Raw genomic sequence first — 72,089 nt, forward strand, 5'->3', positions numbered from 1 at the left:
TGTGGTAGGGCTGGTTTCTTCTTGAAGCTCTAGGGGAGAATTCATTTTCCATGACTTTTCAAGCCTCTGGAGACCACCTGTATTCCTTAGCTTGTGATTCCTCTCTCACATCTCTCCAACCTCTTGCTTCCATCCTCATGTCTCCTACTACCTCCGACTTTCTTGCTGTGCTCTTTAAGGACACTTGTGATTATATTTAAGGCCCACCTGGATAATCCAGGCTCATCTCCTAATCAGGAGATCTTTAATTTAATCACATCTGCCAAATCCCTTTTGTCATATGCCTGTTGTCAAGATTAGGACATGGGTATCTTTTCAGATCACTATTCAGTCTAGAGGAGGATGAAAAGCATATCAGTGATTATGAGGAATTGGGAGAGAAGGAAGGATTGAGCACAAGGGTGGTGATGGATACATGACAACACAATTGTCAAAACCTGTAGACTGGTACACCACCAAGAATGAACTCTACTGTACGTAAATTGTAAAAATTTACCTTGGCGCCTTGGTTGTCAGTGATCCCAGGATGGAAGGCAGAGTATGACAAAATAATTTAATTGTATTAAAAATAGATGACATAACTTCATGGAAAAGGATAGGGGAAAATGCTAAATAACTTCGAAAAACAGTGTCTTCAAGCTCATAGATACAGGGAACAGACTGATGGTTCCCACAGGTAAGGGGTGGGGAGTGGGCAAAATGGATGAAGGGTCAAAAGGCACAAACTTCCAGTTATAAATAAATAAGTCATGGGGGTGTAATGTACAGCATGGCAACTTTTTTTCATGTCAGATTCTACTAATGTGTTTTCATCTTTGATTTTTTTTTATTTGGGGGAGGAAGTTAGGTTTTTACTTGTTTTATTTAAATGGAAATACTGGGGATTGAACCCAGGACCTTGTGCATGCTAAGCACCCACTCTACCACTGAGCTATTCCCTCCCCCTCCTGTACCGTATAACTGAAAGTTGCTAAGAGGGTACGTCTTAAAAGTTCTCGTCACAAGAAGAAAAATTCTGTAGCTGTGTATGGTGGTGGATGTTAACTAGGCTTACTGTGAGCATCATCTTGCAATATATACAAGTATTGAATCATTATGTTGCATACCTGAAACTAGCATAATGTTGTATGTCAGTTATACCTCAATTAAAAAAAAAGAAAACCTGTATTTTGACTAGATAATGTAGGGCTACCAACAAAAATAACTTTACATAAATATTGAACTCTAGTTGGTAAACAGATACAGAAATATAGATGTCTGTATACATAGGGTAGTATACTTAGATATATTTCCTGGGTCTGACTGCTGAGATGGCCTAGAAGCAGTGACACCTGAGCAGCAGTGAGCACGCTTAGCATTCAGATCTTTTGTTTCTAAATACCATTCTCTAATAAGGGGATCAGGGCTTCTTGAAGAAATGGCTGATTCTAGGCCTGGGGCAGGGAAGATACAAGATGAGGGCAGAACATCTGGTAGGACCAGAGCGGGGAAAACAAAATAGGAGCCTGCACTTGGCCTTTCCAGACCCCGGCTGTGAGTCATATTCTGTGATGTATATTCTGACTTTCATACTCTATATGATAGTGTGTCCTTTCCCTGTAATAAACTATACATTTGTAAGTTTTGTCATTTTGGGTCTTGTGAGTCTTCTTTAGCAATTGAGCTCTGTTTAAGTGCCACTGTTAGTGCAGCTATATCTATCTATTCAATTTTTACAAATGTTCCATGGGTACTAAGAAAAAAAGGTGTATTGTCTATTATACATGTTTCTTTCCAGGGAGCTATTAAAAAGCAAGACTTATTAATCATATTCTTATTTTTATTGAAGTATAGGTGATTTACAATACTGTATTAATTTCAAGTGTACAGCAATGTGATTCAGTTTTTTTTTAGACTTTTTTTCCATTATAGGTTATTACAGGTACTGAATATAATTTCCTGTGCTGTACAGTAAATCCTCGTTGCTTACCTATTTTATGTGTATTAGTTTGTATCTCTTAATCACATACTCTTAATTTGTCCCTCCCACCCCCCTTTTGGTAACCGTAAGTTTGTTTTTTATGTCTGTGAGTTTGGTTTTGTTTTATATATAGATTCTTTTGTATTATTTTTAGATTCCACATATAAGTGGTATTTGTCTTTTTCTGTCTGACTGACTTCACTAAGTATAAAATTCTCTAGGTCCATGCCATGCAAATGGCAATATTTCACTCTTTTTTACTCCATTGTGTATCTATATACCAACTCTTCTTAAGCCAATCGTCTGTTGATGGGCACTTGGATGTTTCCATGTCTTGACGATTGTAAATAATGCTGCTATGAACATTGGGGTGCATGTATCTTTTCGAATTAGTTTTTGTTTTTTCCAGATACATACTCAGCAGTGGAATTGCTGAATCATATAGTACCTCCATTTTTAGTTTTTTAAGGAACCTCCATATTTTTTTCCATAATGGCTGTACCTATTTACATTCCCACCAATAGTGTACAAGGGTTCCCTTTTCTCCACACCCTCTCCAGATTTATTATGTGTAGACTTTTTGATGATAGCCATTCTGACCAGTGTGAGGTGGTACCTCATTGTGGTTGTGATTTGCATTTTTCTAATAATTTGCAATATTAAGTATCTTTTCATATGCCTGTTGGCCATCTGTATGTCTTCTTTGAAGAAATGTCTATTTAGGTGTTCTGCCCATGTTTTGATTGGGTTGCTTTTTTTTTTTATATTCAGCTCTATGAGCTGTTTGTATATTTTGGAAATTAGTCCCTTGTCAGTCGCATCATTTGCAAATATTTTCCCCCTTTCTATAGGTTGTCTTTTCGTTTTGTTTATGGTTTCCTTAGCTGTGCAAAAGCTTTTAAGTTTGATTAGGTCCCATTTGTTTATTTTTGCTTTTAATTTCTTTTGCCTTGGAAGACTGATGTAAAAAAATATTGCTAGGATTTATGTCAGAGAATATTTTTGCCTATGTTCTCATCTAGGAGTTTCATGAAGTAATGTCTTACATTTAGGTCTTTAAACCATTTTAAGTTTAATTTTGTATATGGTATGAGGGAGTGTTCTAATTTCATTATTTACCTGTAGCTGTTCAGTTTTCCCAACACGACTTGTTGAAGAGACTGTCTTTTCTCCATTATATATTCTTGCCTTCTTTGTCATAGATTAATCGACCATAGATGTGTGGGTTTATTTCTGGGCTCTCTGTTCCATGGATCTATATGACTGTTTTTGTGCCGATGCCATGTTTAATTACTGTAGCTTTGTGGTTTAGTCTGAAGTGTGGGAGGGTTATGCCTCCAGCTTTGTTCTTTTTCCTCAGGATTGCTTTGGTAGTTCTGAGCCTTTAGTGATTCCATATAAATTGTAGTATTATGTGTTATATAAAAAAATGTCATGGGTATTTTGATAGGGGTTGCATTAAATCTATAGATTGCTTAGGGTAGTATGGCCATTTTAACAATATTAATTCTTCCAATCCAAGAGCATGTGGTATCTTTCCATTTCTTTGAATCATCTTCAATTTCTTTTATCAGTGTTTTATAGTTTTCAGTGTTTAGTTCTTTCACCTCCTTGGTTAAGCTTATTCCTAGGTATTTTATTTTTTGATGCAATTTTAAACAAGTTTTTTTTTAACTTTCTCTTTCTGATATTTCATTATTAATACAAAGAAATGTAACAGATTTCTATATATTAATCTTATATCTTGCTACCTTGCTGAATTCATTTATTAGTTCTAATAGTTTCTGCATGGAAATTTAGGGGTTCTCTATATAGAGTATTACATCAACTGCAAATAGTGACAGTTTTACCTCTTCCCTTCCAATTTGTGTGACTTTAATTTTTTTCTGGTCTGACCGCTGTGGCTAGGCCTTCCTATACTATGTTGAATAGAAGTGGTGAGAGTGGGCAGCCTTGTCTTGTTCTTGAATTTAGCAGGAAGACTTTCAGCCTTTCGCTATTGAGTATTATGTTGTCTGTGGGTTTGCTGTAAATTGGTTTTATTATGTTGTGAGATATGTTCTCTCCATATGTATTTTGGTGAGAGTTTTTAATCATGAATGAATGTTGAATTTTGTCAAATGCTTTCTCTGCATCTATTGAGTTGATTCTGTGGGTTTTGTCTTTCCTTTTGTTAATGTGGTGTATCACATTGATTGATTTGTTTATATTGAACCATCCTTGTGACCTTGGAATGAATCTAACTTGATCATGGTGTATGATCCTTTTTATGCATTGTTGGATTCATTTTGCTGATATTTTGTTGAGGATTTTTACGTCTATATTCATCAAAGATGTTGGCCTGTAATTTTCTTTTTTTTAAAGTGGCTCTGTCCGGTTTTGGTATCAGAGTAATGGCGGTTTCATAGAATGAATTTGGGAATATTCTCTCCTCTTCAATTTTTTGGAATAGTTTGAGAAGGATAAGTATAAGTCCTTCTTTGTATGTTTTGTAGAATACTCCAGTGAAGCTATCTGGTCCTGGACTTTTGTTTGCAGGATATCAATCATATTATTGATTATCCTTCTACATATAAATTTCTTTATAAATTTTAATGTCATTTAAAAATGTCAAATTCTACTAATGTAAGTATTTTCATCTTTGATTTCTCTTAATTGCATTTGTTTTATTTGTTTCCCCTTCCTTTACATTAATCTTTTTGTTTCATTTTGTGCTTCATTTAAATAATATAAAATTGAATTTTAATCCAATTTTAATCCAATTAATTCTGGTGGGAATCTAAATTTTTGATAGGGGAGTAGATTCCATTCATATTTATATTTATCGTGATCAATAATACATTTGTTTTATTATTCATGTCATATTTTTCTATACCATTTTAATGTTTCCTTATTTTTTATTTACTTTATGATTAAAATTTTTTTTTTTCTCTTTTGAGTGTTTGCTTTTATCTGCTTTATTTCTTTGAAAGGCCTATTTACTCCTTTTGATATTGGTAACTGTGACTTTTAAGTTTTCAAAAACATTCTATGTGACTGGGGAAGGCTATGTACACAGTATTTTAGTAGCAAGAAAGTTGTCTGACTGTTTGGGTCATGTCAAAAGGACTCCAGAACCAACTTAAAGAAGTTCCCAGTAGCCACAGTTAGATTATTTGAGCATCACTAAAACTAGTTGCAGTGGATTGAAACACATTGAATATGTTTGAATCATGAGTTTATAATATCACCAAACAAACTTATTTTTCTCCTTAAAAAAAAAAAAAATCTGATTGAGGTAGCAGACTTTCAAAATGGTGGGGTGAGGAGTTTGGGAGATATGCTCCCCAGTGAAATAACCATTTAACGATGAAAATTATTTAAAAAACCCAATCATTTAAAGTCTCTGGAATTTGTTCTAAGGATGCACAGTGACTAGAGAAACATTCATTCAAGAAAAATCTACTACTAAACCTTAGTAAGAGCAATGGGGGTCTGTGGCATTTGAGCCAAGAACTACTTCCTATCCTCCCAGCTCAGTGTGATGGAAGCTCTACTCTTGGAAGATACAGCTAAGAAGACAGGGCTCCCTTTCCTCACAGCTTCTGGTGTAGAGCTGTGGTTTCACTCCAGGAAGGGCAGGCTATTAGCATCTCTCCTCACGGCTAGCTCTGTGTTGCAGAAGATGTATCCAGGTAGGTGCAGGGCGAGGACTGGAGGCCTCTTCCCCTGCCCAGCCTTCACTGTAGGACAGAGGTTCTACTGCGTGTGAGGTAGGCTGTAGTACTGGGCCCTGATCACTCCTGCCCCAGCTTGCTCACATGGCAAAGGTTCCATATCAGGAGAAGCAAGATGGGAAGACTAGGGGCTACTATCCCTGGCCAGATACCCTCTTGTAGAGCAGAAGTATCACTCTGGGAGAAAAGGGCCACCATCTCCCGTTCCCCTAGCTCAGGTACAGTAGTGCAGAGGTCCTCTTAGAACTTAGAACATTGCCTGTCACACAGTGTATGGTTAATATTTGTTAGCTATTATTGTGAAAGATAATTTGAGCACAGAAATCTTTGGTTAGTCTTTTTCTCCAGAAAGTCTAACTGTTGCTCCATTTTCTTCTGAGAGCTGATGTTGCAGAGAAGTCTGAAACCAAACTCACTTTGTTGCCTACAGCACAGTGGTTAAGAGCTCTGCTCAGACTGCCTTGGTTTATATCCTGGCTCTTCGGTTACACTGGATGTGTGACCTTGGGCAAGTCACTTGACCTCTAATCCTTACTGTTGTCATCTGTAAAGTGGGGCAACTCATAGACCCCCCTGTCGTGGACATTTTGCTTTTGTTGGCCAAACCATCCTTCCTCTCTTTTGTCTATTTTTCTTACTCCAACCTTTTAATTCTGGTGGGACTTCTAAACATAGACCCTCAGCCCCTGGCCAAATAATCTCACTCCATCCTCTTGGTCACCGTGATGGATCCAAGGGCAAGCGCAGAACAAGATAATGGGTGTCCTTCTATGGTGAAACCAGAAGAGGGACTCTCTTCCTCCTGGGGTAGCTGAGCTGGGACAACGTGGGCCTGGAGCTGCCTGTGCCGCGTCTGGGGCAGCCTGCCTGCTCCCACGTGGAATGAGAGAGCTGAGGCAGCTGGAGAGCAGAGGGATCCTGACACGATCGTCCGAGTTTCTGGATCCAGTCCACTTAAAGGCCAACACCAGCACTCTGTTAGAATGCTATGAGGTTTCAATGAGCAAACTCAGGGAAAGCACCAAGTAGCGTGCAGAACTCAAGGTAAGCCCTCAATTAATGATGATTTGTTTTCTCCTGTCATTAGATTGTAGGTTTTTCCCCCTTGTAGTTAAAACTTGTTGCCAAATGTGTCTGTGTGTAGGTAGTTCGTTTTCCCTGAACTGTAGTAAGTTCTTTCAGCCTGCAGATACAAATCTTCTTTAAGTTTAGGAAAACCTTTTTCTAAGAAGATCTTTCATTGCATCTCTTGGCTAGGAACAGCGAGTCCCTGTGTGCCAGTGCTCACTCTCCGTTCTCCGTATCTGTCATCTCTCCCATCATTTTCTCTCTCCTCTACCTCTGCATGCTGAGTTCCTGGGGGCGTGGACGTGGGTGACAGTGTTGATCCCAATAGCGGTTGACTCCTTCGTTGTTCTACTCCCAGCCCTGGGCCACAGAAGGCCCAGGGGGATGGACAAAGCCCCTGGCCACCACAAGCCAGCGCCTTTATCCGGGAGGGTTCCCGAAGGAATGGGTTCTGCCATTTTCCCAGGGCTACTGTCTTTCTAGCAGCAGTGCTGGCAGGTACCTGCCACACATACTCCTCAGTGACAGACTTAGGCAGTCAGGGGAGGATCCCAGAGACCCCTGGGAGCTTGTTGGAAATGCAGAATCTCAGGCCCCATCCTGGACCCACTGCCGCAGAGGGAGCTTTTTTTTTTCACAACACCCCTGGGCGATTAGTGTGCCCATTAACATTTGAGAAGCTCTCTGCTCCAGAGCACAAGCACAGTTTAACCCTTTTATTCATAATCCTTTTTTATTTTTGGTCTACTCAAGAAGTCATTCTTTACAGCAGAAAACTTCCCAAACCCCACACCAGACCAGATCCTGTCATGTTCTGACCTTTCACTATGTACTTCATTGTCATGTGAATTTTCCCTTAATGTAATGTTTTTCCATAAAGTTGGGGCTCCACGCCAGAGACTAGTGGTCTTATATGCACAATTCACACTTCATTGAAACTTGAATTTTACTAGGTCAGATTCCTGCTGTGTCCTTGGCTTGCCTCACCTTTTGGAGAATTACGAAACTTTCCACATTTCTGCCAGATGCTTCTTCCTGTTTTGTTCTCAATTTGGGCTGTTTGTTTCTATTTGCTTGATGTCTGTATGCAAAAACAATCAAAAAACACTTGTGGTTCATGTAAACACAGAGCACAATTCAAATTTTTTCCATATGGGATTCTCTAACGAAGAATTTTTATGTCCTGTAATTACTTTAAATTGTAATGTTGAATTATCCTTCTTTTAGCATATTTATTTAATGTATTTTGGGGTGAAGAGTTATTATATCATTAAAAGAGTCTTTGTTCAAAATGTCGAAGATTTTTCAAGAGCTGCTTTAACAAATGTTGCTAGCTGAAAGGTCATTCTGCAAGATAGTGATGTTCTTGGCAGAAATCTAAAGCATGAGCACATCAAGAATTGGCCAAGGACCGGGAAACTGGGAATTGTCTTCTGCTGGAGGGAATGTATACTAGTACAGTCATTTTGGACAGTAATATTGAAAATATGCCACATCCAGCAATTTTACTTCTTTATACTCCAAGAGAAAGTCTGATAAATGTGAGCAAAGAGGCATTTACTAGGATATACTTGTTTTCTTAAAGTATCATTGGTGTGTGGGCCACTTGTTTGTGTATCACCTGAGCGCCTTATTAAACTGCAAGATTCTATAGCTAGTAAAAAATCAGAACTCCTAGCAATTGAGACCCAGGAATTTGCATCTTTAGCAAGGTGTTCTCTTCCAAATTTGAAAACCATTGCGATTTTCCTAATCACTTGTGGTCTGGTTTTATTTATTTTATTGCTTAACTATGCGAATTGCTTTGAAAATAAGTGCTGTTATAGGGCTACAGAAAAGTGAAAAGGAAGCAACAAGTATCTGTAATGCTTATCCTACTCCAAAGATTCTTTTAAATTTGAAGGTAAATTTTTCTTCTTATGTTTATTTGCTTAGCCAGTCTTCTTTCATTTATATCCCCCACCACTTCTCCCTCAGTGTCTTTTCTGCCCTCCCCATCTCGTATTATTTTGAAGGCCATCTCTGATAGCATATCATTTTATCTGTAAATGTTTTGATAATGTATCTCTAAAAGAAGGATTTTTTAAAGATATAATCATACCATCTTTGCCCCTAAACCAGACTAACAATAATCTGTTTATATCAGCATATATCCATTTAGCATTGATAGCAATCCAGTCAGTGTTCACATTTCTCCAGTTGTCTCATTTTTAATACTTATTTGTTTGAATCAAGATTAAAATAAAGTTCATATACTTCAATTGATTGCTATATCTTCTATATCTTTTAAGTCTTTTCTCATCTATTGGCTTCTGGTTTCCCCTTCAGTTTTTTTTGTTTGTTTGTTTTTTCTGACAATGTATTTGTTGAAGAAAGCCTGTCTCATAGTGTTTCCCACCATCTGGATTTTGTCTGTTGCATCCCTGTTGTTTCATTGATATATTTCTCTGTCCCTGTATTTCTGTAAACTGGCAAATGGAGCTAGAGGGTTGATCAGGTTCTGGTTTGATTTTCTGGCCAGTGCATTTTGTACTTCCATCATGAGGCATATATCTGGTTGTCATTCTAGTGAGCGGCCATTGATGATTGTTGCTTGGATCCATTGACTCATTAGTGGTTGCAAAATGGTAATATTCTAATTCTATTAAGCCTTCTTCATGTATTAGGAATATTTCTATTAAAAGAAAATTCTCTTTATCAACTATTTGTTTAGCCTGAGGTACAGTTCATACAGGATAAGTGTTTGATCTTTCCCTTTGCTAGTTTTCAAAATAATGAATTGGTTCTCTAGTATTCTCCAAAGGTGACCATTTTTTAGAAATCAGGATATAATTCACATCCTATAAAATTCACCCTTTTAAAGTGTACAATTCACTAGTTTCTAGTGTATTGACAAAGCTGTGCAACCATCACCACTAGTTGATAATATTTAAAAGCCTCATTATAAACTTATGAACATACTTAATGTGTTTCGATCCATAGTGATTATTCTTTTAACATTCAAATTTTTCATCTTTAGCAACTGGGCTTCTTTAAACTGGCTCCTGAGACCTTTTGACACACGGTAGTCAATTTTGACATTATCTTTTCTTGCTTTCTGTTATGAGGAGATATTCCTGGTTCATCTTGTACTTTTCTGCTCCAGCCCAGTAATCAGTCATTTCTCCCAGAAACCCTGGTTCCTTTTAACGGAAAATTGAGTATGGAGGTCCCAAACTGGCACCTGGGGTGCTCATTGTTACTGGATATTGCTTCTAGGGCTCACATATTGATTTTCACCTCTTTTGTGGAGCTAATTTGTTTGCTGTGTCCTGTGATTTATGATCCATGAGGTAGAATTTGACTATTGTTGATTTTCAGGAATTAAACAACATCTTATTCAACTGATGACTCGTGTGAAAAATACTGTTTGAAAACCACCTAATTGTCAGTCACTGTTTATTTTAAAATTATTTCCCTTGTGGAGGGTGTGTGGTTAAAGACTCAGATTAAAAATTCTTACTTAGCATTAATTACAGCCAGCTGAATTCCAACAGGATACAACTTGTTCATGTTAAGATAAGTATAAAATAACTCAAGTATCAAGCACTAGATAAATGGTTAATTTTTATAGGGCATGCTTAGTACAATAAAACAGGGCCTCTCTAGGGGAAAGCAAATCTTATTTAATCTTTGGGATATAAAATAATGAATTACAACTTTATTCAAGAAGGTCTATATTTTCTCATAAGCTGATAATTTATTGTTTCTTATTTGGATTTCCATCAGTCAGTGATGGGGAGTGAAAGTCAGCGTCTTTTTCTTTTTTTTTTAACAGCTTCTTTTCTGAATAATCTTTTTTTTTCTTCTTCTGGAAAAATAATTGAAAGACTTTGTACTATTCCTGGCTCAAGGACCTATAAACATGTCAGGAAGTTTTAGTTAAGTTACTAAAACACTGTCAGAACCTTGAGTAGTTACTTTTAACTATCTGATATACATTAACAGCTCTGAAGGAACAAATAAATTTTAGCACGTAACCAAAATCCCTTTGACTGCTTTGAAACCATCTATTTCGTATTCACAGCAAATGCCTTTGAAACGTTTTGCTCTCAGTCTCCCTAAATAAAATTTCACTTTATTGTGTGTTTAAGTGAGAAATGAAAGCACTTAAGAATGTTTGTATTTAGCCATACACAGCCTCCTTATCCTAAGTTCCCCAAGGGCAAGCACCACATCTTTTTACTCCCTGTGCCAGAATTCTCTAGGTCCCTAATACTAAAACAATGAACAAAAGTATCAGTGCAAAATAGTCTGTAGCAGGTCCTTTAAGTGCAAGGTGCTTAAGCACTCAGTGCTTGATTTCCAAATACTTTCAGTGATCTTAGGTGCCTTCAAGGTTCTACTGTGAATATTTTCACTAAATATATTTTATATTTTAGTATAACATCGAACAATTTCTGATCTCTGCTGTTCATACTTCCTTTGTGCCTTCACTTTATCACGAGACATTTTTATGAAATGTACTTCCAGTAAAATGATTTTTATCATATAGTTTTTATAGCCTTCCATAAATGGATTTAAAGTACAAATTACTTTCTCTTTTAAAAAAACTCAAAAAAAAGTATAGCTGACCTCATCATCTGTACAATCATCTATAGGATAATCTTTGTTGGACTTCAGTAAAGGTTTATTTAATATAATTAATAGAGCTAGGCCACCCTTGTTTCCCATCAAACTTAAGTCTCTTTATGTATAAAAAATAATGGCAAAGGCTCTTTAAAACTATCAATACCTAAACTACTTCTGGTTTTTTAAATTGAGCAAACATCTTTTTCGTTTATGCTCCTTGACATTTTTTTAAGTGCTAGTGGACTTACAAGTATGCGATGGTAATTATGGAAGAACTAACAAAAATGCTGACATTAGGTTGTGTTCATGCTGCTTACAGTTGCATGATTGATGAGACCCTATTCTGTTGTTTTTTCTTTTTTTGATGAGACCCTATTCTTGACATGCGATAGCATTAAATGGAGGCCCTTGGAAAGTACTTAAATGCTGGTTATCAATATTTTGAGATTATATTAGTGTGGGTATACAAGCTATTTCTCTTTTTTTTTACTTGAAAAAGTATTACTGTTTTATTTACCTGTGAATATTGTATCACAGCCCAATGGAATTTTCTGTAAATGATTAAGACATATCATGTAATCACTTTAAAAAAAATCAAAGTTAAAGCCTTGAGAGGAAATTTACCATCAAGTACATTCTCACAGATTTCTTCTTACTGTACCTTTGCTCTTCTTTTTTGAAAGCAATTTTATAATTTTAAGATGTCTGAAGGAAAGGACAAATTGCATTCTGGGAGTTTTGGAAAGTTATGACAAGAGACTAAAATACAAGGCCTCTGTATTTAAAGAAATTTCACACCAGTATGCTTGCTTTATAACTTTTGTGTTCTTTACTGCTTAAAAATAACTAGCACTTAGTGAATTGAAAAAATAAATAAAGCGTATCAGATTCCAGATTAATGTAAAGACATTATTTAACGTTTAACTAGTAAGTTTTAAACATAGTTTGGGTCCCAAGTTCGGTATGGAAAGAACATAAAAATTTAACGAAAATGCAAAATACACATTTTTGGAGTTGAAAAATGCTTTGTTTAATCAAATACATATTTTTCTTTCTCTCCTGTCTCTTTTTAAACTTTAAAAGGCTTGTTTGGGTAGTTCTTAAAAAAAAAAAAAGTCCATATCCCAATTGCACCTCTATTAAAGAATGTGAAAAATTCATTATTTACGAAAAAAATTCATATTGTGAAATATGTCACACAAGACATAGTTCACAGGTTGCCGAACTCTAAAACACAGATACAGAGAGAATATACATTAAAAGTTTTTGTTCATTGTAATGTGCGAAACCAGTTTCAAAATGTAACCCTATTCCTTATTTTCTTTCCCGCAAACTAATAAAATCAGTTAGGTTCTCTGATTGAACGCTTATTAAAAAAGAAAAATTAAAGTTTTGTAGGTGCTCTAGGATAACCCTTCTACCCCTCCTCTTGCCCACACACCCATTTAGACTGGCAAACCTATTTTCATTTTATTTCAAAGATTTTTTTTTTTTAAGCGAAGGCAGGGGACGGCGGGGGTTGCTAAATTTATCTCCTTCTCCAGCCACGGGGATGAAGAAAACACATTTACTGCGGGCGGGGGTCTGAGGGCCTGCAAACAACTCGAGCAGGCGCCTCGGCCAGGACCGGCGCGGAGAGGCGGTAGGTCTCCGGGGAGGGCCCCGGGGGCGGCCGCGGCCCACGGGAGATGGTGGGGGGCGGCCAGGCCGAGTGCGGGCCTCTTGCCTCTCCACGGGGTTGGCGGACCGCGGCCCCGCGCGGGCTTTACGGCCAAGGCGGCGGCAGCGGCGCGTGTGTAGCGGCGGCGGCGGCTGCGGCGGGCGGGAGCGCGGAGGAGGTGGAAAGAAGGGGGGCGCTGTCACGGAGACTCCGGCCGCCGGAGACCCCGCCGCAACGAGGCCACTGGGCTCCCCGGTCGCAGGGCGTGAGCGCGCCGACCGGGGCTCCAGGGGTACACACCGGGCGAAGGAGGGGGCCTATCTACCCTTCCGCATTTTCCTGGGTCTCTCTCCCGGGCGGTGACGTGACGTGCTGACGGCGGGCCCGTGCCGGGGAGCTGGGCCGCTTTTTGTCAGCTCCGAGCTCGGCCCCTCCTCCCTCCCTCCGCCCGCCCCACCAGCCGGAGCCCGGCCCAGTGCTCCAGAGAAAGGCCGGCCTGCAGCACCCGCCACCGTCGCCGACCGCCCGCACGCCCGTCCGGTGAGTTCCGGGCGCCGCCGCGGCCGCGGGGCCTAGCGCGCGCGCAGGGGCCTGGTCCCGGCCTGGTCGGCGGCCCGCGTGGCGCCCTTCCGCGCTAGGCCGGGCCGTGTGGCGCGCGGCGCCGAGCAGGCCCCAAGGAGGCCGCAGTTAGGCCCGGGGAGGAGCCCGGCTGCCCCGAGCGGCGGCGGAGGCGCGCTCCGCAAACGGGCGGGGGCTGGGGGAGGGTCGCCCGGTGGCCCGGGAGGCGGCCGAGGGGCCCCAGGTGGGCTCCGCGGCCGGCACGGGGCACCGCGCGGGGGCGAGGCCTGGCAAGAAGGCGAAGGCTGCAGGCGTGAGGTGAAGGCCGCAGGCCGGCCGGGCCGATTTTCGCTATGTAAATATCGGCGAGGGGGGGAGGGACGGGGGACAAGATGGCGGCGCCTCGGCGCCTGCTGCAGGGGACGATTGAGGGGGTTGCCGGGAGGGGGAGCCGCCATCTTGAAGGCGGTGTCTGAAGAGAAAATTCCGCTACAGCCCGTGAGGGGGGGTCGGAGAGCGGGCGGCGACGGTAGCGGCTCCGGTGACGGGTCCCGGAGGCCCGGCACGGCAGCGTGTGCGCGCGGAGGGGGCGTGCTCGCTCCCCACGGCGGCCATTGCCCTTGCCGCCATGATGGACTCTCGGGCTCCTGGCGCTCGGCGGCAGCGCCACCTTCCTGCCCTGCCTCCCGCATCCCCGTGACTGGCTGCTGCTTCCGCTGCATTTTAACTGAGCTGCGGCAGGCGGCCATCGCCGCCGCCCGGGCTCCGGGGCCATCTCGTCCGTCTGCGCCCCTGGTCGCGCGCCTTTTCCCCGCTCTTGTAGCAACTTGAGGGCCGTCGGGGCGGATGGCCACTCCGTATCTAGACTCACCACTGCAAAGGGGACCCCAAGACATTTTATTTTTACTCTAACGAAGTCATATGTGACTGCTAAGAGTGCTCTCGATGTAGTTGTTTTTCAAGTCATCGCCTTCTCGAATAAAGGAAGAAATAAAAAAGAAAGGAAAATAAAATTTGATGGAAAAGAAGTTTTTACCATTCTTCTATCCAGTAGGGGGAAAAGTGCAAATTGCACAGCTCAGAAACGGAGAATAAAAATTTTTAAGTCTTCAGAATTTCAATTATTTGGAAACAACTTTCTTGAAAAGGTGCATTTAAGCTACTAGCGATGTGTTGGTAGTTTTTTTTTTTTTAAGTATTTACTTTTTTTGAGGAGTAAGAAAAGGGCAGAAAGTTTTTTAGTTTTCTTGCTGAAGGACAATATAATGTGATGTAGTATTTATTGTTCATGTACCTGGCATGGGGTTTAGTTTCTCTATTTGATTTGAAAAGTTATAAGGTGGAATTCCATCCCTTAAAGTGGTTTTGACTGCAAACGACACAACTCTCCTGTAAACTGCGAGCCCAGTGTTAGCGATGCACTGTGTTAGGTGCTAAGAATTAAAAGGTCCTTGTAATGCAGACGGTGGCTGCAAGAAGTTCGTTGTTTAGAGGGAGATGAGGATGAAAGGCACTGAAGTGCTGCGGGGAAGGTACAACCAATTACTGGGCTTTCAGAGGAAGGCAAGGCTAGGGGACATTTTGAGAAGGTTACTGAAGGATGGGTAGAACTTTGTTGGTGTGAGATGGGGGTGGGGAAAGGGCATTTCAAGGGTGAAGCTTCTTTAGTAAACAGCAAGTATTTATAATTTGGCTGGAGTAGATGGTGTAGGTAGAGGAGTGGTGGCTTAATAAGGCAGATGTGGAGGAGCTTGCTTTCCAGGTGGAGGGGTTTATACTCGATGGGGGAGGCCGGGGAGCCCTCACATAGGCGGGTGATGACGCACCTGAGCCTGGCTTTGTATTCATTTAGCACTTCCTTTGGACTAGGAAAAGTTTGAAAGTTGAGAAATTATGAGAGTGGCAAGTTAACCATTGTTTTCACTATAGAAATGATTATCAAGAATGTTCAGAAGTTAAGCCAATTTTGCTACTTTTTGAATGATCCACGTCTAGTAGACAATTGCTCCTTTTTTCAGTTCCTCATTTCTCACTCCCAGTAACTTTTTGCTCAGAGTTGTTACAATCTCTCTAGTACAGAAATGGGGAGGAGTTTCTAGCTTTTCATTTACTGTGGTTGAAAATTACAGAAACAGTGCTGTGGGTTACTTTATGAAAATGAGGAATGAACCTGTAAGTATACCCGTGGTAATTTTTAAAGAAGTCGTTTTTGAAAAGTAGGTTAGAAGAGCGATTACTGAAAAGGCAGCAGCCTTCAGATGGCCTTTTTGCAATCCCTGTTCTTCCACCGGGTAAGAGGAATTACTTTTTCGTTTGACAGGGTAGCTTAGGCTATTTGCTAAGCTGAGCTGTCTCATACTTTGATTAGTATTTGAGTATCCTAGATGCACTTTCTGGAATGTTTTCTAGAATTTTATGATATATAGATTTATAGGTAGCGTAAATATTCACTGGAAAGTTGTTTCAGTTTTTCCATTTTTCCCAGACTGCAACAGGTCAGAGCTGTGATACTCCGTGAGAGGAAGCGAAGGAACTGAAGATTCTCCTGCTTCTCGTAAGGGGCCATGGTTTAGAAAAGTTGAGACAGTGCGTTGTAGGATGCTGACTAGAAACAGGTTGCTAAGGCGGGCTGTGGTTGTTGAGATGGTAAGGGTAAACGTAAACTTAAAAGAACCAGCTGCTTTATAGCTTGACAGCTAGAAAAGACATAGAAGAGGCCTAAAAGAAAATTGTGTTGCTGTACACGCAGTACAGCAGCAGTAGATGTTCCAGTACGGCACTAGTGGATGATTAAAAGTTGGACTCAAGTTGTATAGTTCAGAAGACAGAAGGGTATGGTTTAGAATTTCTGTCGGAAACAGTTAAATATAAAATGCTTTTTGCCTGAAAGGGTAGGCCTTATGGTCCGGAACACTGACTGGTGGAACACCTTGTTTACCCAACCACCTTGGATAAACAAGGTGTTAGTTTTTAATTTATGTGTATGTTTCAGATAGATGTGAGTTTCCTTTTTGGAAAATATACTCACAGTGCATTGAAGAAAACTTGTTTCCACATGGCTTTTGGTAAATGTTTCCTCTCTAAACCCATCTGGATTTGTATTGCCACTGATGACCTTGTTTGTATGTTTGTGTTTGTGCTCACTGGCGATTCCAGACATTCTTTTTTACTCTTAAACTCAACTTGTCCTTGAAACCACTCAGCCTCAGCAGAGATTACCTACTCTTTAACTTAAGCCAGAAAGGTAGACGGCCATCTAAGCAATTGAGTTTCCTTCCTTCCACTTCATGCTCTTCCTCTGTCTCTACCTGGACTTTCCTCGTGTTCTTTCCTTGCATGAAGAATTGGCCTTCTTTAGGCCCAGATGCTCTGCCTGTGGGATCCAGTGGTCCCAAAGGATGGCGTTCTGTCAGTGATTCTGCTGCTTGCATCATTGCCCTCTAACTCTGCTGGTGCCTTTCCCTCTCCTTAGAAACATTACGAGGTTTGCTCATCTTACAAAAACCGCACACCTGTCTTACCTTTCCTTTTACTAGTAGTTTCATTTCTTTTCATCCCACTTATTCCTAAATCCACTATTTCCCAAATTGAGAAACTTTGCCCCAGCATGTCAGCAGGTGTGTGGTATGAAAGTGTTCTGGGTTTCAGTAACACTCTGTGCCTTCTCTGTCTTCTGTCATGGGATTTCCCTCAGGGTCAGCCCTCTACCCTTTTTTCTTGACTCTTCTCACCTGGTTTTGGTGTCCTTTACCATGCTTACCCTCTCTTCTAGTTTCTCATCGAGCGTTTCCAGTGGCCTACGGATTGTCTCCACTCAGGTATCTCACTGCCTCAGCTTGGCTGAAACAGGATTTCCCTGGTACATAGTAGATACTTAGTACTATTTATTGGAAAGAAAAAATTTTTTAAGCCCAGAGCCCTGAAAATAACTCCTGCCTCAAGCTTTCTGATACTGGCACCCTCATTTTCCCAAACTCATTCTTCTCTGTCTCATATAGCGATGCGGACATCTTTAATTTAGCATTTAACTGATTATATTTTAACTGTGTGTTTATATTTTTGTCATTTTTTCTAAACTCTGGGCGTAGAGCTAGGTTCTCATTTATCCTTGTGCCTAAGCAGTACCTGGCACGTGGTAGTGACAATTATTTAAAGACAATTATCTCAATTTTTGGGTGCAGAGAATTTTATGTAGTTGAATAGTTTTCAGCTATTCAAGCATCCAGCCACTGTGTCCTTTGACCAAGGGGTATACATACCACAGAAGTTTTGCTTAGGTAGTTGTTAATATGGCTAGTCTATTCTTACTCCTGTCAAATTATTTTTCCAAAGAACTTTTTATAAAATCCAAGAATCTTGTAAATATATTTTACTCAGAGGGAGGTACATTTTAAGGAAACTACTTGGCCTTGAAGAATATAGCCATTAGGATTAAAAAAAATTTAAAAATTTAAAAACTATGAAATATTTCAGAATTACTGAAAAGCAAGTATCAGATTTAACAGATCTTAATATTTTATTACATATTTGTTGCATAACTTGTTTGTTTAAAGAAAACCTTACAGATCCAGTTAAAGAGTACCTCCTTATCCCATTCCTGTCTTTGCCAGAAATAACCAAGTAATGCTTTATGTGTTTTAACTTTACATAAATGGTGTCATACTTTGTGTATCATTTGATATTTCACTTAGCAGTGTGTTTTTGAGATTTATCCATGTTGTATGTGGATCAAGTTGAGCAGTTCTCAGAGTGTGCTCCAGGAATTCTCAGGGATCCATCAGATTCTTCCCGCCGCAGTCCTCTGCACACTGCACAAGTCCTGTACAGAGGCTACACGAAGCATGATGTCATAGTAGATTGAACACAGAAGCGGTTATGGGAATCCAGCTGTCCTCTGTTAAGCCTGTCTTTGAAGAGATTTGCAAAAGTGTAAAACAATGCTCCTCTTTTCACAATTTTTTTTGTTTTGAAAAAGTTACTTAAAAATAAATGTTCATGTTTACATACAGTGGGTTTTATTTTTTATGAATTAATATTTTTTAAATGCCTCAGATTTAGTTTCTAATATAAACATCTCTAGATAGAACCTGTATAAACAAAGACTGGGGTCCTCAATTTTTAAGAGTGTAAAGTGATCCTCAGTCCAAGAAGTTTGAAAACTGCTGATCTAGTTCATTCGTTTTGTTTTTCAATATATAAGTATACTGTGGTGTATTTCTTCTTCTGGAGGGACCATTTGGTTGTTAGCAGTTTACTGCAATTTTAAACAGTGTTGCTGTGAACTTCCTTACAAGGTTCTTCTCCCCTGAGATGATAGAAATAAAATCGCTAGATTCAAGAATATGTGCATTTGTCAGCTTTAGGGGGAATTGCCAAATTGTTAGATTGTGTTCCATTTGACACTCCCACCAGCTGTGTATGGGCCTCTGTTTCTCCAGACCACTGCCAAAAGATTAGACTTTGCAATTTTTCCCAATCTTTTGGGTATAAATGGTATCTCATTGCTGTTTTCATTTTGCATTTCTTAGATAACTAGTGTGGTTGAGGTTTTTTTCCCACGTATTTATTGGCCGTTTGAGTTTTCTGTGACTTCCTTGTGCCTATCCTTGGTCCATTTTTCTATTGGATTGTTGCCTTTTTATCATTGGTAATGGATATTCTTTTAATATTCAGAATACTAATGATTTGTAGTTATACACACTGAAAATATCATTTCCTAGCCTGTGGCTTATCTTTTTTGTTTATGGAATATTTTTTGTGTAGGACTTGTTAATGTGAAGGTAGTCAGTTTTCTCAGGTTTTTTTTCATTTATGGCTTATGTTTTCTTGTGTCTGCAAGAAATTCTTCCCTTGCCCCAGGGTCATAATGATACTGTGCTTTTTCATATTTAGGTCATTAATTCATCTGGAACTTTTTTTTCTACTGTGTGATGTAACGATCCAATTTTATCTTTAATATAGATAGCTGAGTAGTTCAGCCTTTCTCCCCACTGATTTATAATGCAACTCCTGAGATTTATCATATTTTTATATATATACATTTGTTTTTATGTTCTCTTCTGATTTCATTAGTCTGTTTGACTATATACCTATACCACCCTGATTTAATAATGATAGCTTTATAATTAAATCTTGAGTGTTCTGTAATCACTGTTGTCCGGGTAACTGTCATGATGTAGTTATCATTGCTTTACATGCACAAACCTGGTCAAGACTTCATTTTGTCATCACTTAAATGAGTACTTGCATTGTTGTGTTGTAATTTCATGCCAAGCAATACAACTGAAGGCAGAAGGAATTGTGAAGTGGGTGTCTGACTAGAAAGAAAATCCTATATAGATAATGAATGTTTTAAGAAATGCTGCATCACCAGCGCTCTTGTTGGCAGAGGACAGTATTGTTAGGAAAGATTGAATAGCTTTGGGTAGAAATGCATTCCACAGGAAGACTCTGAATGTGAAGTTTTAGGAGTATCCTACCAATTTCTTTTGCTTCTGTTTTTCCTTCTATGTATGCACAAGCTAGGATGAAAATAGTTTAAATAAGTCTAAAAGAATTGTCTTGAAAAATCTAAAATGAAATTTCTGGATAATAAGGTGTTGCATCAGCATAATTAACAATATATTTTTCTTAGTTGTAGGTAAAATAAGGATTTTAAATTTGGTGGTATATTTAAATTCAATGAAATGTGGGAGTAATGAGAGTTTATAATTCTTCTGTATTTTCTAAATACGTAGGTGTTTGTGAATAATGATGTTTTATTCTTTTCCATTCCTTTTTGCCTCTTGTTTTTTTGTTTTCTTTTACTTCATTGACTAATGCCTCTAGCACAGAGTTGAATGAAAGCATTAATAACAGGCATCACTGTCTAGGTACGTTAGTAGAATGCTTCTAATATTTTATCATTAAGTATGATACTGATTGTGGAGGGTTTTTTGGAGAGGTAGATATTTATTAGTTTGTGTTCTATTTAGCATTTTAAAGTTTTCATTATGAATAGGAATTAATTTTTCTAGTGCTTTTGCTGCATCTATTGGTGTGATGAATTGTATTTATTGATTTTGTATTTTAAACTGTCTTTTGAGTCCCTGGATATTTGCATCCATTTGTTATTGCCATGAACTTTACCTTTTTATGCTAACGTCTTAAGATGTGTTGGGGAGTATTTCTTCTTTGAAACAAGTTGTATTTAATAGAGATGAGCTGTTTCTGGGAAGTTAGATTAGAAATCATCTGTGAAACTCTCTGTGCCTGCTGTCTTTTGTGAGTTGTGTTTTGATTAATAGTTTCTTTCATGGTGATAAGTCTTTGGCTTTTCTTGAGGGTTTTTTTTGGTTGTTGATTATACAAAATGAACAATATTCCAGAAATATACAAAATTTCAAATACATTGGTACAAAATATGGGTTTCTCTAATGACTTTAAAATGTCAAATATCATCAATTTGTTCCTTTTTTTTTGATCAGTACTGCCAGTAAGTTGCCTATATTATTAAGGCTTTTCAAATAGTTCTTTATGTTGACCCTTTCTATTTCTGCTCATATGGTTAATATTTCTTCTATTTTATTTGCATTTATTCTGACATTTAAAAAATTTAAATTGGAAGTTTAGCTAATTAGTTTTTAATCTCTTACATATCTTGAAAACTATAAATTTTCTTCTGAACTATAATTCTGGATACTGTGAATTTGATGTGAATTGATTTTCATTATTTAATTCTAAACGTATTGTGATTTTTACAATTTTCCTCTTGTCCATTGAATTACTGAGACTTTTCAAGTTTATTGGAATTTTTTGAGGGGAGGCTGTTATCTTTGACATTTATTTCTAATTTACTTCTATTTTATAGTTGGGGAACATTGATTAATATGCAAAAATAAATTGTATTTCTCTATACTAACAATTTGAAAATAAAATTTAAAAGCCTATACAACTTATAATAAGGTCAGAGAACATCCAATACCTTGAAATAAATCCAGCAAAGCATGCTAAGACTTTTAGTAAAAGCATTACTGAGAGAAATGAAAAAAGAACTAATAAATGGGGAGAGATACAATGTTCATGGATTGGAAGTGTCAGTATATAAAGATGTCAGTTTTGATATATAGAGATTCAGTGAAGTACCAATCAAAACCCCAACAGGATTTTTTTTTTAATAGACCAGTCCTCAAATTTATGTGGAGATACAAAGGGCTTGGAGCAGCAAAGGCAATCTTGAAAAAAAAAAGTTGGAAAACTTAACTACCATACATCAAAAGCTTATTATAAAGTTGCAGTGATTAAAACAGTGGGTGCAAAGTCAGACTGATCAATGGAACAGAATAGAGTCTAAAAGCAGACCTGCGACTATAAGGTCAGTTGATTTAAAAAAGTGTATTGGAATTTTGATTGAATGTAAAAGTAAATTAAGAGAGAATTGATACTACTGATCCAGCATATTCAAGAGCAAGATTGATTTCTCTATATATTTGTCTTAAAAAAAAAAAATCCCGCTTAGTAGAATTTTCAGTTATTCCCATCAGTGGGATTTTACATTCTTAAGTGTTACATGAGAAAGCTTTTGACCTCAAGTATATTAATGTTGTACCAACACGCTTTATGAATTAATTCTGCTGTTAGTCTTTTAGTTGATTCCCTTGTATTTCCTAGATAGGTCATATATAAATAAGTATAATTTCTTTTGAATAATAATAATATCTTGGATTTCATTATCTTATCTAATTGCATTGGCTATCTGTTCCCATACAATCTTTTTTTTTTGCCCTGTACAATCTTAAGTAATAACAGTGGGCAGCCTTGTTTTAAGTTTGACTTTAGAAGGAGTATTTGTAGTGTTTTACCTTAGTTTTATAATACTATGCCTTTTTGTTATAAAGTGATACTGATACCATTCTCCTATCTGAAAACATGTTGTAACCTGATCTAGTTTAATATTTGCAGGTATTTGTATTTTTTTAAACAGCTTTATTGAGATAAAGCTTCTATAACATTCACCCTTTAAAATGTACAGTTCAGTGGTTTTTAGTAGATTCAGAGTTGTGCTACCATCACCAGTAATTTTTTTTAATTAAAAAAATTTATTTAATGGGAGATGAGTTAAAACCCCCCTCATCCCCCATCGCCCAGTAATTTTGGAACATTTTTATCACCCCCAGGAGGAAACCCTGTACCCATTAGCAATCACCTCCCACCTCCTGTCCCTGGCAGTCTAATTTCTGTGGTTTGTCTATTCTTCACATTCCATATAAATGGAATCCTGTAATATATGGGTTTTTTTTTTTTTTTTTTTGCATCTGGCTTCTTAGCATAATGTTTTTAAGGGTCATCCATGTCATACCATGTACTAGTATTTTATTCCTATTTATTGTATTTTTTTAAACCTTTTAAGAAAATGTCTTTCTATTCCAATTTGACTGACTAGTTTGTTTTAAGTAAGAAATAATATTGAATTTCGACTGTTCATTATCTTTTGAGAACATCAGGATTTTCCTTTCTTGACCTGTTAGTTTGGGCCATTATTTGGTTCCAGCCTTGAATTCTAAAATAACCATATTTTGTCAAAGCACTAATAGGAAGTGTGTGTGTGTGTGTGTGTGTGTACAACATGTGTGTATATGTATTTTTTGCATGATGTATCAGATTTGCAAATACTTGACTTGAAATTCATTATTAACCAAGTCTGTAGTTTGGTTGTATTGTTTTTGTTAGTTTTTTTTTTAATGGTAAATTAAAAATTAAGAATTGAGAAGACTTTCCTCCTCTGTGCTCTAGCGTAGTTCAGATATCTTTTGGGAAAAGCCTGGAGCTTTTTGAAAGGTTAACAGACAGCTTTCTCCTCCCTGCCCTCCTCCCCGCAATTTCACAGTGATTGGGTTTTCTCTCTCTTAAGTTAATGCTTGTAACTTACATTTCTCCTCAGACTATTAATAGACTTATATATTATAGAATTATAAGACTGTTTTCTTACAACTTTTTACTTTATCTGTGTGTTTTTTCTTTATTTCAAATTATGTATGTTTGTGCTTCCCCTCAGTTTCCACCTCTCTTTTAGATTATTATCCAGTAGCATTTTACTGTCTCCCCAAACCCCTGAAAAAAGCCAGGTATGGATTTTTTTTTTTTTTTTTTTTTTTTGGTGTAAATTGGCTGATTCCCTAGCTTTTCTCCAGAGAATGATCGTGGAATTAATGCTGCTGATGCTCAGTGGAACATTCCTGTTATTGGTCATGTTAGAAACAGGTGGGGGTCGGGGGAATTAGATGAAGGTAGTCAAAAAGGACAAACTTTTAGTTATAAGATAAATACTAAGGAGGTAATGTGCAGTATGATAAAGATAATTAACACTGCTGTACATCATATATGAAAACTGTTGAGGGTAAATCTTGAGAGTTTTATCACAAGGAAAAAAATTCTTTTTTCTGTTTCTTTAATGTGTTTATATAAGGTGATAGATATCCACTAAACCTTGTGGTAATCATTTCATGATGTAAGTAAGTCAGATCATTATGTTGTATACCTTAAAGTTATACAGTGCAGAATGTCAATTATATCTCAATAAAACTTGAAAAAAAATAAAGATTAGCAAACAGGACAAAAAAGAAGCAAATGTATTGCAAACTATGCCCTGCATTGTCCAACCTGTTCTTTTAATTTTTTTAATGATTAAATGATTTACTAAGTTACATGTACAAAGCATACTTCTAATTGTATTAGCGAAGAATCAATGTAAAAACACTCCGTAATTCTACAAATGTCAATTAAAAAGAATTTGTTATAGTTGTTGAAAGGCCTGGTATTCTTGTCAGTATTTAAGATGTACAGAGAACACTGTTAGTGTCAGCACTGCGTTGACAGAACCTCACATACCCAAAGTGATGTATTTAGGAAAAGCACTAATAGGAAGCCTGTGTTCATGTAGGTGAGGGGAAGAGTAGAGTCAGTATTAGTCAAGTTACTGTGTTGGTGATCTGGCAAGACAGTGATTTTAAGAAGTTTTAGGGTTTGAAAAGACTTAAAATATTTTAAGAACTATAAAACTACAATACATGATTTTTACAGCTAGTTAACTAGAAAACTGAGGAAAGCAGTTATTAGCTTGAATAAAATAACATGAAAGTGTGAATGCTTTAGTCTTACCAAAAAAACCAAAATTCTAATGCATTATCAGAAAGATTTTCTAATATGAGGAGACATGTTGCTCATTAAGAAGGAGTTTGGTAAGAAAAACACTTACTAAATTAACAGTTGTGGGAATGACCAGTTCAAGGATGAAGTAAATGCCCAATTTTTGGAAAGATGGCAGGTGCAAGAAAAAGGAAAAGCGTAAAAAAATTTCTGATGATACCCACCTTTCTTCATCATATACTACATTTGACAGAAATTAATCCTTTAAAAAGTTTTCCCCTGACAGTTTTATTTAGTTTAACTATTCCATGTACTATGTAGTCTAAATTAATCTCCACTTCTTATGTTAAAACAGTCTTCATCCTTTGATCACATCCAGTGTTTCACAAACTCCACTCCAGTATACCTGCAACTGAAGGCAGAATGCTTACTGCGTTAGGGGAAACATGTAAATAGGACTTCTGTTCAGAGTCTCAGCAAAAGCTAATAAACCACTTTTTTTTTTAATTTTAAACTTTTTTTGAAACTTGAAAATCAAAAAGAGATGTTGTTAGACATTATGGTGCACAGTAGAATGTTAAGTAATGAACCTGGATAAATTATTGAGTATATTAAATAGCAGTATTTCATGAAGGAGGCTGTACTGTTTTACATAACAAAAACTAGTTAAAAAGTGCATGCATTTCCTAACATCCAGCTGCAGTCTTAAAGACAAAGGCATTTAAAAAGTGTAGTATTTAGTGTTCATAGCATATCAATGCAACTAAGTTCAGAGGATATTTTGGCAACGCTTTAAACATTTTTAAATATTTTTTTATTTTTAAAATTATTGAGGTATGATTGCAATATAAAAGCTTTACACATTAAATGTATACAGTTTGATGAGTTTGGGGATAAGTATACACCTGTGAAACTATCACCACCATCAAGGCCATAAACATTCATCATTTGTCAAAGTTTCCTCCCACCCTGTCATCATCGTAGTCTTTTTTTCTTATTGGTAAGAACCCTTAACATAAGTTTCTTCTTTTAGCAAATTTTGAGTGTACAGTACAGTGTTGTTAGCTATAGGCATTGTGCTGTATAGAGGGGTCTCTAGAACTTTGTATCCTCTGACCATTACTTCCCTAATATCTCCTTTTCAACTCCTGGGAACCAACATTCTACTATCTGCTGCTCTGAGTTTAACTGTTTTAGAGTCCACATACAAGTGAGATCATGCAGGATTTTTTTTCTGTATCTGGCTCATTTCACTTAGCATAATGTCTTCCTCTATCCATGTCACAAATTACAGAATTTTAAGGCTGAATAATATCCCACTGTATGTATATACTGCATTGTCTTTATCCATTATCTATCACTGGACATTTAGGTATTTTGGCAACCCTTAATCTGAACATGAATAGGGGCTTTGGAAAAATAAGATTTTAAGAAGGTTTGTCATTTTAGGACCAAATTTGAATAAATTTTGAAAGTTGGAACTCTTACACTTTAAACAAACAAAACCTTGAAATTATTGATTGGCTCAAATGGTTTTGTGGAAAAAAACTAATCTTTAACAAAAACTTGGCATTGAGTTTTTGAGCAAAGTGTACAAAAGTTCCAGGTAGGACAGGGCAAGGAAGGACAGGGGCTCTGACATTTTCAGCATTTTCTTTTCCTCTTCTTGACACAGAGAGTCTGCAAGGTTGTTTGAAAATAAAATAGTCTATTCTTAGGGAATGGAATTTGGATTAAAGCTATTAGATTAATACTATTAATTATATACATCTCTTTCCTTATTTTTTGAATGTTTGCTTTGTCAGGCCTTGATAAGAGTTGTAACTTTCACTGCTATTTTTTTTAAATTTCTGTCTCAGTTTTTTATTTTTACCTATTTCCATGCTGTTTTATTTGACACGTACAAATTCATGACTTCAAATTCAAGATAGGCTAGAGAACACATGTTTATTTTTCTTTCCTTTCAAAATCACACTGAGGAAGAAGTATAAAAATTCAGAGAAACAAGAAAACCTGAGAAGTATGCCACCTGCAGACCAGAATATGATGAATTTCTGGTTGAATAAAGCAGTTGGGAATCAATTAATGGCAAAACTCTAGAGAGCTTAGTCAACCTGTGGCCCCATTCAGAAAGTGGGAAGGACCACCCCCAAATTGTCTTTCTGCATTATCCCCATTGTCAAAAGCAGGGATGTCCTAGGAGAAGGAGCAAGACATGGGCTTAGCCAGGTTATAGTTATGGAAAGCCAAGCTATTTACTTATCATTATAGATGTCTCTAGTGGTTTTCCTCCTGAGATGATGCCAGAAATTCAGCTCTCTGAATTGTAGATTCATCCATAGGAAATTCTAAAGTGGATACTGTGGGAAGAAAGTGCAGGACAGTGCTTTAGGTAGCTTGTACCTATCTGAAGGATATTGGTCCTCCAGTACCTGCAAGGTGGCGTAATTGTCCACCATAGTGAGGTAAAGCCTGGCTGGTTAAGTGGTTCCTTTCTCTCTCATGGCCTCATTCTAGACAGGACTCTTTTGGTCAGAAGTTAAGTTCATTGCTATGCAAATGAAGATTCTCACTTGGGCTGAGGAAATACAGCCCGGCTATTTGAATGTAACTCTAGCCTAGACCCTCATCCACAAATAAGAATGGACAACCTATAAGAACCATACTTTTGAGGAGAACCAGCAGTCTGAAAGAGAGGCACCAAATTCAACCCAATGAATAATGAAACAGCAAGGACACAGTTTAATACACTGTACAGAATAAACTTTAAACCCTCAGAGATATTTGATAAGATATAGTATCTACCAAAAAGAAAAGATTGCTGTGAAAAAGAAACTTAAGTTTATATTGACATTAAAACATGATCTTTTAAGTAAAACTTCAGTAGATGGAGATAAGATGAAGATGAAGTTAGCTTAGAAAAAAGTCTAGGCATTCTGAGAATGTACTAGAAAGGCAAAGATAGAAAATACGGGAGAAAAAGTTTTAAGCAATATGGAGGCTAGATTTAGGAGTTCTTATATCCTAAAATAGAAATTCTAATAAGAGTGAACACTGGGGGGAAAAAAAAGAATGGACAGAGAAAATGGAAGAAAGTATGGAAACAGAAGAAAATGGGAAAGGCCCTCTGGGTTCTGGATATAAGATGACCAGAGCTTGTTAGAGTGGTAGCAATGAAAGTATAGGAAACATGATGAATTTCGGAGTGACTGGCTTTGAGACATACTTAATTTAAGGGCTGAATTGGTGAAAAGAAGTGAAATAGAATTCCAGATTTGAAAATCAGATATCTGAAGAAATGATGGCTAACATTGAACAATATGCGGAAAAGTCGGGAAAGAAATGTAGTTTAAGAGGGAAGATGTCAACTGGGCTTTAAATGTAAATTTTCACCCGTTCCTATTTCCCTCTGAGAAAAATTCTGTTATAGACAGATCTGCTTTTGTTTGCCTTTCCTATAGCTTGCACAGTTCCATCTACCGTGTATAGTATCATTTGGTTCTCTTAGCTTGGCTTAAGGAGAGGATAGTCAAGTCATAAAATTAAAAGGCATACGATTCTTGTGTGCATATTAGCTGCAAAAAACAAAGTGAATATTTAAGCACTCTGTTAACTTGTCCACGAGGGAGACCATGAAAGTGTCTAGGCATCAAGAGATATAAAACAGAAATAAATTATATTCATTATTCCTAATTTAAGATAGATAAAATGCTGTTGCTGTATCTATTAACTTGATGTGGTATTTTTATTGCTTTATTTTAAAGACTGGAAGAAAGTTATTGTGAATTTCCTGAGTTTTCTCTCAACCTGTTATTTCCCTTAAAACTGCACTTTTTTTTTTTTTCTTTTAATTGTGGATTCTTCCACAGCATTTTCAGAATCATGACTCCTGTATCCGGGCAGGGAATGTTTTACTGAGCTTAAGGTGAGAGTGGGGTCCCAGAAGTATTTTGAGGACATTTGATAATCAGATTAAACGTTAGTATGTGTTTACCCTAGTTGTTAGGATCTTGCTTCTCTGAACCAATCTGCTTATTTGTCTTCAGATTCACCTGGTCTTTGGGCATGGTTCTTACAGCAAAGGTAGGAGCACTTTCAGTTACATTATCAGCGTCCACTCCCCAGTTACTTGATCACAATCCAGAGAACTCTCCCGAGTACGTTCCATTCTTTGAACATTGGTTTTATTCTGATTTTCAGGGAGAATTACTTCTAATTCTCCCCACAGGGGTTATGAAGCCGAAGTATAGTCATCTCTGCTTGGAAGTACAAAACATTTTTCCTGATTTGAGTTTTTATAATGACAAAATAGAAGGGAAAATAACCAGTCAAAACTGTATTTTGAACAGTTACTGCTTACCTGAGTCAAAATGAGGTAAGTGGACACCTTCCATTTGGGCCAGAATATCTCTTAAGAAATGGACATGATGTAAAATGATCGGAATAATAACAAGTAAGTCTGTTACGATAGCTTGGGTTAATATTTTAGAGCACCCCGGATTTGGGGGAACTGCTGAAGCTTTCTGAGCAGGGCGTGCCTTGATCAAAGCAGTGCTTCGGAGGATTCGTCTGCCCACGAATTGCAGGAATGCCTTGGTGTTTGTCACCAGCCCTTATTTGTAGGTTCCTGGTCATTTGTTGTGGGAGTGGCAAAAAGGAGCCAAAGGCCAGTTGAGAGGCTATTTTCGTTCCCTGGGGATCAGGAAATATGAAGCTGAGAGTGCATGGTGACAGTGGGAATAAAAATAAGGGACAGATTTCTGAGAAGTTGTGGAGAAGGAATGGACATGGTCTGACAACCGGACTGAAGATAAGCCGGGAAGAAGGAAAAGGCCATAGTGGTCATGTCAGGAGAAAGCAGGGTTTCCTCCTGATGAAACTGTTGGGCAGACAGCCTGGTGGAAGTGTTGGGTAGTACCCTGAGTATGTGGATTTAGGGAATCATCTTTGTGTAAGTGGGAGTTGAAACCCTGGAATAAAGAGAAAACAGAAAAGAGGGCTGAGTGTGGCGCCACGGGCAAGGCTGGCAAGGCTGGCAAGGCTGCAGTTACGAGAAGGGCTGCGAGTGAACAGCGGATGGGAGGGGGGAAGAGAAATAGGTCATCACTTAAACTGAGGAAGGAGGGAGCTCCAAATCAAGGGGATTGATTATCTGTCCAAAATATAATAGAAAAGCCGAGAAAAGGACTTACTGTGCAGGTTGAGAATTCTTAGAGCTGATGGGTTTGGATTTATGTACGGAAATTGGAGAGAGGAGCCTTAAATGCCTTAATGAATCCCATTTATTGCCTTCTAAATTGGCTTAATTTCATGTCATTACGCTTAGAAAATTAGTTTACGTTTATCATTTTGTAATTACATTTTTAAAGGAGGAGAAAGAATTATGGCCAGAGGTGATTTTGTTAAGGAGAGAGCAGTGACAATTTATTTAGAGCATGTACATGTTCCATTTTTCATAGTTGAAAAAAATTTTTTTGTCTATTAGTCCTTTTAACTTGAAGCACTTTGAATAAGTAACATGCTCTTTCTGGAAAAAGAGTAGACTATGTCTCAGGGTTGACAAGCTGAAAATCCATTTATTATATTAATATTAATTAATTGAGTTTCTCATGGATATTTTGTTAAGGAATATGTATGCGAATTTAGCATCTGAAAATAAGGTCTATAAATGATCATAATTTATAACAAATAAGTACAATTAAAGAAAAAGGATAAAGTGTTAAAGAAATTCAGTGGAAGGGGAGATTATTTTCAGCTTTTCCTTTTTTGTGTGTGAGCAAGGGGGTTTGGGGAAAAGGTGTTCCAGGTAGAAGAAACCCTGAGCCAAATACAGAGTTTGGGTCTTACGGGGACATTGGGCATTTTTGCTTGGTTGAAGTGTGTGTGTGGTGGTGAGGGGGGAGGTGCTCGAGGAAAGGTTAGAGAAGATAAGGATAGAAGGATAATTTTCAGCTGGAACTTAGACGATGGCAGGAGTTTGAACTTTATTTGGAGGCAGCATGGAGCCAATAAACATTTTTTGAACAGAGAAGTGATATCACCTAGCTGATGCTTTAGAAAAATGACTCTTGTTATTTAAAATTTTAGTAAGCAACAGGCAGCACTTATACCATCAGCAAAAAATGATGAAAATGAAAGAAATACGCGTCTAATAGTACCATTTAGGTTGGATTAGAAAGTGAGAAAGTAGAGATAAGGAAACCAATGAGGGAGGAGATGTAAGTAATACAACATGAGTAAGCCCTAATCCTTGATGTCTGCTCTTTTGAAGCAGTGATTAGTGTTTAGTAGTATATTATTTGATTGGTTAAGTTCTTTTTGTTTTTGACTTAAATTGAAAAGAGAGCGTTAAGGTCATTGGGGTGGCTTGCAAAAACTCAAGGCAGACAAGGTTTTGTAGCTGGACCTCAGAAAGGTCTAGAATCAGGAGCTAAAAATCTATTGATAAGCCTCCTCTCCCTGCTCCCTCTACTCTGTTTTTCAGAGCATTCCCTGGATTCTTTTTATTTTTTATTTGTAAACTTTATCTCACTAGTCTAAGCTGAAGTTGGAAAATGGCCTTTCTTGGCTCCTGTGTTCCAGCCACCAAGAGAGAAGAGAGAGACAGAGAGAGCCAGGTTGACCTTTGCTTATGGTTTCAGGTTCTCAGGGATAGGACTTTGATTTTATTGTGCTCAAAGATGAACTTATTTTTACTGTTTTATATCTAGTGCCAATCAACTATGGCCAGGAGAATATAAATACACTGTGGGAGTTAACTTCTAGATTGGAGGGTTGGTTAAGAGGTCATTAAGTTAGGCACAAATCCCAAAGGGTTTTTACTACAGTTATGCACTGTGAATTTTTACCATTGTTTAAGGTATTGGTTGAAAGCAGACTACATTAAATTTAGAGAAGTAATAAGAAAATTGTACAGGGGTTTCCTCCCAATAAGCGTGTAAGTTGAACCTTAGTAAAACCAGTTACCTTTGTGGTAGTGTGGAGTATACAGACTGAGAGGAGTCAAGAATGCTGGGGTGCTGGAAATGTTCTGTATCTTGATCTGGGTAGTGTAGTGATTACACAGATTTTGGCATATGTCAGAATTCACCAAGATGTTTGCAGTGTGTATGTATGATGTATGTATGTAAGCAGTATCTCAAACAAAAAGTCTAGGCCAAGTTGACTTATTTGATTTAGCCACCTTTCTTTGTCATATAGATGCCCATGTATCATTATGTTTTTGGCAATTTAATTTAATTTTAACTTTTCCCTTTTATTTCAAATAGATACATTTTTGTATCTATTTTTAGCTGTTCATTTGACATGTAATTTGAGGGTTTCAGAAATGTAAATATGATGATGATGTTTTTAATACATGATAGAAAAAAAAGTAATACTTGATTTACTTTTTTGCCTGATTTAGGAGCTGTGACTGATGAGAATTAAAGGCCATGGATGAAGATGGACTTGAATTACAACCTCAAGAGCCAAACTCATTTTTTGATGCAACAGGTATAACTACTTGGGTTGTTCCACTTAACAACTGCCAAATTTGGAGTTGGTTATCAAGAGGAAGAATTGCTAGACTCATGTTGATATTCACAGTTAGGTGTCTTATTAGCCTCTCAAGCCTACAAATGTTAAAGTGAGTACATTATTATTCCCTGCCTTAAAAATTTGGCTCCCTCATAACCAACATTTATTCTTGTCAGAAACAGCAACAATATTAAAACCTTAATATTTACTTTAGTTATTCTCATCTTGCCCACTTATAACACTAAGTCCTGTTAGAGTTCTCCCTTTGAGAATGCTCCTTGCTTACCTCTCTTCATTCTACTTTCTTCCATGTAGACCAGCTCTCTCATCTCATTCTTAGTCCGCAGTAACTTTTAAATTATTTTCCTTACTGTGAGTCTTGTTTATCTAGCCCACCAGAGTACTCATCATAAAATAACATATGGATCATGTCATTTCTCTATTTTCCATTACCCAGCAGGTAAAGTATAAACCTAAGGCCCTCTGCATTCTGACTCCATCCTGCTTTCACAACCCTCTCTCACAAAAGAGGCATTTGCTTCAGGAAGATGGAGTCTTACCTCACTCCCCAAATTGGACAAGGAAAATTAAATTCATGAAGTTCTAAACATAGAAAAATGATCACAATTTCAGATTACCCATGGTACCAGTAACATAGTGATTATGCTAGGTTTTATAATGTAAAATGGTTTTATATCACACTAACTAGTTACCCTTAGAAATAGAATGTTAATGAGTTTTCCATTGGACTTGAAATGACCATATTGCAGCATATTAAAGAAATAGCAATTAACTTTATCAAAAAATTAAATATTGGTGATTTTTAACTTTAACTTTTCTTTAATCTCTAAACCCAGTGGGGTATGTGTATTTTTCTTAACAATTTGGGAGTCTTTTGACTCACGTTGAGTAATTTCAGTTTGATAATGATAAATGCGAAGTTAAGATTCTTTCTTCATTAGAACATGAAGTATAATTACTGTGCTTGGAAGAGAGACTAAGCTCTTTGGAGAAAAATGCACACTATTTACTAGCTTAATCTTGCCACAGACAAGCCTGGATCGTGGGCTAAGTGGTAGATTGAAGGCTTTGCATTTTAGCCCTGATTGTTAACACTTATGGTGTTTGTTTATCTTTGAGCAAGTCACTTAATCTGCCAGGGCCTCCATTTACATATGTCCTAATAATAATGAAACCTTTCATTACAGTTTTTCAGAACACTTCCCATATATTCCCATTTGATCATCACAGCAGTCCTGTGAGGTATGCATGGCAGATACTACTGTCCTCATTTTACTGATGAGGAAACCGAAACTCAGAGGTTAAATGACTTGCCCAAGGTCACAAAACTAATAAGTGTCCAAACCCTGCTCTCTGATATAGATGTTGTAACCAGTACGCTTGCCACTAAATGCTTTTGTCTTCATGTCTGCAAAATGGAGATTATAGTGATCTATTGCTTGATGTTAATATTGAGAATATTGAAAACAGTATAAAGCGTTTTGTAAGAGTTCTATAGGAATTAAAGCAAACATACTGTTTATTATTTCTAGGTGTGGTTAAAATGGTTATTAACTGGCTTTAAGATTTCCTACATTTTTAAAGGTTCTTTGGCCCTTGTTGATTATTTGTGTTGCCAAACAAAGTCATGTGTCTTTCTGAGGGCCTGGCCAGTGACATACAGTCATTGAGTTAGGTGGCTGCTTGGACTCAGCCTGGTCTGAGTCACATCCAGAAGCACTAATGGACTGAATAGCTTTGTAGGTAAGACTTCTATAAAACGTTGTTTGCTTTTCTCTGGATTAGGAGCCAAGATACCAGATTTGTTTTCTTTTATCTTACATTATGTTTTTTGGCAAGGATATCTGATTTGGATTCTCATTTGTGGCATTCATTCAGAGTAATACTTACTGAGCACCAAAATCTGTGCAAACTGTGTGATCTTGGTGAAGTCATTTAATCTCACTGGGCTTCAATTGATTCACCCCTCTACCTTCATTCCTTAACTGCAGAGTGGACTAGAGTAGGGTTTCTTACATGCCAAGGAACTGCCTGGGGAACTTGGATCTGGGGGGATGGGAGGAAGCTGGATGGAAGCAGACTACCTTGGTGATGCTGGGGCAGGGCCTGCTCCAACTGACCTCACCTTCCATTGCTGCAGAGCGAGTGCACTTTTCTGCAGCTTACTATCCACAGAGGCTCCTTGACCAGTTGTCTTTCCTCCTTAACTGTGGTCTTCTAGCCTTCTTTCTATTTATGGCCCAATCCTTTTTATATTCTAGATTCAGAATTTCTAAATTTCCATAGTCATAAGTGAAAGATTTTGGTAGGCTATTGTTCTAGAATAAAGGGGGAAAAAGGTGAAAAAATGGAAGGGAAGTAAAAGAAGACATGGGAGAGATGAAAAGAAGAAGAAATATGAGTTGAGAGGTGGAGTAAGAAAGGAAAGAAATGACAAACACATATAATGAAGAAAAATAATATATTTGCCACCTGAAGTTGCCTTACTTGTTAATTTTTATCATCCCTTAAGTACCTGTTCACATTGGCTTAATTTTAGTCAGCCTAGTTTTTTACTTTCATGAATATTTTTCTTCTTTGACTATCTCGATTACTTTGTTTTTCTATTATTTTTCCTTATTTATTAATTGATTTGGGATGAGTATAAAAGTTCTTATATTAAAATTTTCTATTTCTCATATGAGTCAAAAATAGATACCCTCTTTATTTCTTTAATCTATCTTAATGTTTGAGGAAACTGAGGAGCTAGCCTGTTTTCCCGGTAGAAATTAAATAACGTTTACATTAATGGAGGTAGTCATGCATGTCTACCTGAAATTTGTGATTTTAATTTTTTTTCTTTAAGGAGCTGATGCTACACACATGGATGGTGATCAAATTGTTGTGGAAGTACAAGAAACTGTTTTTGTTTCAGATGTTGTGGATTCAGACATAACTGTGCATAACTTTGTTCCTGATGACCCAGACTCAGTTGTAATCCAAGATGTTATCGAGGACGTTGTTATAGAAGATGTTCAGTGCCCAGATATCATGGAAGAAGCAGATGTATCTGAAACGGTCATCATTCCTGAGCAAGTGCTGGACTCAGATGTAACCGAAGAAGTTTCTTTAGCACACTGCACAGTCCCAGATGATGTTTTAGCTCCTGATATTACTTCGGCCTCAATGTCTATGCCAGAACACGTCTTGACGAGTGAATCCATACATGTGTCTGACGTTGGACACGTTGAACATGTGGTTCATGATAGTGTTGTGGAGGCAGAAATCGTCACTGATCCTCTGACAGCCGACGTAGTGTCAGAAGAAGTGTTGGTGGCAGATTGTGCCTCTGAAGCAGTCATAGATGCCAATGGGATCCCCGTGGACCAGCAAGATGATGACAAAAGCAACTGTGAGGACTACCTTATGATTTCCTGTAAGTCTTGGGGTACAGTGATTGTCAGAGGTATTTTTGAAGGCTGTCTTTCCTAACTTACATCAGGGGTGAAATTTTCTTGACTTCTATAAAATTCAAGTGACTCTCATAGACCTTCCTTTATTGTTATTTCAGTTTGGATCCTGTAAGATAACTCAAAATTAAGAAAAGTAAAATGATGCAGAGTAGAGTCATTTTTCTAGACACAATAGAAAGATGAGATTTCTTCGGTCTAGAGAGACAAAGACAGAAGGGAATAGAACTGAACTTTGTGAAATCATGGAGGATGTAATTAGGCTGTTACGAGCCTTTGTTAGAATTAGGAACCCTCTTGAAACTTCAAAGGAGTTCAACTTGGAGAAAAATGTATAACCAAACTGCTTATATTCTTCTATGTGGCTGTACAGTACTACTTATATAATATTTATGTACTTACTCTACTTATATAATATGTAAAATGCTATTTACATAACAGATAGCATGGAAGGACTCTGGTACAGAATTGAAACATTAATGATTCCAAAACATGATTTTAAGTATGATGGACTCAGGTTATTGAAGAAAAGTAAGGTGTTTTGGAGCACACCTCTAACGTCTGGGAGGACAGCTGTGTCTTACAGTATATTTCTTGGTAGCACTTTCAGAGATAAAATCCTTAGTTGGATAGACCACAATTCTGACCCAGTATGGAAATTCTTATGCCTTTAGGAACTAAACTTTAAACAAATAAAAACTCAGACTATTTGCTTATATAAATTCACAAGACTGTTTGCTTCGCTTGAATACCTGTTATAATACAGGAAATTAATGTGACTTATTGGAGTCCACCAGCATTTTAGGAATTACCTTTTAAATGTTCTTAAGATGTTGGAAATCAGAGAATTCTTTGTGTAAAGAGGAAGAAAACACCTTCGTTCAACACGTGTTTATTGTGCCCCTGCTATGTGTCAGACGTTGTAGGTAGTGCAGATATGGATATATACTAAATAAAAAAATACATTAAACCGTTGTCATTGGAGAGCTTACAGTCTACAGTAGGGGAACGTGAACAGATGTGTAAATCTTCTCTTTAAAATTTTCAGTAAGTCATTGAATCTCAGAGTCTACTAAACAGTTTTTAAAAAGTTTTTAGTATCCATCTTGGCAGATTTCCCTCTGAAGGTCTCATTTTAAATGATGACAAAGTAGCAAGTAATAGTGTCATGGTGGTGCACAAATGCTCTTTGTCACCGTATAGATGCCTTTGAGGTCAGGTGACCTCTCCATCTGGTCTTTGCAATCTAGATGTTATGATTGCTTCTAAATTGATTGTATATTTCTTCAGGGGAGGAACTGTCTATTGTGTCTTAGCTACTTACATATCTTTCCCATCAAACCTTGTGGCATATTAGATGTGAAATATTTACTGAATGAACGAATACATGAATGCTGTATCTGAAAGTCTGTGGACATCATACCTCATCCAAGATATTAGTGACACATTTCTTCTCTACCAGTAGCTATTGGCTCTTACTTGGTTCTGGTCAGGCTAGATATGGTGCTACTGCTTGATGGCACTTGAGTTTTCTGGCTCTCAAGAGGTGGAGTGTTTGAATCATCCCCTTGTTACTCAGATTGTTTCTTAGTTCTCCTTTAATCTGAGACAGCTGCCAGACATTCCTAATTTCTTTGCATTGGTCTTCACCCTCCTAGAGTTTCACTTTGCAGCTTCATAGTCAAGACACTATTTTGTGAAACATCAGTTTGTACAGTAGGGAAAGTTGGAGAAGATCTGGTGTTGATGAGTCAGGCACTGCCTTACAACAGCTGCAGGAAATAAAATATTCTTAGGGTGCCTCTGATATTAACATGGTCAGTGAGATGTCACTCTAGATCTTGTTGACATCTCCCATGTCTTTTAATTAGAACAGTTAGGTAGGAGATGAACGGGAGTTAGGCATTCCTTTCTGATCCTAGATTCAATTTAGGTGTTGAAATAAATTTTTTTTCATAACAGCTTTATACACATACCATTGCTGTTCACACACTTGAAGTGTACAATTCATTGGTTTTTAATATATTCATAAACTCATGCAACTGTCATCACAATCAATTTTTGAAAATGTTCATTACCCCCATAGAGAATCTGAATCCCTTTAACTATCACTCCTGTCAGCCCTCTCCCTCCCCTCCAACTCTAAGCAATCTCTAATTTACTTTCTGTGTTTGCCTATTCTGGACATTTCTTACAAATGGAATCCTATAGTATGTGGTCTTTTGTGACTGCCTTTTTTATCTACTATAACGTTTTTAACATTCATCCATGCTGTAGCATGTATCAATACTTCATTCCTTTTTATTGCTGAATAATAATCCATTGTATGGATACCCTTTTTAGTCTGTTCATCAGTTGATGAACTTTTGAGTTGTTTCCACTTTTTAACTGTTTAGGACTATAATATTAACATTTGTATACAAATTTTTGTTGGACATATGTTTTCTTTTCTCCTGGGTATGTATATAGGAGTGGAATTCTTGGGTCATATGGTAATTCTATGTTTAATTTTTTGAGGAATGCCAGACTGACTATTCCAAAGCAGTTGCACCATTTTACATTCCCACCAGCAGTGTAAGAGGATTCCATTTTCTCCATATCCTCTCCACTACTTGTTAATACTTTTTGTGAGTTTGTGATAGCCGTCCTAGTGGATGTGAAGTGGTATCCTATTGTGGTTTTGATACACATTTCCCTGATGGCTAATGATGTTGAGCATCTTTTCATGTGCTTATTGGCCATTTGTATATATTATTAGGAGAAATGTCTGTTCGGGTCCTTTGACCATTTTTAAGTTGAGTTATTTGTCTTTTTACTAAATTGAAAGAGTTCTTTATATATTCCAGATGCAAGTCCCTTATATATGATTTGCAAATATTTTCTCCCATTCTGTTGGTTGTTTTTTTTTTTTTCCCATTCTGTTGGTTGTTTTCCCTTTTTAGATAGTGTCCTTTGATTCACAAAAGTTTTAAATTTTGATGAAGTCTAATTTTATGTATACAGGTGTACCTTGGAGATATTGCAGGTATGGTTCCAGACCATCACAGTAAAGCGAGTCACATGGATTTTTTGGTTTCCCAGTGTATATAAAAGTTATGTTTACACTATATTGTAGTCTGTTAAAAGCTAATGTATAATAACTTTATGTTCCCCCAAATGTATATATCTTTATTTTTAAAAATCTATTCTAAAAAATACTAACCATTATCTGAACCTTCAGTGAGTTGTAACAGCAAAGATTAGTCATCACAATTCATTATAACAAATATAATAATAATGAAAAAATTTTGAGTATTGTAAGAATTACCAGAACATCACACAGAGACATGAAGCAAGCAAATGCTGTTGGAAAAATGGTACCGATAGACTTGCTTGATCCAGGGTTGCCACAGACCTTCAATTTGTAGAAAGCACAATGTCTGAAGTGCAATAAAATGAGGCAAGCGTGTAAACTTTTTTTGTTGCTTATGCTTTTGGTGTCATATATAATAGATTGTTGCCTAATCCAAGATTATAAGGATTTACACCTGTGCTTTCCTCTAAGAATTGCCTTTACGTTTAGGCCTTTGATCTATTTTGAGTTTATTTTTGTGTCTAGTGTGTGGTAAGGAGCTAACTTCATTCTTTGGCATGTGGAATTCAGTTGTCCTAGCACCTTTTGTTGAAAAGACTCTTCTTTCCCCATTGAGTGTTCTTGGCACCCTTGCTGAAAATAATTGACTTTAAATGTGAGGGGTTTATTTCTGTACTCTAAATTCTATTCCATTGATCTGTATGTCCATCCTTATACTATTTTCATGCTGTCAGGAGTGGGCAGTGAATTTGTAAAATTTACTACCCTAAATATTAAAGTCTAAATTTTAAAGTCCAGGCAAAAATACATAATTCAACTTTTAAAGGTTTAGCAAAATTAATAAGTGATGACAACATAATGCATTCTTATGGAAAACAAGGGTACTTGAGTATGTGTACCTGCCTTTTATAGTAACATTAAGGGAAACAACTAATAGGCCTGTGGAGCATGGGGTCCCTCCTGCCAAAACCCGAACACTTGGCCAGAGTCTCTCTTCTAATGTAAACTGATATGATTCTTCATTTCTAATACACATTTTAATAAAATATGTGCTTTCAGTTATTTTAAGCAGCTTTAAAAGAGACAAATTAAAAAAATTAAAGCAAATAATTTGAGCTTAGAACCTTTTAAACTAGTTGGGGTTAAGTGAAAGTATGTCACCATTTTTAACATGTTTATTATACAACTGGAAATTTTGCTTTGTGGAGACCGTTAATAAAACTCTTCGGTGACAGTGAGTGGGGAGTAATAACACAGCTGTGTTCTCTCCATTTGGTTGTTTTTATATTCTAAGGCCAAAGACTTTTTCACTATGATAAGATTGTATTCAAAATATTATTTTACAGTATGCAACTGCTTTTTATAAAAGCCAGATGTTAATACATCGTTACATTGGTTAGTTTTTAACTAATGCTTATTAAACTCCTTTGGTCTGGTGGCATATATAGATATAGATATAGATATAGATACAGTTTAAGTCCATTTGAATTAATATTTCGAGAAAGAGTTCAGGTGCTAATGTGTGCAAATTGCTTTCAGACTCATCAGACCCATGAAACCCATCTCTAATGACCCTTGAGTCACTTGGCATTTCCATCAGGAGATATAAATAAGTTTGTTTGGTGAGGTTTGTTGTTAATAAAGTTTCCTTTTGGGGGGAAAAATGTTTAGGGTTGTATTTTTTTGTGGTTTGATTTTTTAAAATTGTCAGTGTGGACAATTTAAACGTTTTTTTTAAACTTAGGCTTTTTTATCCCAAGAAAGATTATTTAGTTGGAGATTTGTAGCAAGTTGATAACAGTAAAAATAGGTAATAGTAAACCTTAATAAATAATATGTGTGTCTGAACTTAATATATTATGTTCCTTACCGCTACCTTGTAATGTTGGTGTTATCATTGTTTTACAGATTGGGTAACTGAGGCTCAGTTTATGTAACTTGGCCAAAGTTACACATCCAGCTAGCATTAGGGTAAATGTTTGGAATCAAGTGTGTTTCATTCCAAAGTGTTTACTTTCTACTCTCATATTGCCTTTCTTTGTGTTATGTGTGTATTCGTATATAAAGTTAATACTATAGAGCAGTAGAGTTTGGGATAAATAGTGCTTATTGTGGATGGAGGAGGCAAATAGAATTCTGGTGTTTTACTAAAATTTACAATATTACTGAATACTCAATTTCAACATTAGGAAATAATTTAGAGGAGGCTTAAACATTTTCTTAGTTTACCAATGATAGCACAGTCCGCCCAGACAGCCTCCAAACCCTGTTCCATTGTTTTTCTACGTTAAAAATGTTATTTAAAAAAAAAAATTATGCTTACATGAGAAAAAGGAATTGTATATAAACTATTTTTTTTTCTTGCCCATGTTTACTTTTCTTGTGTCTTCATTCACTTAAAACCATTTATTGATAAACCACAATAAACTAGGAATCTTGCTAGCTATTAGAGATAAACAGTAAAGTCTCTGGTTTTTTAGAGTTCGCAGTCCTGGAGAGAAGACAAACAGAAACTGGTAATTATGGTCAAGTTTGAAAAGATATAGAACTGGATGTGCAAAGGATTTGGAAGCACTAAAGGGGAAAATGTTGGCAAATTTTGGGTACACTTGAGTGAGCTAAATGCTACAAAAGTTTTATAAGCCAGAGTTCTGTGGAAACGTGGTTGAAGACATAACTGAACTTTTTTAGACATAATTATATTTATTCCATCTCTGTGCATTTCCTTCCTTCCAGTATTGTTTTGAAGCAAATTCTACATATCATTTCACTCATAGGTATTTCATTATATATTTCTCAAAGACAAGGATTTAAAAGAAACAGTAATACCATTATCACATCTTTAAAAAATAATTTCGAGTGAACTTAATTTGAGGGATGAATAAAATGCTCACTGGGTGGCCGAGGAGGGCAGAATGGTAGAGGGGAGAGCGTATTAAAGGTGGGGAGGTGTGAAAGATCTTTGAGTGCTCAGAGACTTTGTCTTTGAGTTGCAAATAATGTCTTCCATGAGGCAAATGGAGGCAAGGGCACAAATCCTAAAGGCTCTTAAATATACTAAGAAGCCTGCTTTGCTTTTTTGATGTGGGGAGTTACAGGGTTGTAAACAGATTAATACTAACATGTTTAGATTCACAATTTGGAAAGGTAACTTTAATCGCAATGTTGAGAGCAGACAAGAAAAGAGTAAAATCAGAAACAAAAGATACACTTTGGCAGGAGGTAGTAGTAGTCCAGGTAAGAAACAGATGATAGTTTGAAATAAGGTTCTCTCAGTAGAGTTTGGCAGAAACTGCTTCGTGACGTGCTTAGGAAGTAGAATTTGGATTAAATTTAGAGTTGAGGGAGAGGGTATGGTTGAAGCTCCCTGTCTGGCTTCTGGCTTGTGCAACTGGGCAGATGGCATGACCGTTACTGGAGGCAGAGCACATTTAGGCAAGCTGAAGGCCTGTGTGCAGGGTTGCTGCCTGCAGCTGTCCGCTGTACAGCAGCTGTGTAAAGGGCACCCTGCGGATGAGTGTGGTGGCCCTGGCCTTTTAGTTCAGGGGTTTTGAGCTGTTGGTCTGATGTTATTAGTTAGCTCCTAATTAAGCACAACTTTGGTCATAGTGCAGACATCCAATAAAAAGTTGTTTGGTGAATGAATGAATAAATAAATTCAAACCATCAAATGTTTATTGCATAAACTGAGGATCAGTACAATCTAATGACTTATTTATTGATTCTAGGGGCTATTAGCACAGGAGACATGGTAAAATGTTTGTTTATTCCTTTATTCTATAGGCTGATTGTTATATGTGTATGTATCTTACCATTATTTTCATATATGTGCTCTATCAGTTTTCTTTCTTAAACCATTTGATAAATCACAATAGAAGTTTAGATTAAAAAAAAACACATGTCCACAAGGGAATATTTCTGAAATGTGAGAAAAGTCTTATTTATTGAACTAAGAGTATTTTAGAGAAGATGTCTAGTTCTGATAAAATTCAGAAAAATTTCTGTCGACTCATCTAAAATTATTGTCTTTACTGTAGGTGTTCTGAAATTTATATAGAAATCACTAAAATGAATGAATTAAGAGTTTTCAGTTTAATATTCAGGCTGGATGTCAGATTTATACTAAGAAAAAAGTGCTCAGATAAGATAAAGATGTTGCAGTTCTCCCCTCTCCCCACCACAAACACGATTGGGATAAAAGGTCTACATTTTGAAAGTCTTATAAGTAGTTGGAGCTTCAGGTTGGCCTTGTGACTCATATTGACTGTTTATCTGCTTGAGACGGAGACAAAATTGTCTGACAGCTTGCCCTTTGAACAGGTCTCTGATTACTTGGTGCGATAATGGGAGTTGGGCCAGGGGTAGGAGGGAGAGAGAGAACATGCCTCTCCTCAGAATCTTAGAGAAACAACTCGGTATATGGAAATAGCGCCTGTGGCTTAGAGTCAGCCAGCCTTCCATTTGGATGCCAGCCCTGCTGCCCACTAGCTGTATGAATTTGAGCAAATTACTGACTTCACTTCGGCATTAGTTTCCTTATTTGTGAAAAGGCAGTAATACTACCTGACCTACAGCATAGTTGTGAGAATTAGAGATGCCCCAGGCATCCAGCACAGAGCGTGCCTGTCAGTAACTGCTAGCCATTGTTGTCATCCATGCTGAGTCTCTGTGTCGGTGGCATCCACTGGGCTAGCAAGACTAACACTGTACTGGCTTTGCTTAAGACCTTCCTGTTCCATCAGGAAGGGACAGCCTTGGGTAAAGGCAGGCAGAGGGTGGAGTTCTGATAGTCATTCCTTTTCCCCCCTGAAATTGTTAAGAAATCAATTCTTGGTTAACTAGGTTCAGTTAACTATGTTTTAAACCAGTTCAGGGCAATTTTGCAAATATTTTTCATTAATTATTATCTGTGACGCCCTGTTGGAGATCACTATAACTTAGGATAGGCACTTGAATGGCTCTGATCCTTTAATTCCCTGTCTATAGAACGAGGCTAATTTTATTAAGCCTTTTAACCTCTCTAGGAAAGTTTTAAGAATTAAAGATCAGATTTTACCAATTCTTTGAAATCTTTTATAGGCTATATAATAAAAATAAGGTTTAGCCCCAGAAAGAGGGTTCCTGAGGAGGAAGGTAAGAGAGGGAGGTCTGAAAGTGCACTTTTAATTTATCTACTAGAATATCTGCCCCAGCAGAATGCTTCTTGCAAGTTACTCAGTCTTTTAGGTGCCCCAGTTTCACATCTGTAAAATGAACTTAAAACACCTAAGTTGTGGAGTGGTTGTCATTGATTTCATGATAAAATATTGGGAAACCACCTACCATAGTGTCTGGAACATAATAAATGGTCTTGAGCTTAGGTATCCTTTTAGGGGGCACTACTCATCCATGGTATCTTCACTATTAAATACCAGTCACCCACACAGGAACCGTTAGGATGTTGAATAACACTGAGTTTTTATTCTGTAGTTTTTCTTTTGACTGGATTTTGGGTTTAGAGGTTAAAAAAGTTGAAGTGATTAAGTAGTAAGATGACTGTTGAACTTATCAGAGTAAGTTAACGTAGGCACCTGGTTCAGAGATCAAATTCTCTCTTTAGCAGCAATACTGAGGTACTGTTTTGTGAAAAGGCCTAGTGTCCCTCCTTGACATCAGTCTTATTTACAACCTGGGAATCTTGTTAAACATTTTAAAAAGATGTGTATTCAGATTGTCCCTTGAAGTAACTTATTTAGCCCATAAAATCATCTTTATTTTTCTTTCAGATTAACTTGTTTCAAGGTCTGTGAGGTAGCTTCCAGTTCTGGAAGGCTGGGATTTAGTGACTGAATCCATGTCTTCCTTGTGCGTGCTGGTCATAGGTTTATAGACTTCAGGCTTAATTAGACTTTGAGACTGATTCTGTCCTCATAGAATGGGTTTTCCTTAATTGTTTGTACCTTTGAATAAATAGAGTCTCAAATTTGACTCATTTCTCTATCCAGTTAAGTTTTTCTCTGAGTTATTCTTTTCCCAGTGACTCTCCTCTTGAAGCTTTTATCTTTTTGATCCATTCTGGATTAGTTCCTTTTTAGGCTTACTGTCATACAGATATTTTTCCAAAAATTTCCTTCTCTCATTTCCTGAGGCCGGTCCATTGTTTTCTGGAGCCCATGTCACCTTCTTCTTTGATTTACTCTGTTACTTTACTGGCCCACATATTGAAAACTTTCTAAGCAGTGTGGATTTGTATATACTAGGAATATTTTTATTCTGCCCTTAAACTTGATTGATAAGTTGGTTAGGTACAGAAGTCTAGGGTGAAATGAATTTTCCCTGAGAATTTGTTATGGCGTGTTTCATTGTCATCAAGCGTTTGTTATAGTTTAGAAGCCTGTTGATATTTTGATTCTCAGTTCTTTGCAGATGTTTCTTTTTCTTCTGAAAGCTTTAAAGATCTCTTTATCTCTATTGGTCTGAAATATCATAGGGTTGTGTGTAGTGAGGTGTGGGTCTTTTTTCATGTGTTTTGTTTTCATGGATGTAGTCATTAGCCACATGTGGCTAGTTAAATTTAAGTTTAAATGAGTTAAAGTTAAGTAAAATCAAGTATATAGTTTCTAAATTGCACCAACCACGTTTCAAGTGCTGAGCAGTCACATGTGGCTAGTGCAGATATATGGGACGGTGCCATCATCACAGAAAGGTCTCTTGGTAGAACATTGCTAACAATATGATCTCTTAAAACTCACAGAAGAGTTACAGAGGTTCAGAAAATATATTATAGGACAACAGAGGCAGATAGAAAGTAGGCTGACAGAATTCAAAGAGAAGTTGTAGAGAAAAGTGGAAACGTGATCAAGATAAAAGCCACTATAGAAGCAGCTATAAGGATAAATATGCTTCAGTATATAACCAGGTGCAGAGGGAATTGGCTTTAGGAAATCACAAAAATGTATAAATGAAATGGATAAAAATAAAAGTTACAAAAATGATCATGGAGAAGATGGATAGACATGGGAGACAGATAAAGGAGACAAATGCACAAAAGTGAAATTCCAGAAAAAGTGAATAAAACCAGTGAGCTAGAAAATAGAATGGGAGGAGTTTTTCTGAAATAAAAATTAGAATCTTCAATTGAATCTTTCTTATTTCAAGAAATTGACAGAGTGATAAAAACAACTAAGTCATAATCACAGTGATGTTTAGTGAACTTTAAGGATAAAGAATTATAGGGACATCCACACAGAAATAGTGGTAGAAGACTGTGGAACAATGCCTACAAAGTTCTGAGAAAATGTAACCTACGAATATTATACCAAGCCAATTTGTCATTCAAGTAAAGGCCATGGCCTGACATTTTCAGGTATTTGGGAACTTAGGGGCTATAACACCCATTAGCCCTTCTTGACAGTCCTATTTGGTAATGAATCTAGCAAACTGAAAGGTCAATCAGTAGAAAGAACTCTAGAATGGAGAGACTCTGATAAAAGCATTGGTAATGAGTACTGAATTCACTTAATATAAAACTAACAAAATATTTGGGAAGGGGAGGTGTGTAAATGTCTTAATTTTTACATCTTTCATAGTAAGGTGATAGTAGATACTGGCTTTAAAATTGATTCATGTATTATAAGCAAAATATGACTCTTAATGTTCTTACATTTTTTCTTTAGTGGGTTATGAACTGATGCCATAACGACTAATATTTACTTGAAGATCGGTATTTGTATATTTAACAAATGAATGTCTTGTGCTTATTATATGTCAGGCAGTATTGTAGGTACCTGGGATTCATCAGTCAACAAAACAGAGGACAGTGCCTTTCCCTTTTGGAGACTGTATTCTAGCAGAGTTACACAGACATAAATAAATAATACATGTTTGGGGAGGTAAAAAGGAGTATAAGGAGGATTTGGGGTTAGAAATGTGGTCAGAGTTTTGGGAAAAAGGCCTAGAGTAGAGATGCAAAATTGAGAGTTGTTGGCATATAGATGAAATTTAAGCTATAAGGCCGAATGACATCATCAAAGGAGGGATTGTAGATAAACCAAGACCAAGGACTAGGCCATGGGGTTTGCAACATTAAGAAGTAAGAGAAGGTTCCTGCAAAGGACTGAGGAGGCATGGCCAGTGAGGAAGGAGAACACCAAGAGCCTGTGTTCTGGAAGCCAAGTGAAGAGAGTGAATCACAGGAGAGTGCTGCCAAGGCAAGTCAGATGAGGGCTGAGAACAGGCAACCTTGATGAACAGTTTTGGGGATGTCATGGGCCTGACTGAAGTGAATTTAGAGGATATAGAATGACAGGAAGTGGAGAAATGAAGGTGGCAGAGAAAGGAGATCAAGAGTTTTTGTTTTTCAAAGGGGAAGAAAGAATAGCTTGTTTGTATGCTGGTGAAAATAATCTAGTAGGGCGAAGTATAGGGTATAGCTCAGTGGTAGAGTGCATGCTTAGCGTGCATGAGGTTCTGGGTTCAATCCTCAGTACCTCCTCTAAGAATAATTAAATTAAATAAACTGAATCGCCTCCCCCCACCCAAAAAAAAAAAAAGGAAAGAAAATGATCTAGTAGAGGATCTAGGGGAAGAGAGGGCAGCAGAGGTGCTGGAACAAGAAAGAAGGGGCGGGCTTTAGCTAGGAACACAGGTGGGTTGTCTGTGGTAACAAGCTGGGTTTAGTTGCTGGTCAGTGGGTAGGTGTGGCAGACAGCGGGTCTTCTCTTCTGATTGTTTAATCTCCGTGAAGTAAGACAGAAGATGATCAACTGAGAGTGAGAAGGTGAGGTGATAATAGGGATTTGAGGAGAGAGGAGAATGTGGAAAGTAGGAGGGGAAAGTTAGTAGAGAAGGTCCACCTTGGCCTTCGAGGGATTTCACTGAAGCTCCCTTGAGCAGTATAAAGTATGCCTGTATTTTGCTACAGTTTTGCTGTTGTTAGTGAGATCACTGATAGTCAAATTTTTCTTCAGTTTTAAAGTTTAGAACACAGGATGAGATGAAAAGGTTATTATTATTATCTTTTTAATGGAGGTACTGGGGATTGATTGAACCAGGGACCTCGTGTCTGCTATACTTGTGCTCTACTGCTGAGCATACCCACCCCCTAAAGATTATTACTATAAGGCTTGAGGAAATATGATGCCAATTTTATTTAAAAAAAAAAGAAAAGAAAAAACTGGGAAGGAAATTTACTAACAAATGATGCAATCTTTGGTTAGTGGGACTATTTGTGATTTTCTTTTTAATACTAAATTTTATCCAATGAACATACAGTTCTTTAAAAAATCAGAAGATGAAAGTGAAAGTCTGGGTTTTAAAGACAGGCACCTCCTAACTCTCCTACTCCTCACTTATTATACCAACTGGCAAATCACATATCATCTCAGAGCTTTCCTGTCTTTATCTGGAAAAGGTGTGAGAATCAAATGAAATAAAAGTACAGAGAAATGCTAAGGAAATTGCAAAATGCCATGCAAATAGTAGTTATTAATAGAAGTGTTCTTAATTTCCAGAAATTACACTCTTCTATTTTGGAAAGGCCTTATTCTAAAGCTCTAGTTCTTCATTACAACAGCAGAAGGCACTCATGCAGAAATCATGTATGATGACTCAGTTTTATCGAAGCCTTCTTTGTCTGTTTTTAGAAATTCATTTTTAATGGTATCTTTAAAATCACAGTGAAATTTTTAGTACTTAACAGGACCATCAAAGTGGTATGTGTGTGTGTGTGTGAGTAACAAATCACTTCTATAGTATTTCATATTTGGAATAATTTCGTAGATTGAGTTAGTAGGACAAATTCTCAAGGTGAAAATCTGAAGGTGAATTCTACTTTTGTCTAATAATAGAATAACTTTGCTCGACTCAGGTAATCCTGTATATTTCAGATGTGTTTCCCACACATTTATGAAAGCAAATAAAGGTCTTTTACTCTTAAGTTACTGGTAAGTGCATGACATTTTGCAAGCTCCAAAATGATTAGATTTTCTGGTCATGAAAAGGTTTTATCTTACGAGTACAGCAAGCTAACATATGCAAAAACAGCTAGCCTGACCTTGTTCTTTGTAAACACAAGGACATTTGATTTTCCAGTACCTGTTAGAATCCATTTTGACAAACCTTGCCCAAAGAGGCCAAGCTTCATCAACAGTATCAAACTGTTCTGAGATCAGTTCTCTGAAGATGTACTGATTTATTCAGAACTCTCCTTCTAGTTTGGTGAGATCTACAGCCTTCTAATGCTATCTCAGTTTGAAATTCCAGAGCCACCTTTAAGAAAACAAGTGACTCAGTCAGCTTGGTCTGTCATAAAAGTATTTAGCTTTGAAAAAAAGGGTAAGTACATGTCAGACCAGAAATAAGGACATAATGCCGATTCTTTTCCTCTACAAACCATTTGTATAAAGCAGAGTCAAAATACTTGAATTTAGGTAGTTAGGTTCAGAGTTCAGGAAACCTCTCTGTTTTTGTTTTTGTTTTTCTTTTTCTTTTTGAAACCACATAGAGTTTAACCAGCTAGCACCTTCATATCGTTAAGCTTGTCCTTGATCAGCTCATTGTCTCTAGCTTCTCAAGCTCTTAACCCATTCACCATTCTCTTCCTGGTAACCACAGTGCTCACGTCCTACTTCATGTCCACAGTTGAAGCCGCCGGCCATGTACTCCTTCAACTCTTCTGCCATTACAATCTTCCCCCTCTAAACACAGCATAAGCTGCGTTCTTATCCATATTTACCTCCTTAGATCTCAGAAGGATGGCATATTGCTCCCCCGTTTTATAGAAAATTCCTTCATCTTTATGCCTGGTTTCATCTCTCTCTTCTTCTGAGATCTTGGTCCCAGAATTTCACCAGGTCCTCTGGCTTCAGCCTCTCACTTTCTATTATATTTTCTCTCACAGACCAAGTGTGCACAAATGTTTTTATCAAGTAAACAGAAAAGTCCTTGACTCTGCAACCCATTTTAGTTACTACCCCTTTATGCTCCATTTTTAAATTGGACTTTTTGAAGAATTTTACACCTTCTATTGAATCCTCAACTCGACGGTAACCTGACCCCATATAGCCTTCACTACACTACTCTTCCCCGGGAACATTGGTGGCTTCCGGGTTGCTCTAGTAAGTGCAGACATTCCTTCTTGACTTTTGTGCGTGCTGCATTATTGCCACTGGCTTTACTAGGATTCTTGGAACTTTTCATTCCCTAGCTTCCTTCATGACCTTCCACCAACCTAACTTTCCCTTCCCAGGTTCCTTGGTGAACTCTTCTTCTTGTCCCTCCCTTAAGTTAGGACATTCCCCAGGATATCCTCAGCCTACTGTTTGCTCACACTGTAGGTTCTCACTGTCATCTCAAGGCTTAGTTAACACAGAGCTGATGGCACCCAAATCTGTGGGTCAGCCCTTAGCTTTCAGATTTGAATATCCAGCAATGGACGCCACATCTCAGTCATTCCTTGAATCATTGATTCATCAGTGTTCTGAGCATCTGCTGTCAACCAGACTCTTGTCTTAGAAGACTGAATAATAAAAATACAGATTCTGCTTTATCAGTGGGAAAGATGGGGCAAAAAAAACCCCAGATAGTGACAATACAATGAATCCTATACTCTGAGAGAAGCAAAAGGTGCTGTGAGTATAGAGGCATAGGAACAGCCACTGAGTCTGAAGCTTTTAGGGATGTTACCCTCTTGGACCTTAAATTAATTATCAGAAGTGTTCCTTTTCCTAATTTCCTACCGTTTCTTCCTCCAATTATTCAGTCATTATATCAGAAATCCCATGATTATCTTTGTCATGTTCAGTTTTCAATTGAGCACCAGGTTCTACCACATCAGTCTTAAGATGGGACTGAAGTCTGACCCTCTTCTCCATCCATACTACGTCTGTCTTGATAGAAGACCTTGTCATTTGTCACCTACATAATTGTAATAGACTGAAGAGTGGTATCTGTGCTTTATGTCTTGATCCCTTTGAGTCCACCTTTTTCAGGGCCAGCATGGTGGAGCGAAAATGGCAACCTGACCTTGTCACTGCCCTGCTTAACAGGCGCCTACCACCTGCAGCAGAGGTTCTCAAACCTCTGATTAGAATCCCTAGGGCAGGGTACCTCTAAATCTGTCTATCAGGCCCTACCCCTACAGATTCTGATCCTGTAGAGCTGCTTGTCTGGGGCCTGTGTTTTTAAGTTCCATAAGAGATTTTGACACCTGACCAGACTGAGAAACCTCCTGTCTACCAGGGTCAAGTCTGAGCCCCTCTGTCTGGTTGCACAAAGCCCTCCATGACCTGGCTTTAGCGTAGCAGTCAGCCACATTTCCCACCGTGCCCTGCGTGTCTCATTGTTTATGTAAAGTCATCCAGTTTTATGTGAATCAAGTTAGAGATTATATTTGTAAAAAAGGGCTTTTTGAAAATGGTAACATTTTATTTATTTAAAAATCTACTATTATTATTTGTAATGTGTTTCCTGCCTTTTCAGTGGATGATGCTGGCAAAATAGAACATGATGGTTCCTCTGGAATGACCATGGACGCAGAGTCGGAAATTGATCCTTGTAAAGTGGATGGCACTTGCCCTGAAGTCATCAAGGTGTACATTTTTAAAGCTGACCCTGGGGAGGATGACTTAGGTAAGAGGAAATCTTCAGCATATTATTCATCCTGATCAAACACTTCAACCTGATTACTTTTTGGTGGTGTAGACTGAGACTATTTAAAATCTTTTCTGAAGATAGCTTTTAAGCGAGGGTTCCAATGTAGCAGTAGAAATGTGTGTGAAATGCAGTAAGTGAAACAGGTAGAAATGAAGTTTTCACATAAATTCTTCGAGTTGTCATCTTTCCTGATAGGTGGCACTGTAGACATTGTGGAGAGTGAACCTGAGAACGATCATGGAGTTGAACTACTTGATCAGAATAGCAGTCTTCGTGTGCCAAGGGAAAAGATGGTTTATATGACCGTCAACGACTCTCAGCAAGAAGATGAAGATTTAAGTAAGTAGGTGGCCTTTCTGTGGGAGAGAATTTTGTGTACCTATAGCTCTTACTTATTTTTTAAAAATATGGCCAGTATTTGAAGGAAACAGAGTAACATTATTGTAGAGATTATGCTGCCATATTTCATAGGAAACATCAATGACTTGTTAGGTATGCTTAGAATGTTGCTTTAAAAACAAATTATGGTGAAAGCCAAGAAATGTATGACTCATTCAGCAAATACCTATTGAGTGCTCACTACACGAAAGTTGTGTCCTAGGTATATAGCACTTGAACCTTCTTGTCTGTTAACTGAATTCAAATGAAACTGTCTTTCCTGGGATCTCTGTAAACCTGGTCACATAAGTTTCTGTAATTTTCCACTTAGATGTTGCTGAAATCGCTGATGAAGTTTATATGGAAGTGATTGTAGGAGAGGAAGATGCTGCTGCAGCAGCGGCAGCAGCTGCTGCACATGAACAGCAAATCGATGACAATGAAATCAAAACCTTCATGCCAATAGCATGGGCAGCAGCTTACGGTAAGTCACATAGCAGCTCTTGGCACTGACGTGGTCCTTGAACGTGAGTTCATAGCTGAAAAATGGTTTCTGTGGTCTTAGGTTTCACAAATCTGAAATACCAGTACCCTGTGAGGGTTATTTGATTTGAACAAGAGTAGAGGAAGATTATAAAGTCTACTTTTTGTCTTTATTTTTAACAGGAATTTCCTTCATGTGTATATTACGTAGAAGGAAGTACTGCAAGAAGTACACAGGCTTTCAAGCTGAAACTTTTCATCTTGATTATATGTGGCCAATGACTTTACAATTTTGGGAGACAACAAGGGAGTCCATGGGGCAAAATGCTGACATTTTTTTTAGATTTGGAAGCTAGGCATTTCCTACGGTCTTGATATAATAAGTGGTCGTAAAACCCATTACCTAGAATGGGGAATCTCTGTCATTCATGAGTATCATGGCTTACTTTCGTTGTTGTAGTTAATAAAGAGTCCCTAATTCTTTATAATTTATAATACTGTATAATTTTGTTTTTTAATGCGCATTGTTAGGTAATAATTCTGATGGAATTGAAAACCGGAATGGCACTGCAAGTGCCCTCTTGCACATAGATGAGTCTGCTGGGCTCGGCAGACTGGCTAAACAAAAACCAAAGAAAAGGAGAAGACCTGATTCCAGGCAGTACCAAACAGGTGAGGGCACACGAGTTCCACAGCGCAGCGTGCTTTGCGAGCTCTCAGATGAAACTCTAGTATGTATCCACAAAGGTGTTGTGATGGCATTTTAGCTGCTAGACCACATAGAGCTTTTGTGTATTGAACGTGAAAATATAATTTTAAGAATTAAGTGATATTCATGAATGATTTCCTTGGTTAAAAAAGAAAACAGGGAATGGATTGAACATGGATGAAAAAATTCAAAACTTGGGTGATTTTTATGTGGAAATGAAAAGAAATCCCTCAAATATGTTGCAAGCATTGACTTTTTTAGAAAAACTAAGTTAATATATTTAAAGAATATGATTATGTCAGCATAGAGCAGGAATAATTTAAAGAGCAGCAGGACAAGTACTTCAGTTCATGTGACATTCCTGTCTATTCTTGTATGCTGATTTGCATATTAAAATTTTACAGGTGTATTTAAGCTTTAATTGATATAAATTATGTTGTTAGAATCACCAAAGCAGAAGTTATGACTATGAAACTTAATTTTTATCAATAATTTCCCACCAGTCTCTAAATTGTTACAGCTTTAGTCACTAGTTGACGGAAGTTACATATTTATTCATTTCTTTATATTTTTAAACTGGAGGCAGTGAGATTGGTACAGTCATACTGAATGAAATTTCCAGACCAGGTTCTCTTTATGATGAGGCTGCTGTGTCTCTTATGTTGAAAAACGGTAAAAAGAATGTTAAGTAGAAGATAGCCTAACATAGGAGTGTTTGCCCAGTAATGTTTGGAACATACACTTCTAAATTCTTGAAGAAACCAGAGCAGGACTTGGTTTGATCACTCATGCTCCTCTCTTTTCCTTTCTTAGCAATAATTATTGGCCCTGATGGACATCCCTTGACTGTCTATCCTTGCATGATTTGTGGGAAAAAGTTTAAGTCACGAGGTTTTTTGAAAAGACACATGAAAAACCATCCTGAACACCTTACGAAGAAGAAGTACCGCTGTACTGACTGTGATTACACTACCAACAAGAAGATAAGTTTACACAACCACCTGGAGAGCCACAAGCTGACCAGCAAGGCAGAGAAGGCCATCGAGTGCGATGAGTGTGGGAAGCATTTCTCTCATGCTGGGGCTTTGTTTACTCACAAAATGGTGCATAAGGAAAAAGGAGCCAACAAAATGCACAAGTGTAAATTCTGTGAATACGAGACCGCTGAACAAGGGTTACTGAATCGCCACCTCTTGGCGGTCCACAGCAAGAACTTTCCTCATATATGCGTGGAGTGCGGTAAAGGTTTTCGACACCCCTCAGAGCTCAAAAAGCACATGCGAATCCATACCGGGGAGAAGCCGTACCAGTGCCAGTACTGCGAATACAGGTCTGCAGACTCTTCTAACTTGAAAACACACGTAAAAACTAAGCATAGTAAAGAGATGCCATTCAAGTGTGACATTTGTCTTCTGACTTTCTCCGATACCAAAGAGGTGCAGCAACATGCTCTTATCCACCAAGAAAGCAAAACACACCAGTGTTTGCATTGCGACCACAAGAGCTCGAACTCAAGCGACCTGAAACGACACATCATTTCAGTTCACACGAAGGACTACCCCCATAAGTGTGACATGTGTGACAAAGGCTTTCACAGGCCTTCTGAACTCAAGAAACATGTGGCTGCCCACAAGGGTAAAAAAATGCACCAGTGTAGACATTGTGACTTTAAGATTGCAGATCCATTTGTTCTAAGTCGCCATATTCTCTCAGTTCACACGAAAGATCTTCCGTTCAGGTGTAAGAGATGTAGAAAGGGATTTAGGCAACAGAATGAGCTTAAAAAGCATATGAAGACACACAGTGGCAGGAAGGTGTATCAGTGTGAGTACTGTGAGTATAGCACTACAGATGCCTCAGGCTTTAAACGGCACGTTATTTCCATTCATACGAAAGACTACCCTCACCGCTGTGAGTACTGCAAGAAGGGGTTCCGAAGACCTTCAGAGAAGAACCAGCACATAATGCGACATCATAAAGAAGTTGGCCTGCCCTAACGATACTTACACAGACGTTTGTAGAGATGTTGGCCTTGAAGCAGAAAATTCATTTTAAAGCCAATCAGTCTCGTTCACATACGATACTGTATATTGATTTATGCTGTGTACAAATAGAATTATTGCTTCTAGTTGACTTTTTTTTTTACATTTTGTTCAATAGTGTGTTCTGAATTCTATTCAGTTTGTTTAATAAATGGGGAAAAGTGGCAACAAGCAAGTTGCTTTTAATAAAGTAATCCCTGATTCTATACTGAATTTTTCTATCTTAGAAGTTTTATATTTATTTAAATATTTACCGTGCTTACCTTTGGTACTCTTCTAAGACCATTTAACTTAAAGTTAAGGTAACTTTAGATTGGTAACTCTGAAAGTACTCATGTTGACTCTCTCTTTTCCCATAAATTTCTCACAATAAAATTGTCAGAGACATCTACTAACATAAATGGGGAGATTTTTACGGTCAGGTCTAATTATCCTAACAGAATTCATTTACTTGTCTTGTTTAATATTTTCAGACCACATGACAGTGGAAGTTTCCATTTGAGCTTTTGTGTCCCTGGCATCGCCGAGTAAAGAGCAGTGGCTGGGTTCGTGTTACTTTTCGTTTTGTTCAGATGCAGTATACTTCTGGGGAGGCTTTCTTTGGAGTATTTACATCTGTTGTCAGCATAGCAAACTTTTAGAAAACTTTATTGAACAATTTTGCTTGATCCTGTTGTATTTTGATTATTCTGTCTGTGCTGCTTTGTCTTGGAATGGTTGTGTGCTACAAATGAGACTTATTGAGGACTGCATTTGGAATCTCCTAGAGGTAATTCGTGGCTCATAGGATCTTTTGCAACTTTATATATGTAAATGTACCCTGAATTATGTATATGCACATATATATAACATGTATCTGTGTGTATTGCTTATTTTACATATTTATACACACAACCCCAAGTAGTAGTTGTTTAAAATCTATAATGAGAAGTATTAAATTTACGATAACATGAAAGATGCAGGGATGCATGAGAGAGCATTTTGTTAATCATGCTCTTCAGAGAGACTACTCAGGTGAAGAATTAGAAGGAAAATAAGGACACTAGTATTTTTAAAGAGTAAAGGTATTTTCTTTTAAATATCTTTGGTAACTGAAAAATAGAAGTTAAGATGTTTCTAGATAGAATGTTTTCATATAACTTCAGCTCCATGCCTTTATATTTTTCTGAAAAGCTAATGAGTATCCAGACCTAACTCTTGTCAGTTGTCTCTGGGAAGCTCGTGAGGGAACTCTGTGTCACCAAGTGTGGGGGGACAAAGGAAGCAGCAGCTCCGTGGACCAGAGAATGGGTGCTAATTACGACTTAAACTTGGCAAGTCCAGCCTGCTCTGTTATTTCTTAGTTATAGTCAGCAAACTTTAAAAAAACTTAACGCTTAAGTTGACTTTGATTAGAAGATAAAGGTGTGTTTTAAGTGCATGAGACAAATCTGAGGCCTTATTTGGAACATCACCTACTCTTTCACAGTTTGGTTTTTCTTTGAAAGTTGACATTTTTTAACATATAGTTCCAAATCAGTATCAAAAATTCATAAAAACGAACTTGGTTAATTAGAATTTGATTATGTTAAGGTAAGTTGGAGAACAGAAAACCATTTTGGGGGCCCCAATTGGCTGTTGGCGCATGAGTATCTGGCACATCATTGAGAGGCAGGAATTTTCTTCCCACTGGTTAGCTGCCTAGCCACTTCATTATGGTGCTCCATCGCCTTCGTGCTATTGGGTTTTTACCTTTCATCTTTCTCTTTGCCATTGATACTTGTAGGCGAGAGTTATTTATAGGGTTAGAAGTCGAAGTGTCTAGTGTTTGGCAAGCCTCTGAAGTGCTAGATTGATTTAGTCCAGCTCTAAATCAAGTGCTTTAGGCTGGTATGAACTCCAACCCGAATGCCAGTCAAAGCCATGGCATAGGAGCCCCTATGCCCTCTTGGCCCCATAATGTGCTTTCTTTTTCTTTCTTTAAAGTAACTTACAGTTGTGTGATTCATTACCCTGCAGTACTTTTCTTGAACGCTCTGTCTGTTTTTTTGTGAGAACCTTTAAAATCTCCCTTATTTTTAATTTTTCCCAGAAATAATGTAAAAGAAAACACTTAAATGAAAGTGGAAATTTATTAATTTTAAAACATCCTGTAAAAGTTAATACAGAAAATATAAATAATTGGTCCTTTAACTATATTTTTTTAAATAAACTGAAAGATAAAGAACACAACACTTTACACACTTTATATTTCTCTTACATAGTCTGGAATCATACACAGTTCTTTTCTTTTTAAAGCACAATATTGAAACCTTTAAAAGGTATTTAAGGGTTTGGTCAAGTGAATATGATAAAATGTATTTGTCTGTATAAAGAGAAAATGAAGTTGTAGTCACTGTTATGTACTGACATTAGTTACAACCTAGTTTTAATTCTTAAAACAATTTTGATTAGCAAAGCTAAAAAAAATGGATGTTTCAGTTAAATGTTTTAAAGAGGTACAGATTTTTACAAGGACATAATATAAGTTATTGTTCTGTAGAAATATCCTATTAAATATTGTATGTCCCTCCCTCTGTACACTTTGTAAAAAAAGTAAAATACATAAAAAGAAAATCATATAGGGATGTGTGACATTATTGTAATTGTGTACTTGAGAATAACGTGCAAAAATAAAAATCAGAATATTTTCCTGTTAATGTTTAGTCTATTTGATACCAGTACTAAGTTAATGGTTTTTCTTAAGAAAAAAAAATGTACAGTTTTTGTAAACCTAATAAACATCAAAAGCAGTGGATTATTTTCATTTCCCCATTTCTTAATTCCTTATATGCAGCAGTGGAATGCAAAATGCTTGATGGCTTTGAATTTTGTGACCTGGATTTAAATACTAATATTTCAGTTCTGCGAATTTGCAAGTAACATTTTAGAGAAGTTAAGAGGTGATTGGTGAGTCCTTTGATGAGCATGTCCTTGCAATTCATTTTTTCTTTTATCTTCATAAAGGATTTGTTTTATTAGCATCTCTCATTCCCCTGAGATAAAATTTCCCATGCATAAAGTGGTTTTTGAGAGCGCTTAAAAGTGTATTTCAGTATCAGTCTACAGCACATTTAATCAGTGGGATTGTCCCCACCTCCATAGCAGAAACCCTCCCCTTGAGTTACCCCTCTGTGCCCAGTTTGGAGGGCTTCTATAGACACTCAGATACTAGAGAATGATCATGGTCATTTTTAGAAAAAAGAAGTTAGTTAAAAGTTAGCAGGAGTCAGAAGAAAATGAGATAGATTTGAATCATCTTTGATTTTTAAAGATGAGATCGTGCAGTTATTTAACTATGCTGGAACAGTAAATAATCAAAATTTGAGGTCAGTGAGGTCAGTGACCAAGAAAACATGGTCAATGTCACTGTCCAGGGCCATAAACAAGACAAAACCATAGCATGCTGAAAGACTTAATTCTAGTAGAACGACTGCCAGATAACATCATACTGGTCTGTGATTCCAGCCAGTCAGATAATGTACTACTCTGTCCTCAGAATCTCAGTATTAAATTTCCTTTATTTCTCACAAATTCTAGGATTCGCATAAGGAAAAGCTTGACCAGTCGAAATCTTAAAAGCAGTGTTTTCAAAGTGCGGCCTGGCAGTGGTGGCAGCATTATAATCAGCTGGACTTAGTTAAAGATGCAGCTTCTCAACCTCACCCCAGACCCACTGAATCAGAAACTGGGTGTGGGGCCCAGAGATCTATGTCTTAACACGTCCTCTAAGTGATTCTAGTACATGCTTAAGTTTGAGAAGCACTGTTACAGCACTTGAACTTAAAAGATTACCAGTGCAGCATTTTGTGTAGTAGACAAGACACACACGCACCCAAACCCCAGAAATAAGCAGTGATGGTGAAATGGGACTCAGTTTATCAACCTTCACTCTTACACAACTTTACCCTCTTTGAAATGTGAGCCTGTTGATCAGTAAGTATATCCTTTAGTACACTTGTAAATAGCCTGTGCTTCGTAAATCTTGTGTGGCTCCCCAAAGTTAATATTCCTCAAAGGTAAATAGAATCCAAAGAAAGATTCAGCAAGTGAAAAAAAGGAGCTGAAAAGTGTGTGTTTAATTGGCTCAACATTACTTAAGTAATTCGTATCTGAAAAAACATTTTGCCACATTCTGCAGCTGTCTAGATAAGGTCAAAGTTAAGTTTGCCCTTTTGGATTTCGTTTTGTGTATATATTGTTTGCCTTTTTCATAAAATAATTCTTGGATTTGTCATACATTGTTCCTGTTATTTTTGACATCTTTGCTGTTGTAAATAAATTCCTATTTTGTTTTAAGTTACCCTAGTGGAGTGTTGGCTATAGACAAGGCACACACAACGCAGAAATGAGGCTTAAATCTCACAGTAAATCCCCAACACGATGTAAGCTGAAAATGATGCTACCCCTTCGGTGGTTCAGCACTTCTAGCACCAGTGAGGGTATCACTGTTGACCAGAGGTGGGTGTAGCATCTGTACCTACTTGGACTTTAAAATCGTTTTCATGACCTCTGAGATGGAATTTCTTAACCAAGTTTGACCAAGTTTGTGGTCAAAATGAAAAATCAAGAATTATTTTCCTTTACTTGGTTTTTCCTTTTCTCTTGGTCTCGTCTTGCTTATGTTGCTTGTATTGGTGAACACAAAGATTTGGCTTTGTAGTGATCTGCTGATGCTGTAAAGCCAATGGGACAGTTTGCTACAAAAAGCCTGCCTAGGGCTTTTAGATGATGTTTGTTCATTCATGATGTGAATGATCATATTTAGAAATATCTAAGTGTGTTGCTAAAAAAAAAGTTAACTAGACCTATATTACTTTACTTTTCAAGAGAGGCCAATTTCTGCTTTTCCTTCATGCTTGTGTTTGGCTTTAAATGCAGAACCCATTTCCTTTTGCCGGAACTTCTTTGAAATAAGGGGAAGTATTGCAGAACCATCCGATGGGGTGTGGGATGTTCTAATCACACCCGTCCTCTCTGGGCTCTAACCACATTGAAAATAGACGTAAGAAACCACCAGTTGGGTGTGTGACTTAATCTAGTAAAGCTGGATTGGGAGACCCAGAGGGCAAATCTACTTCCCTGCAGTCTAGGCATTGGCTGATGCAGCCAGTCACTTGAAGGTGTGGGGCCCACTTTACCCTCTGTGAGCTATGGAGAGCCTGCTCGGTCCCCAACCAGAGAAAGGAGCAAGCGGGTAGGGTGTTTAATAACATTCTTTTTGGAGAGAATATGGGAAATTTAGAATGGTACAGAGAAGAAGGTAAAATGCTGTCTCCTCTTATCCCATTACCCAGAACATTATTATCCTTTAAAAAATATATTTATTGAGTTTTAGTTTTATTAGATTTTTTCAGTTGTAAAATACATGTTACTGTAACATGTTGTACAATACAAAGTAGGTATAAAGACAGCTTAATGATCTCATCTCTACACTTCCTTCAAGCCAATTTCCTAGAGGTAATCTTAGTTAACAGACTGTATGCCTTCCCTCCATGCTCATACAAACGGGCACAAAGATAGATATGTAAAGACAGCAAGAGGAGGCTTCGAGGAATTTCCTTTTTTTTTTTTTTTTTTTTTTAACCAAAATGAGATTATACATCTTTGCAAGTCACTTAATATATCATATCTGTCCCTCTGGGAAAGTAGACCACCAAGCTCTTTCTCCTTCTCTTTAATAGGTGAAAAACTTTCCAGAGATTGTACCCACCTTAATATAGTCAACCATTCCCCTTTTGATGGACATTTGAATTGTTTCCAGTTTTGTGCCAATACAAGAATGCTGGAATAACTATCCTTGTGCATATAATCCTTATTCACTTGTGCTTTGATTTCTGCGGGATGGATTCCCGCAAGATGTGATTGACAAGCAAAAGGATATGTGATATTAAAAAATGTTACTAGGTATTAGCAAATTGTTTTTTGTTAGAGTGTAAATTCCAGAATTGCAGGCATTTTTGTCTATTTTGTTTATTGTTGTTCACCTAGAACAGCAGAGTGCATAGCAGGTACTAAAGAAGTATTTGTTGGATGCTGAGGTTTTCAGGATTATAGCAATTCACACCCCCAGAGGAATATATGGGAGGGCCCATTCCCCTGTCTTACAAACAATGGGTGTTAGAGCCAATATCACAAATAAAAAACATATATATATTTTTTCTCTCTCTATGTCATCATTGTTTCTGCTTTGTAAGGTCAATCTGCTTTGACCTTACTCCTAGTGGAGTCAGGTAATACTTGAAGAATCACCTGTTCTAATCTTGTGCCCCATTTTCTACTTAGAGTCTTTTGTTCATTTAGCCGATTACATTTCTAATACCTTTGCTGCACATTTTTCTAGTCTGTGATTTATTTTGTTATTGACCTCATCTGTCATGCTTCTCCTAAGACCCTCAGGGTCGGCCTGTTGCTGCGCTGGAGTTGTTGTTGTTGTTTTAATAGGATTGAACCCGAGACCTCAGACAAGCTAAGCTTGTGCTGTACTACCAAGCTACACCTTTGTATACCTTTGTTTTGTAAGTAAGTCCACTTGTGTCTTTTTTTTTTTTTTTTTTTTAGATTCCACATATGAGTGATACCGTATGGTATTTTTCTTTCTCTTTCTGGCTTACTTCACTTAGAATGACGATCTTCAGTTCCATCCATGTTGCTGCAGATGGCATTATTTTATTCTTTTTTATGGCTGAGTAGTACTCCATTATATATTTTTATATATATATATATATGGTATATTTATATATACCACATCTTCTTTATTCCATCATCTGTTGATGGACATTTGGGTTGTCTCCATGTCTTGGCTATTGTAAATAGTGCCGCTGTGAACATTGGGGTGCATGTGTCTTTTTGAATTAAGGTTCCCTCTGGATATATGCCCAGGAGTGGGATTGCTGGATCATATGGCAAGTCTATTTTAGTTTTTTATACATATCACTTTTGATTTCTTTACAGTAGTGTTTATAACTTCCAAGTAGTAAAAAGTTTTTTATTAGTCTCTTTAGTGTTGATCTCTAATTTTATTGGTTTGGGTTCAAAGTATAGCTTGGATAGCCTCTACATTTTTTTGGAATTTTATAGTTTTCTTTTGGGGCAAGGCACTTAATAGTTTTTTATGAGGGGAAATGCAGCACCGGCTGTGTAGTATAGTGTGTATTTTTCCATTTCTGATATAAATTTATAGATAAAATTGAGCTTGTTGATTGTGTTTTCAAATCTCCTATATTCTTACTATTTTTTGACTCCCTGATTTTTTAATTTTTGAAAAAATAATAAAATCTCCCATCATACTGGTGTTTTATTCAGTTTCCTTATATTTCAAGTTTTGTGTTGTGTATTTGGCATCTGTAGATTTTTGTTACATAGATGTATGACATATCTTCTTCATGATACAAAACATCTGTTTTTGTCCTCTTTAACATTTGATCTTGAATCCTGCTTTGTCTGATAATGTGTTTTCTATTTCAACAGTCCTTATCTCTTATGTTACAAATCCTCAGTCACGCTATCATAATCTATTTATATGTAAGTGTACATTGCAGGATTTAGTGCTACTGTTGTTTCTTACTCATTTTATCTTTCTCCATTTGACTTCTCTGTACTGAATAAATTGTCATTTGATTGATGCATACCAAATGTTTGTTCCCTCGTGTCTGGTATGTGGGTGTATTATATTCTTTCTGAGGCCCTGACTACCCCCAAAATATCTGCTTTTGCCGTGACAAATGATATCTTAGTTGGGAGGTATAAACTTTTTGTCACTGTCCCTTTTCTTCCACAGTTTATAGATGTTATTTCACTGGTTTTCTGTTGTATATCTTGCTTCGTTGTTTCCTAAAGTTTATGTGATTTTTTTTAATCTTTGGAATTCAGCCATTTCATTAAGATCTATCTAGAGTGTGTGTGTGTGTGTGTGTGTGTGTGAGAGAGAGAGAGAGAGAGAGAGAGAGAGAGAGAGAGAGAGATGTGTTTTAATCAAGTGTGGGAGTTGTTATTTGTTGAGCCCTTTCTTCCTGATGAGTCAAGCCTCTCTTCCTCTGAAGGAAACTTCCCTATATTATGTGTGTAATTATCACTGCTCTGACTGGCATTTTGCTTCTTTGGGCATTACTATCGTTCTCATATAAGATCTTCTGGATTTGTCTTGTCATCATAAAATGTCACTGAGAAGAAAGAATCTCTTCAATTTCACATCCCAGCATGTGATTATTATTGTACTGAAAAATGTAAATATTTGAAACCGATGTCTCTTGAAGAACGAAGCAGGAGAGTGGTGACAATTCTGTAAATGTGTAGCGTGTCCTCATGGAGTAACAGTGCTTCTGAGTTATTTTTCTCTAGTAGAAGGAGCTTCAGCCAGAAGTTTCCTGTCATAGAATAACAGCAACTGGGTGCCGCCTTTGCCTCAACTTTAGATATAGAAGCATATGAAAATATCTTAACTTAACACTTAGCATATAGTTAACATGGATAAGACTTCATCCTGTCCTTCTTTCCCAGCGTGTTGTGCATCTTGTTGGGCTAGCAAGAACGAGAGCGTTATTGTAGCAGACATTGCCATTATCTCCGAATATTTTTCTCACCTTATTCAAATTTAATATGCAATGCCAAGCTTTGTTTCAAAATTAACCAGTTTACATTCTCACCAGTAAAATCTGAAAATATTAAGTTTTGGTGAGGATGTGCAGCAATGTATGAGAATTCCCATTGCTAGCTATTCTCACCAAAGTGTGTTCTCAGACTTTTAAGTCTTGCCAACCTTGTGCATATAAAAAAATTACATTGAGGCTTCAATTAACATGCCCCTAAATATGAATAATATTGAGCATCTTTTCACATGCTTTGTCATTATTCGTGTTTCCTCTTCTGTGAAAGCCTGTATAGATTTTGGGGGGCCCATTTTCTGTTGGATTGTTTGCCTTTTCCTTGGTGATCCATACACATTATATATTCTTGACATTAGTCCTTTGTCAGCTATATGTAATTTAGCAGTCTCTGCAAATCTCTTCTCTTGCTCTGTGGCTTGCCATTGTACTCTATTGTTTCTTTTAATGAACAGAAGTCTTCATTTTAAAGAATTAAAATTGAAATATTTTCGTTATGTTTATTGCTACATGTCTTAGGAAAGCCTTCCCTTCCCTATAGTAATGAAGATAGTTTCTGATGTTATTTTTAAAAAGCTCTGTAGTTTGAATTATCACACATAAGTTTTTAATCCAAGGAGTCACCTTTAGGATATATATGAGTTAGGCATCCAATTTTAATTTTTTTCAATTTCAAACTGATACAATTTCAAACTTAATACTTTATTGAAAAACCAACACTGTCTCCACTGATCTTCAGAGCCAGTTCTGTAATATGTAAAATATTCCTACAGATGTCAGTCTATTTCTAGGTTCTCTGTTTTATTCTATTTGTCACTCATCTTTTTCTGCAACTTTACAACACTCTTTGAATTACTGTAGTTTAAAAAACACCTTTATTGAGCTATAATTCACATACCATAAAATCCACCCACTTAAAGTGTACAATTCAGTGTTTTTATAATCAAAGTGCTGTGCAGCCATCATCATGCTCTAATTATAGAATATTTCATCACCACCAAAGAAATCCTGTACCCATTAGCAGTTACTCCTCAGTCCCTGCCTCCTCCCAGCCTCTGGCAAGCATTAGTCTACTTTCAGTCCTTATGGATTTGCTTTTCTGGTCATTTCAAATAAATGGAATCATACAACACGTGCTCTTTTTGGCCGGCTTCTTTCCCTTAGCGTAATGTTGTCAAGGGTCATCCATACTGTGTCATGTATCAGTACTTCATTCTTTTTTATAACAGATAATATTCTATTTTGTGATTTACCACATTCTCTTTATCCATGCATCAGTTAATGGACATTCGAGTTCCACTTTTTGACTCATGAATAATGCCACTGTAAACATTTGTGCACAAGTTTTTGCATGTACATGTATTTTCATTTCTTTTGGGTGTATACTTAGGAGTGGAGTTGCTGGGTCAAATGGTAATTCTATGTTTAATATTTTGAGCAACTGCCAGACAATTTTCCAAAGCAGCTGCATGATTTTACAGTCCCATCAGTAGTATATGAGGGTGCCAATTTCTCTGCATTCTTGCCAACACTTGTTATTGTCTATCTTTTTGATTACAGTCATCCTAGTGGATGTGAAGGTTTATCTCCTTGTGATTTTGATTTGGGTTTCCCTAATGACTGAGGATATTGAACATTTTTTCATGTGCTTGCTGGCCATTTGTATATCTTCTTTGGCGAAATGTCTATTAAATCCTTTCCTTAGTTTTAATTGGGTTAACTGTCTTTTTATTATCGAGTTAAAAGAGTTCTTTATGTATTCTGGATACCAGTCCCATGACTTACTATAGTTTAAGAATAATCCCTATATTTCTTAGGGCAGGTCTATCCATTTTGTTCTTCAAGGGTGACTTGGCCTTCTTGGTTCTTTGCAATGTCCTTATACTATGTATTTTGGGGGTTTATCATGTGCTTGCAAATATATCATTCTTAATATTTTCCTTTAAAAAATCTTTACTTTTAACCTTATGGTATCATCATGCTTTAGATTAGTCTCTTATAAGCAGTATATAAGCAAAATTTAAAAATTCAATACAATTTTACTCCTGTTAACTGTTTTATTTTTAATGTACTCAGTGAAATATTTGATATTTATCTGTCTAACCTGCTGCATACTTTTTAACATTTTTGTTGTGAAAATTCAAACATAACAGAAGCAGTCAGAATAGGATAATGGACCCCCAATTTCCCATTATCTAGATTCAGTAATTACCAACATTCTGCCAATTTCTTTTCATCTGTCCCTCCCATCCCATTTTATTCTGCAGTGTTTTAAAGCAAATCCTAGATATCATGTAGTTTCACTGCTAAATACCCAAGTATGCTTCTCAGATGACATTTTAAAAAATTTATCATGCCCTCATCAGATGTAGAAACATTTACAATAATTGATTATAATACATTATCCAATCCATATCTAAATTTCCCTAATTGACTCTTCTTTCTTTAAGAGTTCTTCACTCACTACCCACCCTTTTCTATGGAGTTACTTTTTCAGAGAAACCAGGCCATTTGTTATATGGAATGTCTCACAGACTGCATTTGGCTGGTTGCTTCCTCATGATGTCATTTAACTTGCTCTTCTATTGCTCTTATTTCTTGTAAGTGGGTGGTTAGATCTGAAACCTTGATTAGATCTATATTCAGTTCTTTTGGCAAGAATACGTAATAGGTGGTGCCATACGCTTCATACTGCATCAGAACATTAGGCACATAAGATCTGATTTTCCCACTTTTAGTGATTGTTGAATAAATTTAGCTGCATATTTACCTTTCATCTATTTCCTTATTTTGGATTTATTTTTTACTACTCCGCTTTTTCCCTTCTGTTAGTCTGCAAATAAAAGAAGTTTCTTTTACTATTTCAATAATGGTTACCCTGGACATTACAATATGGTTTCTTAACGTATCAAAGTCAAATGTTAATTGGCACTTTTACACTTCTCTGAAAAAAATGCAAGGGCTATAGATTAGTCTCCCCAACTTAAATGTTACCTTTGTGATTTATTTTAATTCTCTGTGTGTTTTAAACCCTAGATAAAGAATTCTAGGTTGACAGTTCCTTTCATTACATTGTTTTCTGAATTCCATTGTTCCCATTGAGAAGTCAGTTATTGATCTCACTATTGCTCCTTGGAAAGTAATCAGTGTTTGCCCCTCTATGTGCTTTTTCCCCACTGTAGTTTCACCACGATATGTCTAGGTGTGAATTTCTTTTGATTTATCCTGCTTAGGATTTGTTGGGCTTCTTGAAACCAGAGATTAATGACTTGTTATCTCTTCAAATGTTGCTTCTTCTTCCATTCTCTCTTGCCTTTCCTTCTGGGAGTTCAGTGAAATATGAGCTAGTTCTCTACATCGTATCTCCAGTGTCTCATACTTTTTCAAATACATTTTCCATTCTTTAAGTCTCTCCATGCTTCATTCTGGATAGTTTCTTTTGACCTACCTTCCAGTTCAGTAATTCTGTCGTTGGCTGCATATAATCTACTCTTAATGCTACTACTCTTTTTCTTTTTCTTTTAGTTTTGCTTCTTTCATTCAGCGTGGTTATTTTGAGATTCATCCGTATTGCTGCATATACCAATAGTTCATTCCTTTTAATTGCTGAGTATTATTCCATTGTGTGGATATAACACAGTTTTTTTTTTATACATTCACCTATTGGTGGATGTTTGGATTGTTTCCAGTTTTAGGCTATTATAAATAAAACTGCCATGAACATTTATGTATTTGTGTGGACAAATGTTTTCATTTCTTTTGGGTAAATGGAGTGACTTGTTTGCATGGTCTATGTGTTAACATTTTAGTCACAGGTAAACTTTTTTCCCAATGTACTTGTACCACTTAACAATTCCACTAGCTGTACTAAGAGTTTTAGTTGTTCCACATCCTTACCAGCACTTGTTGTGGTCAGGTTTTTAAAAATTTTACCCATTTCAGTGGATATGTAGTGCTATTAAATTTTTTCTCTTTTTAAAAATTTTATTTTATTATAAAATAACAAACAGTACCGTTGACTTTTTTGGTGTAAAGTTCTAAGAGCTTTTTAGAAATTAACATATAGTAAAAATGACTCTTTTGTTTTTGGGGTACAGTTCCATGAGTTTTAGCAAATGTTTAAATTTGTGTAACCTCTGCCACAAACTGGATGCAGAAAACTTGCATCATTTAAAAAATTACCCTCAGCCTGCCCCTTTGTAGTCATACCCCTAATCCTTGGCAACCAATCATCTTCTCTGTCACTATAGCTTTCTTTTTTCCAGAATTTCATATAAAATTGAATCATGCAGTATATAACCTTCAAAAGTGACTTATTTCACTGAGCATAGTGCCTTTGGGTCTCATCTATGTTTTTATTATTGCTCATATTCGATTATAAGGCTGCACCACAGTGGTTTATTCATTTACCCATTGAAGACCATTTGGGTTGCAATTATGATTTGAGTTGCTATAGACATTCATGTTTTTGTGAACATAAGTTTTCATTTATGTAGGGTAATTCCCTAGGAGTGGGACTTCTGGGTAATGTGGTAAGTATATGTTTAACTTTATAAGAAACTGTCAAAATGTTTCCCAGAGTGGCTATACCATTTTGTGTTACCATCAGCAATGTATGAGAGTTCCAGTTGTTCTCCATGCTTGTCAGCACTTGGTATCATCAGTTTAAAAAAATTTTTTTAACCATTCTGTTAGGTGTGTAACGCTATCTCCTTGAGGTTCTAATGTGCATTTCCCTAATGACTAAGTAACATTGGGCATCTTTTCATATGCTCATTTATCATCTATATATCCTCTTTATTTTAGTGTCTGTTAGTGCATTTTGCCCATTTCTTTCTTTCTTTTTTAAATTGAAGTATGGTCAGTTTACAATGCTGAGTCAGTTTCTGAGTCAGCATAATGCTTCAGTCATACATATACATACATATGTTCCTTTTCATATTGTTTTTCATTATAGGTTACTACAAGATATTGAATATAGTTCCCTGTGCTATACAGTAGAAACTTGTTTATTTTATATATAGTAGTTAGTATCTGCAAATTTCAAACTCTCAATTTATCCCTTCCCACCCTTCATATACATATAGAAACTTCTGGAGTATTTACAGTTAACATCAATCTTGTGCTTTTATTGCTTTGGCTTTGTAATCCCAGGGCCTAGCTTTGAGTCTTGGAGACAAATAAATTTCCAGGAAATATGGCTGGTTTGCATCAATGCTGGATCACTACTCTTTGCTTTCTTTAAATTGGTGAAATCCTATGTTGTTGATAAAGGGAGCCAATTATGAAATCATAGCAGTGAAAGGCACAGGAAACAGCCCTCTGGTGTAGGTCCCTGATTTCAGGCATATGAGTGTGTAAGTTTTCCTGGGCTATCAGCAGCCCGCATGTTCTCCTTTGATAGGAAGGAAATAATTTTCCCTTGGGCCAGGGAAGGGATTATTACCTGAAAGCGGCTCTCTCACTGACTAATTCTACCTCCTGTATGGCATTATTGAACACCTCCTTCCACACCCACACACAGGTTGAGCAGTCCCAGCATTTAGTCCTTAACACCTAATAGGGGTTTGCCCACTGAAGATGCTTTAAATGAACCTGCCCTGTTCAGACAAATATCCTGGGATTGCATGAAAACCCAGAGTGTAGGACCTATCAGTTACCCCCACACCTCCCCATCATCACTGCTTCTTCAGCCTCTACTGAACTTTGTGTTCACCTCCCAGGTCTTACCTCAGCACCCTGGGATGCAACAGCCCACTGTGAACCCACTGGCCCAACTGATCTTGTTCTTTAGATTTTCTAGTTATACAAACCAATAAATTCCCTTTTTTATGCTTAAGTTCTTTAAAATTGGATTTTTAATATCTCAAAACATAAAGAGCCCCAGTGCAGAAATATAAAGTATATTGAATGCCAGATGTAGCAGTTTGAACATTGATTTGATAGGGAGAGGGAGCCCTTGAAGTTTTTTGAGTAGGCAAGTGGCATCCTTTTGTTTATTCAATCACTCAAGAAACATTTATTGAGTGCTACCATGTACTTTCTGCTGGCTCATGGGCATCCACCGGTAAACACAACAACGTGATCCCTGCCCTGAGGACCTCCCTGTTAACTTCACTCAGTAAATAATGTTTGACTGCTGATTATATATAAAACGCTGTGTTAAGTGTTTGTTGATATAAGGAACGTAGTTCAAGATGGTGGCAAAAATGGTCAAACTTGCTTGTACCAGTGTACACATGTTCTGGATGGACTGGACTGAGGTGGGGATGCCACTCAGGGGCTGCTGCAAGGCCCCAGCTACAAGGTAGGGGAGACCTGAGTTAGAGCAGGGATGACAAGAAGGGAAAGCCTTGAAAACAACCAAGAGGGAAGGAAGATTGAGGAATTGATTGATTGCATGTGGGAGCAGAGAAAAGCAGAAGTAGCAGGTGGTTTTGAGGACAACTTGAATGGCTATGAACAACAGCAGGGACATTGGGAGAAGCTGGTTTGATGGGGTGGTGAGGAGAATTTTTGCAGCTATGTTTATGAGCGATGTTGGATTGTGGTTTTCGTATCTTGTGATGTCTTTTTCTGGTTTTGTATCAGAGTTATGCCAGAAGTATTCTTTCTTCTTTAATTGTCTAGATGAGTTGGTACAGAATTGACATTATTTCTTCCTTGAATGTTTGATAGAATTCACTATCAAAGCTATCTAGGCCTGGCATTCCCTTTGTGGGATATCCAATATCATCAATAGAGAGCTATTTAGGTCATCTTTTTCTTCTTGAGTGAGTTGCAGTAGCTTGTGTCTTTCAAGGAATTTGTTCATATAAGTTGTTGAATTTATTGGCATAAAGTTGTAGTCATATTCCCTTATTATCTTTCTAATAACTATAGAATCTGTACTGATGTTACCGCTCATTCCTGATTTTGTTAATTTTTGTTTTTGTTTTTTTTTTCCCTGATCCGTCTGGCTGAAGGTTTATCAGATTTATTGAAATTCTCCAAGGACCAGCATTTGGTTTCATTAATTTTTTCAATTTTTCCTATTTCATTGATTTCTGCTCTGATCTTTGTATCATCTTTCTTCTGCTTAATTTGGATTTAATTTTCTCTTCTTTTTCTAGTTTCTTGAAAGGTGCAGACTGAAGTCATTGAATCTTTTCTTCTTTTCTAATTTAGGCATTTGGCTCTGTAAGTTTTCATCTAAGTACTACTTTAGCAAACCTTACAAATTTTGAAGTTCTGTGTTTTCATTTTCATTCACTTTAATTTATTTTCTAACTTCTTTTTGACCCATGAGTTATTTAACTGTGTTATTTAGTTTCCAAATATTTGAAAAAATTTGTATTCTGCTGTTTTGGGGGAAGTGTTCTACAAATGTCAATAAATTAGATCGAGGGTTGATAATTTTGTTCAAGTCTTCTATATCCTTCCTGATTTTTTATTTCTTCTATAAATTATTGAAAGAGGGATATTGAAATCTCTAACTACAATTGTGGATTGGTCTTTTTCTCCTTGCAGCTTTATCTGTTTTTTCATATATATATATATCATATTTCTCCATTCATGCATAATCCCTTATCCATTTATTCATTATGGCCACTTAAATTGTTTCCATATCTTGGCTATTGGGAGTCCAGATATACTTCATGATACTCATTTTGTTTCCTCTAGATATATACCCAGAAGTGAGATTGTTGTATTATACGGTAGTTTATTTTCAATTTTTTTTGTGAAACCTCCCTACTGTTTTCCATAATAGCTGCACCAATTTACATTCCCATCAAGAATGTACAAGGGTTCCCTTTGCTTCTACATCCTTGCCAACACCTGTTATGTTTTGTCTTTTTGGTAATACCCATTCTAACATGTGTGAGGTGATATTTCATTACGGTTTTGATTTGCATTTTCCTGATAATTTGTGATGTTGTATGTCTTTTCATACATACATCTGTTGGTCATTTGTATGCCTTCTTTTGGAAAAATGTCTATTCAGTTTTTTCCCATTTTTAAATTGGGTTATTGGTTGTTTTGCTATTGAGTTGTATGTGTTCCTTATATATACTGGACATTGACCCTTATCAGATATATAGTTTGCAAGTATTTTCTCCTTTTCCATAGGTAGCAACATTTTGTTGATTGTATCTTTTACTGTACAGAAGCTTTTTAGTGTGATGTAGGCTCATTTGTTTATTTTAGCTCTTTTTGCCTGTGCTTTTGGTGTCATATCCAAAAAATCATTGCCGAGACCAATGTCAAAGAGATTTTCCCCCTACGTTTCTTCTAGGAGTTTTATGATTTGGGGTCTTATATTTAAATCTTTAATCTACTTCAAGTTTTTTTGTGTGTTTGGTATAAAATACAGGTCCAATTTCATTCTTTTGCATGTGAATGTTCCCAACACCATTTATTGAAAAGACTGTCTTTTCCCTATTGTGTGATGACTTCTTTCAGCTTTTGTAAGTCTGAGAAGTGTT

At 37.1% G+C, this 72,089-nt stretch overlaps 1 protein-coding gene across 6 annotated transcripts; it reads left to right on the forward strand.

Moving 5' to 3' along the window:
• The first annotated feature begins 12,932 nt into the window (after window positions 1–12,932).
• ZFX (zinc finger protein X-linked) lies at window positions 12,933–59,320 on the forward strand. Of its 6 annotated transcripts, none has more exons than XM_010970317.3 (8): window positions 12,933–12,997; window positions 32,103–32,191; window positions 35,082–35,651; window positions 51,218–51,367; window positions 51,587–51,730; window positions 52,101–52,253; window positions 52,784–52,924; window positions 53,775–59,320. In XM_010970317.3, the coding sequence occupies exons 2-8, from the start codon at window positions 32,131–32,133 to the stop codon at window positions 54,956–54,958; spliced, it is 2,403 nt and encodes an 800-aa protein (XP_010968619.1). In that variant the 5' UTR covers window positions 12,933–12,997; window positions 32,103–32,130; the 3' UTR covers window positions 54,959–59,320. The 6 variants fall into 6 exon arrangements, with proteins under 6 accessions (XP_010968619.1, XP_074215419.1, XP_074215415.1 ...); XM_074359314.1 differs by lacking the exon at window positions 12,933–12,997 and adding an exon at window positions 13,038–13,555; XM_074359315.1 differs by lacking the exon at window positions 12,933–12,997 and adding an exon at window positions 13,804–13,928.
• Window positions 59,321–72,089: the final 12,769 nt, after the last annotated feature.

This window comes from Camelus bactrianus, chromosome X (assembly GCF_048773025.1).
Source record: "Camelus bactrianus isolate YW-2024 breed Bactrian camel chromosome X, ASM4877302v1, whole genome shotgun sequence".
Classification (NCBI taxonomy): domain Eukaryota; kingdom Metazoa; phylum Chordata; class Mammalia; order Artiodactyla; family Camelidae; genus Camelus; species Camelus bactrianus.

Coding starts and splice junctions, on each gene's coding strand:
- ZFX (XM_010970317.3), top strand. CDS start 32,131: ATGGATGAAGATGGACTTGAATTACAACCTCAAGAGCCAAACTCATTT. Junction 52,254..52,783: donor AGCATGGGCAGCAGCTTACG/GTAAGTCACATA, acceptor GCGCATTGTTAG/GTAATAATTCTGATGGAATT. Junction 52,925..53,774: donor TTCCAGGCAGTACCAAACAG/GTGAGGGCACAC, acceptor TTCCTTTCTTAG/CAATAATTATTGGCCCTGAT.